The 72,089-nt window shown below is 42.0% G+C and overlaps 1 long non-coding RNA gene across 1 annotated transcript; it reads left to right on the top strand.

Annotated features, from left to right (window-relative positions):
- The first annotated feature begins 19,248 nt into the window (after window positions 1-19,248).
- LOC117507636 lies at window positions 19,249-37,067 on the top strand. Its single transcript, XR_004559804.1, has 3 exons — window positions 19,249-19,352; window positions 20,646-20,648; window positions 37,058-37,067. It is a non-coding gene; the product is annotated as an uncharacterized LOC117507636 (long non-coding RNA).
- Window positions 37,068-72,089: the final 35,022 nt, after the last annotated feature.

Raw genomic sequence — 72,089 nt, forward strand, 5'->3', positions numbered from 1 at the left:
AAATTATTGCTTGATCACATTTAATTCTGTTGGACATATGACGTGGAACTGTTTCGCCATGGCAACATATGAAACATGAATCTTACCTCTAGGAGCATTTCACAGCGCAGTGAGTCAGGAACCAGGAGGGATGTGTGATGGGGGCTTTAAAGTTAAGGTCCATCTTTTAAAGGTTTATTTAAGTGAGCACATTGGAAAAATATAAATTATAATATAAAGAACAAACCGACATAATTCCTCACACCCTGTGACTGCTGGGATGGGCTCCATGTTATGTGTCGGACGCAGCTCGGAGAACCGACCAGCGTTTGAAGGACCCAGTATGAAATAAGCAGAGCACGGTACAAAGGCTAACTGAATTTAATACATAACAGTGATACAAAAAATAACAAAAGAAAGTGCGGTCTGGCGTGGTGCGCTCCCAGCAGCGCTAACGGTCCGGAGCCAGAAGCTGTTCGGACCCAAGGACCCCGCCGACACCCTCCAGGTGGCCGCAACAAACTGAGTCTGTGAAAGAAGGAACCATTATGTGAGTCCACACTCTACACACAGAGAGAACACTTAAAGGTGTACAAACAGCAAACACTTCCTGGCTTGATTACTAATCAGCTTCCCAACCTGCAGGCATGGAACATCCAGTTCACAAAACTCCACTGCAGTGGAAGCCGATTAGTAATCAAGCCAGGAAGTGTTTGCTGTTTGTACACCTTTAAGTGTTCTCTCTGTGTGTAGAGTGTGGACTCACATAATGGTTCCTTCTTTCACAGACTCGGTTTGTTGCGGCCACCTGGAGGGTGTCGGCGGGGTCCTTGGGTCCGAACAGCTTCTGGCTCCGGACCGTTAGCGCTGCTGGGAGCGCACCACGCCAGACCGCACTTTCTTTTGTTATTTTTTGTATCACTGTTATGTAAAGCCTTCAGTTGGTTCAGAATGCTGCAGCTAGAGTACTGACGGGGACTAGCAGGAGAGAGCATATCTCACCCGTGTTGGCCTCTCTTCATTGGCTTCCTGTTAATTCTAGAATAGAATTTAAAATTCTTCTTCTTACTTATAAGGTTTTGAATAATCAGGTCCCATCTTATCTTAGGGACCTCGTAGTACCATATTACCCCATTAGAGCGCTTCGCTCTCAGACTGCGGGCTTACTTGTAGTTCCTAGGGTTTGTAAGAGTAGAATGGGAGGCAGAGCCTTCAGCTTTCAGGCTCCTCTCCTGTGGAACCAGCTCCCAATTCAGATCAGGGAGACAGATACCCTCTCTACTTTTAAGATTAGGCTTAAAACTTTCCTTTTCGCTAAGGCTTATAGTTAGGGCTGGATCGGGTGACCCTGGACCATCCCTTGGTTATGCTGCTTTAGACGTAGACTGTGGGGGGGTTCCCATGATGCACTGTTTCTTTCTCTTTTTGCTCCGTATGCATCACTCTGCATTTAATCATTAGTGATCGATCTCTGCCCCCCTTCTCGGCATGTCTTTTTCCTGGTTCTTTCCCTCAGCCCCAACCAGTCTCAGCAGAAGACTGCCCCTCCCTGAGCCTGGTTCTGCTGGAGGTTTCTTCCTGTTAAAAGGGAGTTTTTCCTTCCCACTGTGGCCAAGTGCTTGCTCATAGGGGGTCGTTTTGACCGTTGGGGTTTTTCATAATTATTGTATGGCCTTGCCTTACAATATGGAGCGCCTTGGGGCAACTGTTTGTTGTGATTTGGCGCTATATAAGAAAAAAAGTTGAAGTTGTTGAAGTTATTAAATTCAGTTAGCCTCTGCTTATTTCATACTGGGTCCTTCAAACGCTGGTCGGTTCTCCGAGCTGCGTCCGACACATAACAGTAGTCTCTGGCCAAACATCACGGACCCAGCGGTAGCAGAGACGGTAACGCGCCGGGAAGGCGGCAGCAGACGTTCAGAAGTTATCCGGATCAGTTGCGGGTGCTCTCCGCCCGGATGGTGCGTGTTTGAGAACCCATTACTGAATACTGATTCGTGCTCTCTTGCAGCCGTGTTCCTGTGTGTGCCTTATCCGTGGGTCGTGGTGGAGTGTGACTGGCGACGGCTTCGCGTCACGCTCCGACCGGATAAGAGGTTTAAACGGGAGCTGCAAGAGTGTGTCTGTAATGGGTGGCAACGAGCACGGCGGAGCTCTGTGGCACGGGTCGCTGAGCTTCCTGTGTACAGTGTAGCCCCGTTTCCCCGATAAAGATAACTACTGCGTCTGTTGTATCACCTCCGGCGTTATTTAGTTGAGCACATTTTGGTTGTGTGTTGCACACAGCTGCGCACGGAGATGCAGCTCGTTTGTTTTCTGTCACCAAAGGGTTTTTTTTTTTCATTTTTAGCACTTTGGCTCCCTCTTTTGGTGACTTAGTCACATTACCGTTAAGCTCTTAAGTTAGAACAGGTGTGTTCGATTTGTTTGAGCTTAACGGTATATATTTGTTTTGTGTTAGTTCATTTTGTGTGGGTGTTTTTTGAGTTGGTTTTTGTGTGGGATTTTATTTTTTGTTTTTCACTATTTAGTGTCTGGGGTCGTGACCCTGCAGTTCTGCCAAAAAAAAAAAAAAAAAAAAGGACCCGAGCAACCTTATGTCAGTCTGTTAGTCTTTCTTTTTATTTATTTATTTTTTTTTCAGTTTCACCTCCGAGGGTTTGATGGGACAGTCCCCTGGGGGGTCATGGGGGGGGGGGGTATTTGGGTTGTTGTTTTTTCTTTCTTTTTTTGTTATGCCCTCTCTTCTCCTCTGACTCCAGCCGTGTGAGCCGTAGTGTCGGCGTTGCTGGAGTGGTGCAGTTAGGTTGTGCTGGGCGTTTCCCAGGTAACCTCTGCACCCGGGAGGGGAGGGGGGGGTTTGGGGTATTTTCTTTTTGTTCCCTCTCTTCTCCTCTGGCTCCAGCCGTGTGAGCCGTAGTGTCGGCGTTGCTGTAGTGGTGCAGTGTGGTTATGCTGGGCGTTTCCCAGGTAACCTCTGCACCCGGGAGGGGAGGGGGGGGTTTGGGGTATTTTCTTTTTGTTCCCTCTCTTCTCCTCTGGCTCCAGCCGTGTGAGCCGTAGTGTCGGCGTTGCTGGAGTGGTGCAGTGTGGTTATGCTGGGCGTTTCCCAGGTAACCTCTGCACCTGGGGGGGGGGGGGTGTTTTCCCCCCAGTTTCCGCCCTCAGGGTTTGACTGTGGTGTCCTCTGGGGGGGGAAGGGCTGTGGGTCCATCTAGCCATAGACGGCCGGGGCTGGGTCCGTTGGTCGTGAGGGGAGGTGTCTCCTGGGGTTGACGAGTGGTCCTCTGGGAGGCGCTGGGAGTCCCCGTGGGTGACGTTGGATCCCAGAGGGACCTCGGCTGTGGTTATTACTCCTGGAGCTGGCGAGAAGTCCTCTGGGGGGGTGTTGGTCCCTACATGTCGTTTGGGGGGTGGTGTTTTAGCGCTTTTATTTGTAAGCTTAAGTTTGGGGTTTTTCTTTTCTCCTCATCCCGGGGTTTGATAGGATGGACCCCTGGGGAGGGGGGGGGGGGGGTGGTTTGGTTGTTTGTGTTTGTCTTTTTTGTTTTATGACTAATGACCGCACATGGTTGGATAAAGGCTGACCGCACAGGTTTAAGAACTCCTGGCCACACCTGTGCTAAGTGACTGACTGAAACAAAGGCAAGGATGCAGCCAGAGGAGAGGACATCAACCATTCTATTGGAAGACGAATGCAGATGCGGTTTCCAGCCATGGTCCCTGGAGGGGGGTGTTTCTCCTGGGCCAGGTTTGTGTGGTCGTTTGTGTGTTTCTGTCTTTTGTTTTTCCTTCCAGGTGGCTTGCATTTGGGACTGAGTGGCTGTGTTGCTGAGGTTATCAGGACCTCACCCTGATCACCTGCGGCTCGTCAGGACTCACAGCTGAGGTGCATCTATATGGATTGGAACATGGTGGCATTTAAGACTGGAGTATACAGTGTGTATTTGCCAGAGACCCGACCTTGTGACCAGACGGGTGAGATCGTCGTCTCGGGAGCCATCTCATCATCAGTGGATGTAGAGAACGTCCAGGGTTTGATGCACGGTCTGTGAAAGAGGAGGGGGTGAGGTCTCACGCTCGTCAGCACACTTCCTGAGGTACGTTAGATTTTGTGACTAACATTTATACAGTCAGTAAATGTGGTGTCCCTCACACCTTTTTATATTGAGCTGTATGTTAGTCATGTATCGGCTTCCACTGCAGTGGAGTTTTGTGAACTGGATGTTCCATGCCTGCAGGTTGGGAAGCTGATTAGTAATCAAGCCAGGAAGTGTTTGCTGTTTGTACACCTTTAAGTGTTCTCTCTGTGTGTAGAGTGTGGACTCACATAATGGTTCCTTCTTTCACAGACTCGGTTTGTTGCGGCCACCTGGGGGGTGTCGGCGGGGTCCTTGGGTCCGAACAGCTTCTGGCTCCGGACCGTTAGCGCTGCTGGGAGCGCACCACGCCAGACCGCACTTTCTTTTGTTGTTTTTTGTATCACCGTTATGTATTAAATGCAGTTAGCCTTTGTACCGTGCTCTGCTTATTTCATACTGGGTCCTTCAAACGCTGGTCGGTTCTCCGAGCTGCGTCCGACACATAACACTCCATCCCCCATGACTCTTAAGCCCAATTGACACTGGACCACCATGGAGTTGCATCATGCGGCGTCATGACGAGTTCAGGTCTGGAGACTGGCCAGGCCACTCCAGGACCTTGAAATGCTTCTTACAGAGCCCCTCCTTAGTTGCCCTGGATGTGTGTTTGAGGTCATTGTCATGCTGGAAGACCCAGCCATGACCCATCTTCAATGCTCTTACTGAGGGAAGGAGGTTGTTTGCCAAAATCTCACAATACATGACCCCATCCATCCTCCCTTCAATACGATGCAGTCGTCCTGTCCCCTTTGCAGAAGAGCACCCCCAGAGTATGATGTTTCCACCCCCATGCTTCACGGCTGGGATGGTTTTCTTGGGGTTGTTCTCATCCTCTAAACATGGTAAGTGGGTTTGATTCCAAAAAGCTCTATTCTGGTCTCATCTGACCACATGACCTTCTCCCATGCCTCCTCTGGATCATCCAGATGGTCACTGGTGAACTTCAAACGGGCCTGGACATGTGCTGGTTTGAGCAGGGGGACCTTGCTGCCCTGCAGGATTTTAAACCATGACAGCATCATGTGTTACTAATGTAATTTTTGTGACTGTGGCCCCAGCTCTCTTCAGGTCATTGACCAGGTCCTCCTGTGCATTTCTGAGCTTTCTCAGAATCATCCTTTCCCCACAAAGTGAGATCTTGCATGGAATCCCAGACCGAGGGAGATTGACAAGTCATCTTGTGTTTCTTCCACTTTCTAATAAATAATCATAACAGTTGTTGTCGTCTACCAAGCTGCTTGCCTGTTGTCCTGTAGTTCATCCCAGCCTTGTGCAGGTCTACAGTTTTGTCCCTGGTGTCCTTAGACAGCTCTTTGGTCTTTGCTATGGTGGACAGGTTGGAGTGTGATTGACTGAGTGTGTGAACAGGTGTCTTTTATACAGGTAACAAGTTCAAACAGGTGCAAATAATACAGGTAAAGAGTGCAGAATAAGAGGGCTTCTTAAAGAAAAATTAATAGGTCTGTGTGAGCCAGAATTCTTGCTGGTTGGTAGGGGGTCAAACACTTATTTGCAGCAGTAACATACAAATGAATTATTAAAAAATCATACATTGTGATTTCCAGATTTTTTTTTTTTTTTTTTTTTAGATTATGTCTGTCACAGTGGACGTGCACTTAAGATGAAAATTTCAGACCCCTCCATGGTTTCTAAGTGGGAGAACTTGCAAAATTGCAGCGTGTTCAAATACTTTTCCCTCACTGTATATCCATTTTATCCATTTTGAGGAACCCAGCTTTCCTGGTGAATGTGTGTTGTATTAGTTTGTTTTTACTTTTTTTTTTTCCTTGCACCTTTTCACCTTTTCTTTGACTTTACTCCTTCCCAAATTGATGTCAAAACTTGCATGTTTGTTTGATAAGATTACAAACCCCATAATCATTACAAGACCCATAATCATTTTCATATTCATGGCTTCCCTAACCCTAACTGACCTGATTTTAAAGCAGGAACCCAAAACAAACCCAGTTATGCTGTAGATTAGATATTGCTTAAAAAAAGGTATTGCTTCACATCCCACTTTAGTTATGAAAAATTGTTGAACTAAATAAAGATATTTTTACATGGCTTATCAATTACACAGAACTGTAGTAAAATTAAGGCAGAGAGTAATACTGGTTAAAAATTTTAGTAGTAAATTATTGTTATTATTAATATGTATATGTCACGGACATGAACGAGTGAAGCTCTTTAGCATCTCACCATGTCATTTAGGTCCTTCAGATTTTTTCAGTAAATGCTTCTGGGCAGCATTAGTATGGCTAAAAAACTTCAGTTTCACCCCCCAGACTCCCAAACTATGCCCCTCTTAACCACATGCCATTTTCCGCATTTTCTTTTTTTGCGTCTCACATGCCTGGAAAAAAGTCCTCACCCTCTCACTTCGGTCCTTTAGACTTTTTTTTCCCATAAATGCTTCTGTGGAGCATTAGCATGGCTTCAACCCCAGGCCCTCTAACTACATCCCTTTAACCCCCTGCCACTTTAAGCATTTCTTAAAATGTAGCTGTAAATTCATATTCAGATTTTTCAGCTATTTTGCAGCAAATACAACCCCTGGCAAAAATTATGGAATCACCGGGAAAAAAATATGGAATCACTTAATTCTGAGGAAAAAATTATGGAATCACCCTGTAAATTTTCATCCCCAAAACTAACACCTGCATCAAATCAGATCTGCTCATTAGTCTGCATCTAAAAAGGAGTGATCACACCTTGGAGAGCTGTTGCACTAAGTGGACTGACATGAATCATGGCTCCAACACGAGAGATGTCAATTGAAACAAAGGAGAGGATTATCAAACTCTTAAAAGAGGGTAAATCATCACGCAATGTTGCAAAATATGTTGGTTGTTCACAGTCAGCTGTGTCAAAACTCTGGACCAAATACAAACAACATGGGAAGGTTGTTAAAGGCAAACATACTGGTAGACCAAGGAAGACATCAAAGCGTCAAGACAGAAAACTTAAAGCAATATGTCTCAAAAATCAAAAATGCACAACAAAACAAATGAGGAACGAATGGGAGGAAACTGGAGTCAACGTCTGTGACCGAACTGTAAGAAACCACCTAAAGGAAATAGGATTTACATACAGAAAAGCTAAACGAAAGCCATCATTAACACCTAAACAGAAAAAAACAAGGTTACAATGGGCTAAGGAAAAGCAATCGTGGACTGTGGATGACTGGATGAAAGTCATATTCAGTGATGAATCTCAAATCTGCATTGGGCAAGGTGATGATGCTGGAACTTTTGTTTGGTGCCATTCCAATGAGATTTATAAAGATGACTGCCTGAAGAGAACATGTAAATTTCCACAATCATTGATGATATGGGGCTGCATGTCAGGTAATGGCACTGGGCAGATGGCTGTCATTACATCATCAATAAATGCACAAGTTTACATTGATATTTTGGACACTTTTCTTATCCCATCAATTGAAAGGATGTTTGGGGATGATGAAATCATTTTTCAAGATGATAATGCATCTTGCCATAGAGCAGAAACTGTGAAAACATTCCTTGCAAAAAGACACATAGGGTCAATGTCATGGCCTGCAAATAGTCCGGATCTTAATCCAATTGAAAATCTTTGGTGGAAGTTGAAGAAAATGGTCCATGGCAAGGCTCCAACCTGCAAAGCTGATCTGGCAACAGCAATCAGAGAAAGTTGGAGCCAGATTGATGAAGAGTAATGTTTGTCACTCATTACGTCCATGCCTCAGAAACTGCAAGCTGTTATAAAAGCCAGAGGTGGTGCAACAAAATACTAGTGATGTGTTGGAGCGTTCTTTTGTTTTTCATGATTCCATCATTTTTTCCTCAGAATTGAGTGATTCCATATTTTTTTCCCTCTGCTTGGTCTAAAAAAGTAACCGTTACTGACTGCCACAATTTTTTTTCCTAATTTCTTACAGTGTTTCTTAAAGCCAGAAAGTTGCCATTTGAAATGACTTTAGTTTTGTGTCATGTCTGTGATCTGCTTTTTTTCTACAAAATTAAACAACTGAATGAACATCCTCCGATGCCGGTGATTCCATAATTTTTGCCAGGGGTTGTAATAGGGCTGTACAATATGGCCAAATTAACTGAACTTTCAGGTGTTCTTTTTAAGAAAATCCTCCTCTACACCATCATCAGTAAGCTGTTTTTTATATTTTTAATTAAATTTATACCAAATTGTACAGATTTGTTATTACACTCAACAAAAATATAAACGTAACACTTTTGGTTTTGCTCCCATTTTGTATGAGATGAACTCAAAGATCTAAAACTTTTTCCACATACACAATATCACCATTTCCCTCAAATATTGTTCACAAACCAGTCTACGAGGTCTATTAGACAATAAACCGACCCTTTTATTTATTTATTTTTAACTATATGAATTTGAATGACATGCGATTCCACCAATCATGCTTGAACACTCGTGCGCATGCGTGAGTTTTTTCACGCGTGTCGGTGACATCATTTCCCTGTAGGCAGGCCTTGAGTGAGATGTGGTCCCGCCCTCTCGGCTGAATTCCTTTGTTTCACACGCTGCTCGAGACGGCGCGCATTGCTTTATCAAAATTTTTTCTGGACCTGTGAGGAATATCCGAGTGGATACTATTCGAGAAATTAAGATGGTTTTTGGTGAAAAGTTTAACGGCTGATGAGAGATTATGGGGTGTTTCTGTCAGTGTAAGGACTTCCCACAGAGCAGGACGTCCTGCAGCACTTCCAGGCGCCGTCGTCGGCCTGTTTCAACCTGAAAACATCCTAATTTAAGGCTTAATTCACCCAGGATGTCGTGAGAGAACAGAGAAGATTCAGAAGAGGCCAGCATGAGGACTTTATGCGGACATTCCACTGTTTAAGGACATTTTTTAATGAAAGACGTGCGCGCAAATTCGCCGAGTCGTTTCCGTGACGACTCGGGAAATCTGTGTGCGCCGCACCAGGAAAAACACCTCCGTGTTGAAAACCATTTGTAAAATTCAGGCGGCTTTTGATGGCTTTCAACAAGTGAGTAACTTGAGAAATTGTTTAGCAGCTTGGGCATGTTCCAACTTGCCCGTTAAGGTTTCCAAAGGAGGTGTTTTTCCTGTGGCGACCCCCCACGGTCGGGTCCGGCCCGACATGCGACTCTACCCACATGTTCTTTCATTACAAAATGTCCGTTAACAATGGACTGTCCGAATAAACTCCTCATGCCGACTTCTTCTGAAAGTTCTCTGTTCTCTGACGACTTCCTGGTTCAACAGAGCCTGAAATGTGGAAGTTTTCAACTTGAAACGGCGAGACGCTGCCGCCTCGAAGCGCAGATCGCCGTCAGGCACCGTGGGCCATCCTTAAAGCGACACTACCAGACCAAAATCTCTCATCAGCCGTTAAAATTTTTACCGAAAACCAGCTGAATTTATCGAATGGTGTCCACTCAGTTGTGCCTTACAGATTTGAAAAAATTTTGATCAAACAAAGCAGCAGTCTCTGAGCCATTCCTAAACAATGAAAAAAACGACGAGAGGGTGGGCCACTCCTCACTCAAAGACTGCCCACAGGCGAATGACGTAACCGAGGGTTCAAGCATGTCTGATGTAATCACAGTAATTCAAATCCATATGCTTTTTGAAAAAAATAATAAGGTCGGATACTTTTCTAATAGACCTCGTAAATCTGTGATAGTGAGCACTTCTCCTTTGCTGAGATAATCCATCACACCTCACAGGTGTGCCATACCAAGATGCTGATTAGACACCATGATTAGTGCACAGGTGTGCCTTAGACTGCCCACAATAAAAGGCCACTCTGAAAGGTGCAGTTTTGTTTTATTGGGGGGGGATACCAGTCAGTATCTGGTGTGACCACCATTTGCCTCATGCAGTGCAACACATCTCCTTCACATAGAGTTGATCAGGTTGTCAATTGTGGCCTGTGGAATGTTGGTCCACTCCTCTTCAATGTCTGTGCGAAGTTGCTGGATATTGGCAGGAACTGGTACACGCTGTCGTATACGCCGGTCCAGAGCATCCCAAACATGCTCAATGGGTGACATGTCCGGTGAGTATGCCGGCCATGCAAGAACTGGGACATTTTCAGCTTCCAAGAATTGTGTACAGATCCTTGCAACATGGGGCCGTGCATTATCCTGCTGCAACATGAGGTGATGTTCTTGGATGTATGGCACAACAATGGGCCTCAGGATCTCGTCACGGTATCTCTGTGCATTCAAAATGCCATCAATAAAATGCACCTGTGTTCTTCGTCCATAACAGACACCTGCCCATACCATAACCCCAGCGCCACCATGGGCCACTCGATCCACAACATTGACATCAGAAAACCGCTCACTCACACGACGCCACACACGCTGTCTGCCATCTGCCCTGGACAGTGTCAACCGGGACTCATCCGTGAAGAGAACACCTCTCCAACGTGCCAAACGCCAGCGAATGTGAGCATTTGCCCACTCAAGTCGGTTACGACAACGAAGTGGAGTCAGGTCGAGGCCCCGATGAGAACGACGAGCATGCAGATGAGCTTCCCTGAGACGGTTTCTGACAGTTTGTGCAGAAATTCTTTGGTTATGCAAACCGATTGTTTCAGCAGCTGTCCAAGTGGCTGGTCTCAGACGATCTTGGAGGTGAACATGCTGGATGTGGAAGTCCTGGGCTGGTGTGGTTACACGTGGTCTGCGGTTGTGAGGCTGGTTGGATGTACTGCCAAATTCTCTGAAACGCCTTTGGAGACGGCTTATGGTAGAGAAATGAACATTCAATACACGAGCAACAGCTCTGGTTGACATTCCTGCTGTCAGCATGCCAATTGCACGCTCCCTCAAATCTTGCGACATCTGTGGCATTGTGCTGTGTGATAAAACTGCACCTTTCAGAGTGGACTTTTATTGTGGGCAGTCTAAGGCACACCTGTGCACTAATCATGGTGTCTAATCAGCATCTTGATATGGCACACCTGTGAGGTGGGATGGATTATCTCAGCAAAGGAGAAGTGCTCACTATCACAGATTTAGACTGGTTTGTGAACAATATTTGAGGGAAATGGTGATATTGTGTATGTGGAAAAAGATTTAGATTTTTGAGTTCATCTCATACAAAATGGGAGCAAAACCAAAAGTGTTGCGTTTATATTTTTGTTGAGTGTAGTTTGAGATTAAGGCATAATTTTAGAAATTCTTTTTGTATTTGAAATGGCATTAACAAATTTAAATGTGTGAAATACCAAGTGCTCCAATACTTTTGAGGGCAATTGAGAAACACTTGGGCAGCATCTTACATAGGAAATAAGCAAAAAGACCTGCTGCCTGCTCGTTTTATTAGTCTAAAATCACAGGAAAAACATGTATATATAAAACAACCCAAATTAAAGGAGAAATTCAATTAAATTAAAATTCAAATCACTATCTATCCCCAAAGGGCAATTCTAAAAAGACATGAGTTACTTGAAGGACTTAAAAACAGTGATGGGCACAGATAACCAAAAAATTAACTTCAATAACAGATAATCAGATAACTGAAAAGTTATCTTCGATAAAGATAAAACAATAAACCACCCAAAAATTTATCAGAAGTTACAGATAACCAATAACAGATAAATTCCAATATTATCTCTGGCACATTTACAACTACTAGTAAAATAAATTTAATAGCTTCTAATAATATTAAAAATAACAACAGACCCAAACAATAAGACCATACTTTTTTCTTTCAACAGTCTGCCCCTGCTGGAAGCTCTGCAGTGCTCCAAGCACAGACAGAAGCACCCCGAAACCCAAACAATGAGACCACACTTTTTTCTTTCAACATTTGGGTCCTGCTGGAAGCTCTTGTTTATTACAGCCCTCCCAACACAGAGGCTCTCCGAGAGCAGTCATAAAACCAACCCTGTATGAATTATAAAGGTCCGGTCATGCGGAGGTCTTGAAAAATAAAGTCATATTGACTTATGGTTTTGATTTATAAATAACAATACCGATAGAATAACTCCATTAATGTCAATTCTGTCATTTGTACAAAGTTAAAATATAACATATATCTTTTAATGTTGAATAATGCACTAATTCTGGGGTTTTGTAACAAAGAGACAGATCGCAAAGGATTCTGGGTAAAGGAGCCTGCTAAACACTGATTGGTTCAGTCATTCATTATGTAAACCAACACGTTAATGTGACATCTGTTGTGTGTTGGTGTTTAAATGTGCTTTTGTAAAATATTCCATTTTTTTATTTGTAAAAACAGGCATTTTTACGGAGCTCTGGAAGTGTCATTGCAAATTTTTTTGCATTCTTTTTTCATTTTTTTGCATTCTCTCTTTACAACATTCATTTGATGTTGTAAAACATACTTTACACTGTGCAAGATGATTTTTCATGCAGGAATTTTTTGGACCAAGTTTCAGGTTAATCGTGCGTCCTGCATCGTGTAGTGTTCATGGAGTATCAAGCTGCGGTCAACATCTGACGACCACCTCCTGATCGCTGATCGTATGGTCGAATGAGAATCAGACCTTGATATATTATTGTGGTCGGCCGTCATGAGGTTATCCTGCTGCTGAAAGCTACAAGCAGCATCTAACCGTTCGCACTCTACCTGTGCAAACACTGCAGAGCTGTCTTGTAATAATGTTATTATTGTTATTATTATTATTATGCAATTGTTTTGTTTTTAAACTTCATTTGTAAAAAAAAAGCCATTTGCAAAGCAAAAATTTGATTTGACAATCATCTTTCTTTAATATTTATTTCATTCATTTAAAAGAAAAAAAAAACTGAAAAAACAGAACTAAAGCATCACAATCACCAGAATGAAAAGGCGCAGAGAGAACAAGTCTTATATCTGACATAACCGGGGTCAAAATAAATAGAACACTGCCATCTACTGGTCCCCAGACACTGCCATGAACACTACTGGCCAGTAGATGCTAGATGGCAGTAGAGGCTTTCAAAACAAATTCTAGATAATCCCTGTCTGTTCACATTTAAAACGCATGGAATTTAACAAACGCAATTAAAAAAATCAACGTCTATAAACGCAGAGAATATATACAAGAGAGTTTTAGGCACTAGAGTTTAATGCTGTTGTCCTTGGAACCTGAACAGTGTCTGAAATGCATTTGTCCTGTCATGACGTACTGAGATTACATCATCCTACCCATAAAGCACTGCAGGGCAGAGCATGTGCTCACAAAACCTTAAAAATTAACACATTACTTTAAAACTAAAACATATATCTGATATTTTTACTTTATGCAACTTCAGACATGACAGTAATTTTAAATAACTTTGAACCATAAGTTAAAGATGTATGCCTCTGGATGACTTGGGTCATATTGCCAGCATATCAGTATGGTGTTAAAGGAAATGGGTTTTTTTTTTTTTTCCTTTTTGGGGTTGTTCTTTCTTTGTTTGCAGAGGATTGAGATGCTTTTTATTAAAGCAGTACCTGAGACAGGCTTTGTCCCCTGTTTACAATGGGGTACTCAGATCAAAGCAGTTTCAGTCTTTTGTTCATGATAATGAGTCATTCACGTCATCAGGACAGTCGTCAGGGGAGGCTTCCATCCCATCTTTTGGAGAGTGCACAATATGTGCTAATTAGAGCTATTGTTTAGTCACTAGCCTATAGCAGTCGGCCTCTTTGTAGGAGGGATCTCGTTAGGTTAAAAACTCCAGCTTTTGTTGGCTTCTGGTTTATTCTTCTCTACAAGAGTCAAGACATAAGTCAGACTACCAGAGCAAGAGTTTTAGCCGAGGAAGCTTCTGTGGCTTGAAGCGAAACGTCCTCACGTCAAGCAACCCAGTCCAGTCGAAGATTCAAGCTTCTCTAGTATGGAAACCACCTGGACAACTGAGAGCCTACACAGTACAGGAGGGACCTAGCAGTTAATATGTGTCACTGATTTCAAAATGGCTCTTTACAACCAGACGTGTGGTGCTGTGACATGTCAATCATCTGTGTGGCACCTGGGGTGTCCAATCAGATTTCAGCGGAGTCCAGTGCAATCCAGCTACACCCATGGCAGGAAGTGTTCAACATTTGACATTTTTTGTTTAACTATGGGCTCAAAATTTAGCACTTCCTGTTTCAGTCTCAACTTGCCACTGAATTCCCACGAGATGTCGCCTATTGGCAAACCAGGATGTGTAGATCCAGGACGTGTTTAACATTTGACCTTTTTTATTTAATGAGGCAAACAAAAACTTACACAGAAACCTTACAGATTAAATACAATAGCAAAAGCAACATACCAAACAACAGGTTAATTAAAAAAACATCAAATCTATGCAGGAATTAATAAAAACAAACAAAAAAACTTTCCAAAGTTAAACACATTTGACATTTCCTGTTTCAATGTGGACTCAAAATTTGGCATTTCCTGTTTCAGTCTCAACTTGCCACTGAATTCCCACGAGATCCCCCATACTGTCAACTCAGGAAGTGTTCAACATTTGACATTTCCTGTATGACTTTGGGCTCAAAATTTAGCACTTCCTGTTACAGTATGAACTTGCCACTGAATTCTCGTGAGATTCCACAAGATCTCATCTACTGTTAATCCAGCAAGGGTCGATCCAGGAAGTGGTCAACATTTTACTCAAAATTTGGCACGTCCTGTTTGGGACACAGTGTACCATGAGCGCGATGGAATAATAATTATTATTATTGCTATTATTAATATGCATATTTCACAGACATGAATAAGCAAAGCTCATCATTATCTCACCATATCATTTAGGTCCTTCAAACTTTATTTTGAGTAAATGCTTCAGGGGAGCATTAGCATTCTCAGAAACCTTTCAGCTTTTGGGGGGGGCGGAGCCCTTCCCCCCAGACCCCCCCCCCCCCCCCCCCTTTTTAAGCATTTTTCTTTATTTGCCTCTCACATCCCTGGAAAAGCTCCTTGCCATCTCACCATGTCCTTTAGGTCCTTCAGACTTTTTTCAGTAAAATTGTTCTTGGGAGCATTAACGTGACTAAAACCTTTCAGCGTCTGGGAGGCGGAGCTCCCCCAGACACCCGCCTTTTTAAGCATTTTCCTTATTTTGCCTTTCAGCTTCTGGAGGGGCTCTGCCCCCATACTCCCCACCTTTTTAAGCATTTTTCTTTTTTTGCTTTTCAGCTGACCCTCCAATTACAGCCCTCTTAACCCCCTGCCACTTTAAGCATTTTTTAATGTAGATGTAAATTAATATTCAAAGTTTTCAGCTAGTTGACAGTAGCGCTGTACAATATGACCAAATTATCGTATCTCAATATTGTCATATAAATTGTCATGTAAATATCACTTATATACTGTCCATATTCTTGAGCCGTTTAAGTGGGTAGGGAGAGTTCACATGGGATAAAAAAGCCTTTCAACCTACCGTCCCTGGTTCTCAAGACCAGGCACCTAAGTGGCTCTACTCTCTCAATTTTTTTTTTTAAGATATTTCAGTGTACCTTAGTAAACACTAGTAGAGTTCCACCTTAGATTTGGAATGTATAATAGAAGATATACCTTACTGAATTTTCATATCAATATGATATATATGACTATGATTTGACACAAAGTGCAGCAACAGTGAAAATTAAACATTCTTAAACAAAACAGTAATAATACCACACTCATTTTGCAGTCGTCATAAGGTTAGGGCACTGTGCCCTCCAAAAGTATTGGAACACTTGGAATTTCACATTTTAATTTGTTTATGCCATTTTAAATACAAGAAATACAAATTAAATAAATAAATAATAATAATTTTGAAAATTATCTTCCTCAAACTCAAACTGAAAGCAAATCTCTAAAACTTGATAAAACCTGTAAATAACAATCAGCTTTATTGCATTTTCTTTAGACAAGTCAGAGGATGGAAACATGAACATTTCCAAGTCACTGAATATGTCTTAGACTTTATTTACATCAATTATGAAGAAATACAAAAGTTTCTTTCACCAAAACATCAAATCTAGGCTTTCATCTCAAATGTACTTTCTGTCAAATGTATTAAAAACAACAAGTATTCACATCTACATAAGTATTCACAGCCTTTGCCATGAAGCTCAAAACTGAGCTCAGGGGTTCCAGAGATGTTTATACAGCTTCATTGGAGTCCACCTGGGGTCAATTCAGTTGATTGGACATGGTTTGCAAAGGCACATACCTGTCTACATAAAAGGTCCCACAGTTGACAGTGCATGTCAGGGCACAAACCAAGCATGAAGTCAAAGGAATTGTCTGTGGACCTCTGAGACAGGATTGTATTGAGGCACAAATCTGGGGAACAGAAACATTTCTGCTGCTTTGAAGGTCCCAGTGGAGTCTTCCATGGCCTAATATCTCTCTGTGGTGAAACTTTCATCAAAATCCGTGCAGTAGTTTTTCTGTAATCCTGCTAACAGACACACAAATAAATGAACGCCAATGATTTTATTATGTCCTTTGATGAACGTAATAAATTTGCAAAAAACTTTTTTCATGATGACAACATGAAAAAATTTTTTTTTTCCCCAAATGGGGTGTTGTGAGTAGAATTTTAAGGGATAAAATTAATTTTCTAAATTTTGGAAAAGACTGTAACATAACACAAAGTGGAAAAAGTGAAGTGCTGTGAATACTTTCCGGATGCACGGTTCCTGGGCTCGCCTGATTTTAGGTACTACCATGTTGGACTCTGTACCCAGGGTTATTACTTAGGCTTGGCTATTTCGATTTCCTAACCCAAAATACTGTATACCCTGGGGTGTAAACCAGCTTGGGCTAAAAACAGACCTGACCCTTTCTGCAGTGCTGAGAGGTTTGTCCTTTCTCGCCGGTCTTAACAAGCATAGCAGTGGACATGCCAAATGTTGAGGCAGTAATTATCTACAGATTCCAAAGGGAATGCAAAAGATTTATGGGAAAAAAAAAAATTGTAACTGAACAAAGACACTTGTTTAACCAACTTGTAAGAGAGCGTCAGTGTATGAATACCATTCAGGTGATCTGATCGTGGACTGAACCTCCGGCCTGTTCCTGCCATCATGTTGTGGAACAGCACATGAAACTTTGCCAGTGTATTGTCTTTTTTTGTGCTATGCTCTGGTTTCAGCTCATACCTCCACCCATGGCCAGCATCACATTAACTTCACACAGATAACATTCTTCTACTTTTAATTTACTAAACATTTTCACTTGTCGTGAAGAAATTCTGTGCTTTACTTATGTTACATAGTGATCAGAATCCTTCCATCCCTGAACGCAACACAATGCTGAACTTCAGAATGGTCACTGACACTAAACAAGGCACAGAGGGTTTCTGGGCTGAAAGGATTTTGTGTAAAACATTCAGTACATGTGTAAAGTTCCACCATAGCCTTAAGGAAATTCATTTCACCGCCATGACTAATGTGCTTAGGACCAATTCTCTACAGCAAATAGCTGCTAAAACAGTAACTGAACAATTTATTAAGAGGCGGTGCTACAAACAAAGTTGCCTTGTTTTTGTGTTCGCCTGTGGCTATGAGCTAACATTAACTTAATGTTAATTTAACATCCTGTTCAAACAAAGAACACATTGTTTAGTTTGAGTGGGGTTTAAACACATGCACTTGCTTGAATCACATGAAATTAATTAATTAATGAATCAGTTAATGAAATCCTCAAAATCTGATCATCCTGCCAACAGGTTGAACTACCATCTATGCCAAAAACAAACAAACAAACAAACAAAAAAAACAAAACAAATTGCAACAAAGTCAAAGTTAACAGATTCCACCATTACAATTTTAGCAATTAAACTGAAAGCAAAATGGCAATTTTAAATGAATAAATAAATAAATATGCATTTCTAAGATTGAATGGGATCAGGAGTACAAAAAGCACAATAATGATAGTAACAATAATACTATAATCATTTCACACAAACATTAAAATTAAACAAGAATAAAAATCCAAAACACCAAATATACCTGCATATACCTCACACAGTTAACATTAACACACACGAATGATCAATGGTAGAAAACAGACATGATTTAAGATGCCCAAAAATATTCACTAAGTGGACATTCTAAAATCCATCTCTTAATTATTCCACAAAGTGACAGCACAAAGAGGAAAACCACCTCAACATCATTTCAACTTCTTCTAGAAATACAGCATAAATATGCACCATGGCTCTCACAGTGCACAAGGTGGTACATAAGGCTCAATAATTTTCATATGATGAGGTTGCAGAACCATACAGAATTTCATGTGTCAAAATTAGGATGTTAAAATTTGCTTTTTTTTTTTTAATGGAACTCAGTGAAGGTATTTATTTAATTTAACCAGGTTTGTCCCATTGAGGTCGAGATCTCTTTTGCAAGGGAGACCTGGATAATTATAAAGTTTCCAATTCACGTAACCTGCATGTCTTTAAATGTGGGATGAAACCAAAGCACCGAGAGGAAACCCACACAAACACGGGGAGAACATGAAAATCCCACACAAAGGCCACAGGTGGGAATCGATCCCATTACCTTCTTGCTGTGAGGCAATAGTATTAAACACGAAGCCACCGTGGCCATTTCAGGTGCACTGTTGCCATAATAAAGTACAGCCATCAGTTCTCAAAGACACAAAAACATGGATAAATATTGTGGTGCCTGCCAGGATAGATGTGATAGAGGTGAAAATGAGCCATCTTAACCATCTCGCGAATATGCAGGTCAAAGATGAAAAACATCCAAAAGCACTTTCATGATCATGAAATGCACAGCCACCAGTGGTGGGCACAGTTCAGATAATCTGATAGTAGATCATTATCAAACGTAATGTTTTTGCTATCGGATTAGCTTTTCAGATAAATTTTAAAACCATCATCGGACCAATTATCTTCCGATAAATTTAATTCCGATAACTTTCAGTCCGATTAATTTTTTTTTTGCTGGTAAAGTTTAACAGATAAAAACATTTGTAAAGCCTAAAATCAAACATTTCAGTCCATTTGTTGTGTGTTTATAGCCACAAGCAGACTAAGTTGGTTCCACTCCTCCAGCCAATACAAAGGAGTCGGTATCGGGTTATTTGGTCTGGTGACTTTTAGTCAGGATTCTGACATTTTGCTGATTGGCTGAGACACGCCGCTCTCTGATTGGCTGCAGCCTTTGTTTACAACGTTTCAAACCTCCAAATGTTTTCGGTTGCCGTGCGAATTCCAGACACACAAAGCAAATAGCTGGTTTCCATTTTGGTTTGACAGGGGTGAGATAAACTCCCACACCCGACATTTGTGACATTTTGCAACTAGTTTGTCTCACTTTTCAAATCTTTCAGTTTGTTTTTCACATTTTCAGCAGTTACGGCACAGCCAATCACAGAGCATGGTGTGATAGCCAATAGCGGCCGACATATCAGATGGACCAATCACAGCCATGTTTTCAAAAACACGCTACCAGTCTCTTTGTGTAAGAGACTGTGGTACCAGTGCTACGAGCAGACTGGCTGTCTGTCACTTGCTGATGACATCATCATTAAGCACAAAACGCGATTGGTCGGTAGACGCAGGGAGCATTGTGGGTGTAGTTCAGGTTCACTTTGGACATTACAGTGACTTGTACACTCGACACAAACAAAACAGACAAATTTTAACATTATTTTAGTTTATCTCTTTGTGGCTGTAATTTAATCGCCAAGACTCGGTGGGGGAGAGGAGCTCTCACGGCGCAGCTCGGTGTACAGAGGGTGGGACTATTCTTCACGTTTCGACATTGTTTTGCATTTTAAAAAAGGAGGCTTTATGTACCACATATTTACTATGTGGTTTTTACTCTGCCAATCAATGCATTAATGGATGTATTTCGGTTGTTAAAGCTGCAGGGTTCAAAGCAGCAGCTTTTAGCTCGTAAATGATGGTGTATCTAATACCGACATAAACTGTGACTTCTAATACTGTGTTTAACTCAATCAATCAATCAACTTTTTTCTTATATAGCGCCAAATCACAACAAACAGTTGCCCCAAGGCGCTCCATATTGCAAGGCAAGGCCATACAATAATTATGAAAAACCCCAACGGTCAAAACGACCCCCTATGAGCAAGCACTTGGCCACAGTGGGAAGGAAAAACTCCCTTTTAACAGGAAGAAACCTCCAGCAGAACCAGGCTCAGGGAGGGGCAGTCTTCTGCTGAGACTGGTTGGGGCTGAGGGAAAGAACCAGGAAAAAGAGACTTTCAAACTGCTTTTGAAAGATGATGACAGGGTTTGGGTTTTTTTTTTATTCATTAATTTTTCGTGTGTTCTTTGTGTTTGTGATCCTTGAATTTACCCAGCAGTCCCTGCGGCGCTTAAAGTGAAACTGGTTTATTAGAAGCCGACAATCTAATCTGATGTGGCTTCGTCCAAATCAATACTAATAGTTATCAATTATCTGTAATAAAGATAACTTTTTTAGCAGTTTATCGGTTTATCGTTATAAAAGATAACTTTTCAGTTATCTGATTAAGGGTTATCGAAGCTAACTTTTTGGTTAGCTGTGCCCACCACTGACAGCCACCCACTGGCAACATTAACACGTCAGGGCAGCGTGTTTCTGGAAGGACCAATAACACTCAGTTTTGTCTGCTCTCAGTTTAAAAGCAGAAAACTGGAATATATCCAGTTTAACTAGTTGAATACAAAAAGGCTTTCTTCATTTAGTTTCCACAGAGTTTTAGACCTCAGAATGAAAGAGCAAAAAGATGGGACACTATTCAGCTCAATACGCCTGGAGTTTGAAGAAAAGGTCATTCCATCCACTGAGGTTTGCACGCAAAGTGAAGTCTGCTGATTTTTAAAAGGCTGACTGAAACTTTGACTTCTTTGTACTGATAATTCAAAGCTCCAATTCAGAATCAACATTTATGGGTAGATAAAATCTGCATAGCGATTCTTGAAAGATGCTGCAAAGTTTTACTAATTTAATACAATTGCAAATTAGGAAACAGTGGGGGTGGGATGGAAAATGGAAAACAAAACATTTATTTTGACTTCTATTTCATTGAAGGCAAGATGAACCCAAGCTATATATTTTTATCATTGAGAATATTAGCTTCATAGGTTGATGAAACGTTTTCTGTGTTGCACTGAGTAGATTGAATGAATCCCAATCCATCCGTAGCATGAGGACACCTGTATGCGCCATCTTCCATTGTCAGGATGATGTAAACACTCTTCTAACACCATGTAATATTTCTGTCTTGCCAATAGTAAATTGTTTAGGCTAAAGGCCCCGTGACACTTGCACGACTTTTGACTTTGATTCATGCACCCATACGCAGTGTGTAGTACTGGAGAGTAAAGTCACTGTGAACAGGTATAGACTGAACACGAGATGTGCAAAGCCGCCTTCAAGTGCGTAAAGAGAATTTCGAAATGTTTAAAAAAAACACGCACCTCGTCAAGTAAAGAAGTAAACAGTGCGAGTGATTTCAGCGTTTCAGTGCACCGCATAACAGCGCAGCTCATCTGAACGATTATAACAGGTTGTTAAATCTATCATAAACATACTTTTACAGCTGCACAGAAGAAGGAAAGAACATGCAACTGTCTTACCAAGCCATTACAATATAAACATGACAAATAATTACCTTTTTAGACGGCTGCAAATGCTTTCTCCACATCATTCAGCGCACACATGTGTGAAAAGCAGCAGCTGGAGCCCTCCTCTGTGATTCCAGAAGCGATTAGAGCTGTTTTCAACAGACAGAAAATGATTAAAAAATCTAAATGATCATAAATCAAAATAATTACTTTATATATACCGTGTCCAGTGCACAATGCGTGGCAGTCAGTGAAACAAAGCATGGCATCCAACCGGGAAGACAGCAGGTGGGATTGTCACGACAATGTGCGTGCAAGTGTGCGGATCAAAGTCGTGCAAGTGTCAGGGCACCTTAACAGTGACTCAAATTTCAGAATGGTGGTGTGGGCTAATGGCCACTGCATGCCTGATGTAATGGGCCACTTTCTCCATATGATGGACCCTTCTCAGACATCAATGGGCCTATGCAAAGATAAAACAAAATAAATTAAATGATTTAAGATTTGTAATTTTTTTCAGGTATTCTTAGAACCACAACTTGACCCAGTTAAATTTAAATACAATACAACTTTTGTATTTCATTACTTTTAGATGAGATTTCATGTTATGCATAGATCATAAATACGGTTTAAAAGTAAAAACATATTAATATTGGATGGACTTAGACTTCTTTTAAACTTTATTCTACTGATGCAGAGCTGCATCATACATGGGAGCACTGTATGACAGTGTAAATGGGACATTTTTTTTTTCATTAAACAATTTTGAATTGAATTACATTATTCACTCTGGATGACGTTACTGTACCCAGAGCTCATTAAATGAATTTTTTGGATGTCAAGCCACTGCGTCATCAATGTTTTGTCAATATTAAGTTTGATTTGTGCAAATGATGGCTTCTCATAAAATATCACCATCTTAGATTTAAACTCATTTTAGGCAGCAATGACAGAACTTCACAGATACTTTGTTTGACCACTTCCCGAAACTACAAATTCTCATCTCTATTATCCATTTCTCCAATGGACCATCTTTGACTTACAGCCAGTCCTAGAGGCCGCAGAAGGTCATATGGGTATGTCTCGTCTCTGTTCCTGTGTGTCAAGGATGGGACCCAATGAGGCGGACTCAGTTGAAAAAGGCAATGGATTAAAGGGTAGAAAGGTTTGCTCATAATGAATAATTGATGGTGTTCACAAGAGTAGATGCTGAGGCATGAAAAGAGGAGGCATCTTTGGTCTGAAGGAAGGCCAGGAGCAAATTAACCAGGGCGAGGTGGAGCCAGTGGAACTGGTGGTGGTGGCAAACTAAAATACAAAGAGTGACAGGCTTATAAGAAAACACTACACGGCACAAAGCACTGAACTGCAAACTACTGCAGACAAAGTACTACAGATATGAGGCCAATGCAAGAATCTGGCCAGGATGAAGAGCCAGAGGGTTAAAATATTACAAGGGTGATCAGTTTCAGGCGTCACAGCCACCACAGGTGTGTCAAATAATCAGCTCTACTGGCAAAACAAGGAGGGAAGACAGAGGGAGTGTGACCGATCTATTCTCCACTGTTGCCTAACTGTTGCTGTGGTGTGGATGGACACACAGGACACGGCATGAAAAATTGGAGAGGGAAGGCACTCACTCCATTTAATGGTTGGTGATCTGGTAATTCATAAAATAAAACTTCAGTTCAGGTCCATCTGGCTCCACACTATAAACAACACATACATACATACATACATACATACATATTAGCATACACCACAGGTTAGCATACACCATGGGTGCACCCGACCAGATATACTAAACTTAAGTGCACCATAACATGATGCACACATGGGTAACATTGTTACAAATAAAATTAAAAGTCGAGATGAACATAAAAACATTTAAAAGCACAGGATGGAAACAGATGACCACCTACCTCTTCCATTAGAGCAAGCAAAAAAGGAAGAGGCGGGCGAATACTCCCGAATTTATAGCGGGACACACACGAAGAAGAAGAAGACGACACCACCAACAAGAAGAGCCTGGAGGACCAACTAAAATAGCCCAGTGCACAAAAAAAAAGTACCAGGTAAAAATGAAAATATAAGAAAATGTAAAGGGACAACCAAAAACTAATTTACAGAGATTTAGCAGTCCATATTAATCCTCTTACATACACCCCGCATAAATCCTGCTAAATTGGTGCATGTATGTATGTAGCAAATTAGTTCCAGTCAGCGTCAGTAACCATCCACCGTGGGATCAAGCTTGGAGAAGGAGCGGCCGGCTTCTTCAACAGCAGGGACTCGATGGATGGTGTGTACATCCATCATGGGTGCTCTCTATTCATGAAAAAACAAACAAAAACAGAATTACCAACACTCAAATCATAGCACTCCATCAAACAAAATAACTTTGGGTCTCCCTACCCAGCCAACATACTTCCTACAAAAGAAAGCACAAAACTTGAGTCATTCATAGCTTGCTTGTTCATCTCACATACTAAACAAGCAGGAGGTTTAACCTGTCGACCAGCCCTAGTCCGAAAGGGTCATGACTGCTCATGGGGTAGTGTATGGCCAATCATGCCCGGTGGAGGCTGAGAAGGGAAACCCTGAGGTTCATCACATAGTGAAAAACCTCCACTGGAACTTAATGCCACTGTGTCTACATCATCCTCAGCAGACAGCCCACCCGCAGACTCAACATCGATCTGACTGACAACAGTGTTCACATTAAAGACATCGCTCGTACGCAATAGCCAATTGAAAGTCTTTGTTTCACTGTCCTGCACTTCCACAGAAACCACAGGATCAATGTTCACGAAGGAGGGACATTCAGATAGCCAGCTATGCATCGGAATCAGTTCCTGACGTGACTGACAATATCCCGCTCCGTACCAGTCCAGAAGAACCTCTGCCTGGCCAGGGACAGCGTCCGAGCCTGAACTTGATGTTCAGCCGAGTCATGGAGGCCAGCAAGAACTTGTGACTTCAACGAATCTGGGACAACAAATTGCTGAATTGTCGTGTTCATTTTATTGTCCTTTTTCATCCGGTACAACATCCCATTTGTGGTGGACAATTTAGGCCAATGTATGAGTAGTTTCCTTACCCCACAAGATTCACTCACATGTTGATGTTTTGTGGGCCTTTTGTGTCTCTGAACATAAAAGAAAACTCTGTCCAGGGTCACATCCTGCTCCTACATATTCGCAAGCTGAATTTTTGGCAGGGAGGTATGGTCATTCACATCGATGGCCTGAGGGATATCAGAGCTGGTGCCTCTGATTTGAATGGCACTACTTGGATCATGAGCGCTCAACACAGCCTCGACATCCTCAAGGGACAGTGACATTTGCAGTGAAGGAGAGTTGACAACGTCCCCAGACTAACTAACAAGCTGACAGTTGTTTGTGCACGTGAACACATCTTGGACTCTCTGATCTGTTAATTCACTGACTTGGGAAAGCAGGAATGAATATGGGTTAGTGACAAGGTGGTGGGCAATACAAGACCTCACAAAGGGCTCCCTACCCATCAGCCACGACATTCTTAGTACTTGGGGCATAGTTAAGGTCAAAACTGTAAGCAGCGAGCTTTGACACCCACTTCTGCTCACAAGCATCCAGTTTGGGTTTAGTCAAAATGTAAGTCAGTAGGTTATTATCAATTCACACAGAAAAGGTCCATGCTTTCAACCAATGACTAAATTTGTCACAAACTGCCCCCTCCAGGCGGTGTCCTGGGTAGTTCAACTGGGCATGAGACAGAGTCCTACTGGCAAATTCTACAGGCCTGGCGACCTTACCACGAGGTGGCAGTTGTGAGAGGACTGCTCCTATACCATCAAAAGAAGCATCCACAGTGAGAATAAAAGGATTGTCAAAGTCTCGGAAAGCCAAGGTCACACAAGCACTAAGTGTTTCAGAGTCTCTAAAGCTTTTCTGCAGTCATCAGTCCAGTCAGCGGGAGTCAAATTCACTAAACCCTTCTTAAAGTTAGGCTTGGGGTTCCGGCCCCTTCATTTGGAATTAGTGGGTTCTGACAGGATGGCAAACAAAGGCCTAGCCTTAGCCGAACAGCCTTCAATGAAGTGGTGGTAATACAAATTCATACCTAAGAAAGACCTTATTTTCTTAGCACTGAGAGTTACACCATCCAACTCCATAAGGTCAGATTCCTGAATATCACTGATGGCCTGAACCTTACTGGAATCAGTTTTAACACCTTCTTCGCAGACAATGTGACCTAGAAACTTAATGGCGCGCTGGAGGAAATGACACTTTTTGGGTGAAAGCTTAAGGTTGTTGGCAGCCAAACGTGAAAAAAAATCTCTAAGCACTCTAACGTGACCTGTTCACCATCAGGTCGTCTAGGTAGCACAACAGACTGGTAAAGTTCTCAACACCAAAAACTGACATTATCATGCACATCAATGTTGCAGGACTGTTTGTTAGCCCTTGCGGCATCCTGTTATACTTGGGCAGGCCAAAGGAGGCGATGAAGTCAGTGTAGTTTTAGTCATCTTCAGCAACCCAACATTATAAAACCCTGAAGTGAGGTCCATGGTGGAAAAGAACACACTGCCACACAGTGCAGCAAGCACATCTGTCTGGTGAGGCAAGGGGTGCACATCCTTGACAGTCCTTCTATTGAGCCATCTGAAATCATTACAAATGCGCAAATCACCACTGGGTTTCACAACAAGAACAAGTGGAGACAAGTACTCACTTTGCGACTTCCTTATTATTCCCAATTCCTCCATGTCATTTAAAGCAGTTCTGAGTTTCTTTGTGCCTTGAAAATGTGGAGTTGTACTGTTTGTACTGTTCATTGATGTGTAGCAACTTGTTTTTCCACTCCAAAGATACCTCACAAGACGTGATGTCGAGATTCTGCGGCCCATATCATTGAGAATCTTCATGATCTCCTCTTCCGTTCTCAGAGTAGGCAAAACTGTTGTGTTCTGACTACATAACTGGACACATTTTGTTTCAGGTAAATCCTGTACAGACAAACAGAGATACATCCACTAGTTTTGCTTTCTTTTTCAGTGTGAGCGGCTTAGCAGTGGGGTTACCAACTTTAACGGGCACCCAACCATCACCATAGAGGGTGGGGACAACTCTCCCTAAAAGGATCTGAGCTGGTCTTGTTCTGGACTGAGTGGGCTCAATGAGGACTGTGCTCCCCACAGCAGAAGCATTAGCAGACGGCAACTTGGCCCGCACCAAATGTTCAGACAGAGGTTGCAATGTGACACATTTCTTCAACTTAGCAGTTCTCAGTTTATCAGGTAATGACTTATTTTCACACTGAACTGTCTGAGACAACAGTGACAACAAATGCGGTAGGTTATCACTATGAGCACCTGGTTGCTGAGAAAAAACAGCCCCATCAGCAGGGGCCTTGATTTGTGTCATGAGCCATCTCAGAATGTTGCTCCCCAAAATCACCTCCATCTGTTTGGCCTGGGACCACTAGGAAAGAAATAAAAACTTTACAGCCATACACTAAAACAGACAAGTCTTACAGAGCAGTGGGCATTACCATGTGACCTCTGCAGCCAACAATAACAAAATCTCTGGCTGTTGCCCTTTAAAAATTTGGTAAAGACCTCTCAAGCACAGCGTCTGTCTCCTCACTAATATAGCACGCATAGATCCACTGTCCACCAGTGCCTTAAAAACATGTCTATTTTCAGTGACCACCTCAGTGTGAAACAAACTGTCAGTCTGTGAAAGTCTTCGCAGACGCTGCATAATCAGTGTTTCATCAGAAGACGCTGCGCTGATAAGCATATCACAGAAAGAATCATACTCAACAGCCAGGTCCTGGTTGGGAGGTAGACTAACCTGGTTTGCACTGTCCTCTGCTGAACACAGACCACTCAGTTTCCCTGATACCCAGAGGGGTAGAGCTTCTTGCCTTGAGGGCAAGTAAGTGTGTTTTGAAACACAAGGTTCGGTCAGATCGGCACACAGAAATGATCACACAGACTGCATTTTGCTAGAATAAAAAGGCGTATATTTATTCCCCACAAAAGCAGTTACATCAAACACAAGTGGTTGCAGCGCATTTTTCTCTTACCGTGACGCCTTTAAGGTGGAGAGCCAACACCTTCAGCAGAGTGCGCCTGTCAACCGGCTGGGCGTTCGTACGTTAACCCGCAGCAGACTCTGTTGAAGCATGGTTCTACTCCCTCTTTTCTAGTGTGTCCGCGAAGGGAGGGTGAGTGGCCAACTCAACCTCCCTGGCGCACATAATTTCTTTAATCAACAGGCATCTGAAAGTTATTTCAAAGATATAATAAAAGCAGTTCTTCACTCCAGTTCAGAATGATCCAGCATGCTTCACTCCCAGTCGTTAGTGGCTACGAAAACAAGTCGTGCTATCAGTAACAAGTACATCCAGCTCTTCGCTCCCAGTTCAGACTGACCCCAGAGTGCTAAAACAAAATTAAATAACAATACATTCTCAGGGTTACTTTAAGACAGGTGCAAACAGCACAATAACATTTTTATTATACATTCCACTCTTGGTGTTTTGCACCAGTCAATTTATGTAACCACCAACAGATTCAGGTAAGGCTGGGCTCCAGCCTATTCCAGCGATTATGTCCTGCCATAGCATTTCCCACATTTCTTCCAGTGATTCACAAACAAAATTTTGAGTAATATAGTCGTGCCCAAACAATATACTCATACAAAACCCGATGTTGTGGGGTCTAATGTAACATTATATTGGTTTACTCCAAAAGGCATGAATTAACAGTGTCAATTTCATCGCATTCGTTGAAATATTACCCATTCCACCTCTCGCCTTAAACGTATAACATAGATACATGTAAAAGTGTTACAAAAAGTCATCACACATATTGCTATAATTAATAGTATCAAAGGTGGCACTAAGGTACTCCTGGCAGTGACAGACATCCCTGAAAAGATATCCCACCAATGATGTGCTGATGCTTGCTGTACTAATTTTGCCACATGTTTTACCCGGTCACTAGCTATCAATGTAGACACCATGAGACTGGAGATGTTGGACGTAAGTGACTCTATTAATTGCTGAATTTCCGTAGATTGTTCCAATGCGCATTTGAAACGCTCCAGGGAAAGACTCCATGGGGAATGCAATACATCCCATTGTACCGAAGTCAGCCGACTTGATACAGAATAATTAGTCAAACGATACGTCCGGTCTCCCCAGTGCCATAAGTGCACATTGTTCAGGCAGCCAGTAAACGGAACCGAAGGTACTTGTGAATTATTTTTCATTGTTGCAACACACAGAGCATGTGGGCCGATCTGCCACAACAGTTCTCTTGGTGTTTCCCTAGTCCAGTCACAAGTACAACCTCTGAGTCGGTTAGACATGGATTGGCATATCCCGTTTTGCAGCACACAGGCCACTACCTTTATCTGTTTTGTCACACATTTTGGTATCAAAAGTCATATTAGTTTTTGGTTCTAACCACTCTCCATCCATATGCAAGAACCAATAACCATTAGCCGTTATCACAGGTAACACTTGATATTTACAAACAACCTTTGGTTGTGTCACATTGTACTGGGTCCATACCCAGTACATACTGTTTCATTACATTGTGTATATGCTGGATGTAGCTTTAACATAAGGTGTTGCAATGTTCCAAATCCTTCTCCAATCATGATAGTTCCCTGTAGTAATATTCGCTGAAATATTTCCCTTTGAGCCTCTGCATGAATGGTTTGTAATGTACATGCTGTCCAATTCCCATATGCGAAATATTTTTAAATGCATCATAAGTTTCATTCCATAATTTCAATTGCCATTGAAAACTTTTTTGCCATAAATTAGCATTTTGTAATTGCCCCACCAATGCGGTTGGTAACCACTCTCCAACCTGATGGAGCGCTTGAGACGAATATTGTCCAGTATTAGATAGCATTGTTCTAGTTACCTCATTATCAACTGTATTCGACACCCCCAGGACAGTTCCTGTTCCTCCTAATAGAGTGTCATACCACGCCCTTTGACGTCTTATGTTCACTCTAGCATTAAGAGTGACATTACATCCCATCGGAGTTCTTCCATCCTGTTTGGAACAATGGTATCTCTTCAAGTTCGTTTCCTTCCATCATCCCCAGCAGCTGGAGACCATGGCACCACCTACAAGGAGGAGTATGACCCAGCAGCCGACACCTCCAATCCCGGGGCTTCCACTGGTTGCCATAGCGACGCCCGCCTCTTGTGGTCCTCGATCGCCCGATCAGCAACTCCCAGCAGGGCATCAATCCGAGCCTAGACAACACAAGTGTAACTACGGGTAGAATGACAACGATTAGTCTTCTCTTACATAACACTTTGATACAGGCACATTTACCCATTTTCTTCACCCTGATAGAGTATACTAACAGTTGCATCATTCCCTTGAGCTATAATTTCTGCCGCCTTAGGCGGTCCGTTAGGTTGTTTCACCCAAACTTTGGCACCTGCTTGATCTGAGGCCTGTAATTGAGCAATTTTGTCCCCTTTGTTCAATATCAGGGGTTGTTCTCCAAACAATCTACAAACCACTCCAATCTCACCTTGATAATCTGCATCTATCACTCCGGCTTGAATAGTTAGCCCTTTGAGTGATAGACCACTACGTGGCAGGACATGCCCATATGTGCCCTTCGGACACTGTAGGCCTAGTCCTGTTTTTACCACTTGAATTTGGTCAGGTACCAATGTGACAGTAGTCAATGTTCTTAAGTCTAGTCCTGCTGAGCCTGGAGTTGCTCTGACAGGTAGTTCCGCTTGTGGATCAATTTTCCACATTTTGATGCTTTCTGTAGTATGCTCTATCATTTCTCCTGAAATCATTCTTATCAAGGGTGTGGATCCCGACCCTAAAGGTCGATTGTTCAGCTGATCCACAGCAGTAGTCAAGTCCTGTTTCCAATGTCGCATAGTGCGATCTTTTGACAGCTTCCGTAGGGTCTCTTTAAGAAGCCCGTTCATTCGCTCTATTACCCCGCCGCTTGCGGGTAATAGGGAATATGATAAATCCATTCAACATGATGTTCTTGGGCCCACTCTTTCACTTTATTTCCTGTAAAATGAGTACTGGCAAACCATAATACTGCTGTTTCAAACACTTAAGTGTGGCCATTTGATTTGCAAATTTACATGGATGCACTACCAAGACCCCAGAAAATGTATCTACAGCAGTGCATGCATGTCTACATCCCTTAGACATGGGGCAGTGGTCCAATAAAATCTAACTGCCAAATTTGACCAGGACTTTTTCCACGATTTAACTGCCCATGCAAATGTTGAGGAACACCCTTCCGGTGGTGTTGACATTGTTCACACTCAGTGATTGCTGTTTTCACATCATCCAATTTTAGATCAATACCTCGATCTCTGGCCCATTTTAGGGTACCTTGAACCCCCCAATGTCCTGCTTTGACATGAGCCCATCTAGCCAATCCTGGGCTGGATTGTCTTAATTCAATCATTACTTTTACTAATTGATCTGCAGCTTTATTATATAAGCTTCTGAGTCTTGTCCATTAGTGTGTTACATCTACATGCATCACAGTAATAGGAATTGTTTTAGCCTTTTCCCAAATGTCTTCCCACAATTCTCTTCCCCAAACTTCTTTAGAATGTATTTTCCATTAGTGGCATGCCATGTAGGCATCCAGGTAAGTAGTCCTTGGGTCACTGACCATGAATCTGTATAAATATGGAGGCCCTGTGGTCCTCCCTGCATGACCACCATATGCACGGCCTTCAACTCCGCCCACTGACTGCTTTTTCCTTCTCCTAATTCTTCCAGAGACTGACCTAATTGTGGATAAAAGCTCCTGCTTTCATCGCCTTTTTTCCTGCTTGATATGACAGGAACCATCAGTGAACCATGCTCGACTTTTCTCATCATCTGACAAATCATCCCACCTTTTTCCTGCTTTAACAGGAGATTCCTCCAATGGTTGAACTTCAAAAGGTCCTCATCTTCCTCAGGAGCATCAGCTACTTGTTCATGCAGCAATGACACCCCTTTTTCACCTGGTTTTACACGCTCTGACACATACCATTTCCATTTTATCACACTAGCCTCCTGAGCTGTCCCTATTCGGTGAGTGGTGGGATTACTCATCACCCATGAGAGAATAGGTATCTGTGTCCTCATCATTACTTCATGTCCCACCGTTTGTGATTCAGTTTCAATCAACGCCCAATAGCATGCTAAAAGCTGTTTTTCAAAAGGTGTATAACGCATACCTGCATCCGGGAGTTTTCTCGACCAGAATCCTAAAGGTTTCGTATCCTGTTTTGTTTTTGCCATAAGCTCCAATTAGCATAATCATTTAGAGCAGACACTTGAAGTTCTACTGGTCCTGATTGCATTTTTCCTAAGGACACAGCCTGCTGTATGGCTTCCTTTGCCATATCAAATGAGCATTGTTGTTCCTCTCCCCATACAAACTCTTCTTTCTTTCTAGTGCATCGATATAAAGGCTGCAAAATCTGTCCTAAATGTGGAATATGATGTCGTTGTGCATCTGTATTTCCCTCTCTCCTTTATTCCAAACTATTCCTAAGAATTTCACTGTTTGAGCTGGTCCCTGAATCTTTGCTGGATTAATTTCCCAGCCAAATGATTTCATATGAGTCACTAATTTCGGTAGATATTCCACTACTTCTGCTTCTGTATCTTCTTGAAGCATAATGTCATCAATGTAATGTGAGATCATCATTCTCATTGGAACCTGGAACTGTTCCAAATGCTCCGCCACCACTCTATGACAAATAGTGGGACTGTGTAAATATCCTTGTGGCAATCTTGTGAATGTATATTGCCGTCCTTCCCACGTAAATGCAAACTGTTCCATCCTATCCTCTGGGATTGGTATGGTAAAGAATGCATTGGCCAAATCTATAACAGCATACCACGTACCACTATGATGTGCACTCGTTCAATTATACTCACAGCATCAGGTACAGCTGAAGTCAAAGCCGGTGTATGTTTATTTAGACCTCTAAAGTCTACAGTCATTCTCCATGTACCATCCGATTTACGGACTGGCCACAATGGATTATTCCATTTTGTTGTCACTGGTTTCAAAACTCCTGCCTCCAAGTTGTCTTTTATGGTTGCAGTAATTTCTGCTTGTCCTCCAGGAATACGATATTGTTTCTGATTAATCACACATGTAGCCTCTGGAATGGAAAAGGTTTCATTTTTACTTTTCCCACCAGAATCATTCTTACGTTTGCTATCCCAAATTGAAATTTACCTGTTCTAAATGCAAAGTCATTCCAGCTAAAATATCCATGCCAATTATCCATTCATTAATTGGAGTCACTATTACAGTGTACACTTTAATTGGCATATTTCCAATTTTAAGCGGTATCGATATATTTTTTCCATACACCAATTGTCCACCTAATCCAGTTAAAGGAACCACCGGTCCCTTCATTTTCTCTGGATTACCGTGAATTAGTGAGGCCTCCGCTCCTGTGTCCACTAAAGCCGAGGTGACTTGAACTGATTTTTTCCAAAATATTTCCAATCACACATGGGGTCTAATATCACTTGTGAACCATTGTTTTAATTCTCGGCGGGCCACAAGAGTTTGACCATCATCCTAATCTTCCTCGCAAGGGTCAAAGCTCCAAGAACGCCTTTCTTTATTTTTCCCCTTCTTTTTGTCTTTCTTTCCTTTCCGGACTGCAGCTATTTGCACCAGATCATCATCAAAGTCCTCCTCCTCCTCCTCCTGTAGGGGAGGGGCACTAGGTTTCACTCCTTTCTTTTCTCCCTGCAAAATTTCTTTCAACAATGAGGCCAATTCAAACATATCAGGGCGCATCCCTGACACACAAGTCACTTTCAATCCTTTTTGTTTACATTTTTCAGCCAAGAAGGAAGTTGGTACACCGTCTATTTCTTCGGCTTGAATTTCCAATTGCTTCACTTGTTGTTCTAATCTTGTCACCTTTTGTGATTTAGCACATTCTGATGAGCGGACTGTATCTAAAGTTAAAACCCGCTCTTTCCAGGCTTCTGCACAAATCCACATCATTTCATGAATACCTCCCAACGGAGCTTTCTCTTTAACCTCCACCCGTTTTAACATTTCACATAAAACTGGCGGAGTCGCGGTGGGAATCGCTCCAGTCCACGGCCCAGGGCGTCCCCCACGTCGCCGTAGAAGCTGGCCTATTTCCTTAAAAGTGATCCCATCCCACCCCGGGACCACTTCTTCCTGCTGAGATGCCACCTCCGCATCTCTCTTTCCCAATCTAAAGCAAGACTCCTGCTGAGATGCCACCTCCGCATCTCTCTTTCCCAATCTAAAGCAAGACATTTCTGTGTGTAGTCTGAGCGTAACCGTATCCTGCCGACAACGCCAAAAATGTTTTGAAACACAAGGTTCGGTCAGATCGGCACACAGAAATGATCACACAGACTGCATTTTGCTAGAATAAAAAAGCGTATATTTATTCCCCACAAAAGCAGTTACATCAAACACAAGTGGTTGCAGCGCATTTTTCTCTTACCGTGACGCCTTTAAAGTGGAGAGCCAACACCTTCAGCAGAGTGCGCCTGTCAACCGGCTGGGCGTTCGTACGTTAACCCGCAGCAGACTCTGTTGAAGCATGGTTCTACTCCCTCTTTTCTAGTGTGTCCGCGAAGGGAGGGTGAGTGGCCAACTCAACCTCCCTGGCGCACATAATTTCTTTAATCAACAGGCATCTGAAAGTTATTTCAAAGATATAATAAAAGCAGTTCTTCACTCCCAGTTCAGAATGATCCCAGCATGCTTCACTCCCAGTCGTTAGTGGCTACGAAAACAAAGTCGTGCTATCAGTAACAAGTACATCCAGCTCTTCGCTCCCAGTTCAGACTGACCCCAGAGTGCTAAAACAAAATTAAATAACAAATACATTCTCAGGGTTACTTTAAGACAGGTGCAAAACAGCACAATAACATTTTTATTATACAAAGTGGCACAGAAAACACCATTTATTCTTATGGCAATGGGTGAATGCATCCTGAGAGCCATCATTGCAAAGTGAACATGGGGTATGGTTTGAGCCCTCCACTTCTGGGTTATTTCAATTCACGATGTGGCCTCCAACCAGTCTGGACATTACTCTGGTTCTGCAACAGGACTTTTTCTAACATGGTAATCAGTCTTTCCATAGCAGAGTTATCAAAAGCATTCACGGCCCGAGAAACATCAGTGCCCATTTCAGTTTTGTTCACCCCAACTATTTTATTCCCACCAGAACATTTGGGTGTTCTTTCCAGGTGGTACTCATCCAGTACTACCTTGACTTCCTGGGCTGAACATTTATGAATATTTAGGACCTAAAGGTGAGTGACAGGTCTGCTAGGGCAGTGCCTTATGAACACGCTTGTAATGTCCACACTGGGGGTCATCAAACATTTTACCCTGTTCTTTAAGACAGCTCACTGCATTATCGGCAGCCTTATTCAACCTTAGCCAAAACTCATAAGGACCTTTGCTGTCTGCCAGTACTTTAGAATAAAAGTCAGCAAGTGGTACAGAAGATCAAAGATGGGCACCAAAATATTTGCACAAAAAAACTGTAAATGGAATTTGGATTCTCTGAGGCATCAATTCCACCATTTCTTAAATCAAACTTAACATCTTTTGCTCTGCCGCTGAGGTGGATGAGAATCTCCCCAGCTTGATTCTCAACTAGAACACCACTATTTCAAATGAAGTTTCTCATTGACTCTTCCCACTCGTCAATAGTCATAGCGTCTGGACCATCCTCCATAAACACAGGTGGCTCCTTATGGACTGAATCAAATTTATCTGGTGCATTATCAGGATTTTTAGGCACTTCAACAGCAGGGTTAGATGCATTTAACTTTGTAATATTACTATCTGCCAACTGCTGCCCAATCTGATTGGCAATGTTACTCATCTGGTCGACAAGATTCACATTTTCATCAGCAGCCACCTGTGCAGTACTGTACTTAAGCACCTCCAATCTGAAACCTATGCTGGGTTCATCACACGGTGTTAACTTGACATTGCACATCACAATATCACTCAAATCACCAAAAGGAAAAGAAACATATGACCCACACCCCCTACTGAACCCAAAAGGTGTGTTTAACTTGGCAAAGCTAAAAAGAAGTGCAAGCCCAGGCCGAAAGCAACGGGTTCATGGCAACAGTGTGACCGATGGATTCTTCACTGTGCGTTGTGTTGTGCAACTGCTGATGTGGTGTGGATGGACACAGTACACGGCATGGAAAATTGGAGAAGGAAGGCTATCACTCCATTTAATGGTTGGTGATCTGGTAATTCATAAAATAAAACAAAACTCTTCAGGTTCATCTTGCTCCACACGCTCTTCCATTAGAGCAAGCAAAAAGGAGGGAATAAAATAAAATGTACATGTTAATTCATAAAATAAAGCAAAACTCTTCAGTTCAGGTCCACACTCTAAACAACACATACATACACATGAGCATACACCACAGGTGCACCCAACCAGATATACCAAACACGATGCATACATGGTTAACATTGTTAGAAAGAAAACTGAAAGAAAATTAAAAGTCGAGATGAACATAAAAGCATTTAAAAACACAGGATGGAAACAGATGACCACCTACCTCTTCCATTACAGCAAGCAAAAAGGGAAGACGAAACAAGTCCAACTTACTGCTGAGCACCCGAACACAGCTCTCACTTTGTGAGTACAGAGATTGGATGGCCCTGAGAAGGGACCCCCTCACTCCATACTCCCACAGCATGATCATACGCCTTCTCCAAGTCCATGAAACACATGTAGATGGGCATACTCCCTGGCACCTTCCAGGATCCTTGTGAGAGTGAAGAGCTGGACGGTTGATCCATGACCAGGAAGGAATCCGCATTGTTCCTCTTCAATCAGAGGTTTGATTGTCCGGCCAAACTCTCTTTTCCTCTCCTTTTTACTTTGCCACTCCTTAGGCGCTGTCCCAGATCTCAATGCAATGTTGAAGAGACGTCTCATCCGAGACAGTCCCTCCACACCCAGAGCCTTCAGCATTAAAATTTCAGTTTATTTTCATTTATATAGCGCCAAATCACAACAAAGTTGTCTCAAGGCGCTTCACACAAGTAAGGTCTAACCTTACTAACCCCCATAGCAAGCACACAGGTGACAGTGGTAAGGAAAAACTCCCTCTGATGAAGAAACTTCAAACAGACCAGACTGAAAGGGGTGACCCTCTGCTTGGGCCATGCTACCGACACAAATTACAAAACAATTCGCCAAACAAATATACAGGAAATGTTGCCGGTGCGCAGGACAGGAGGGTTTCCAGATCAGATACCACATCCATCTGTGGATGGAGCTGCACCTCAAACAGAGATAAAAAACAGAATCAGGCATCAGAAAGACAACAAATACAGTGTAATTTGTCAGCATTAAGCAACAAGAAAAACAAAAGAAATACTACGGTGATCACCGGCCACTAGCCCTAAGCTTCACTTAAAGAGCCAGGATTTAGATAAAGTTGAGGCAGCAGCCCGCTCTGTTTCCTAATAAAATGAATTAAAAGAGTAAAAAGCACAGTACTATACTCTGCCAGTATGCTAGCCATATGAAAGGGAAAATAAGTGTGTGTTAAGTCTGGACTTGAAAGTCTCTATAGAATTTGACTGTTTTACTGACACTGAGATCATTCCACAGAACAGGGGCACAATAAGAGAAAGCTCTATGACCCAAAGACTTTTTATTAATTCTAGGGACACAAAGTAGTCCTGCACCCTGAGAACGTAAAGCCCGGGCCGGTACGTAGAGTTTAATTGCATTCACCGAGGTAGGTAAGCGAGGTAGGCAGGTGCCACTCCGCAAACAATTTTATAGGCTAGTAGCAGAACCTTAAAATCTGATCTCACTGGGACAGGAAGCCAGTGAAGAGATGCCAAAATGGGTTTAATGTGGTCAAACTTTCTGCTTTGTGTCAAAAGTCTGGCAGCAGCATTTTGAACCAATTGGAGAGCCCTAATGCTGGACTGCGGTTAACCAGAAAATAGAACATTGCAGTAGTCCAATCAAGAAGAGACAAACGCATGAATCAGGGTCTTAGCATCAGCCATAGACAGGATGGGATGAATCTTTGCTATATTTCACAGGTGGAAGAAAGCAGTCCACGTAATATTTCTAATGTGGAGGTCAAAGAACAATGTAGGATAAAAAATTACCCCAAGGTTCCTCACTTTGTCAGTATGATGTATGAAACACTAAGCTTTAACTGGTCAAATTGATGCCGATGTCTCACTGGAACAAGAACCATAATTGTAGTCTTATCAGAGTTTAAAAGTAGGAAGTTGCTAGACATCCAGCTTCTCGCTGATGCAAGGCAATCTTCTAAGGATTTTATGTGAATGAGATTACCGGCAGTTATCGGCATGTATGACTGAGTATCAACAGCATAGCAGTGAAAGGTAATCCCAAAACACCAAGTAGTGCCATATAAAGGGAGAAAAGCAGGGGGCCTAAGACGGACCCCTGTGGAACCTCAAATTTCATGTCACTAAGGTTAGCGGTAGTGTTATTGTACAAAACAGTGAGAACGACTGGTCAGGTATGATGTTAACCATACAAGGGCATTCCCAGTAATCCCAAAATGATTCTCCATCCTATTGAGTAGAATATGATGATCCACAGTATCAAACGCAGATCTAACCGCACCAGAACCGTAGTGGTGTCCTAATCCACTGCAAGCAGAAGATCATTCACCACTTTAGTGAGAGCTGTCTCTGTAGAATGATATTTTCTAAAAGCAGACTTCAGTGGCTCATAAAAATTATTCTCAGTAAGGTAGTCCATGAGCTGCTGTGAAACTACTTTTTCCAGAATTTTAGTGCAACATGACAGATTTGATATCGGCCTATAGTTTTTCAATACACTAGGGTCAGTGGGCTCTTGCTTGCCTCTACTGGTGGTTGGCTCTCACTGCGGTATTGTATCACTTCCTGTTCCGGAGCACAGCGGTGTTTTGCTGTATCTGTTAGCTGTTAATCTGCGCAGTTAGATTGATCTAGTTACCTAGATAACGATTTGTTTCACAGTGTAATCTTCACGTGCCTTAATTAAAGCACTCCCTCTGCTGAATCACCTCTAAATTATTTACACATTATTCACTTTGTGTGTTTTTAGGAATCCGCTAGCTTAGCGCAGCTACTAGCTCTTAGCCGGTTTAGCATGGCGGCTTCTCCTGTCTCTCCCGCACTTTTCTGCTCTGGGTGTGAAATGTTTAGTTATTCCTCGGCCTCCTTTAGCAGTAATGGTACTAGTAATAAGTGTAGCTTATTCGTAGCTTTGGAGGCCAGGCTGGGCGAATTGGAGACTCGGCTCCGCACCGTGGAAAATTCTACAGCTAGCCAGGCCCCTGTAGTCGGTGCGGACCAAGGTAGCTTAGCCGCCGTTAGTTTCCCTCTGGCAGATCCCGAGCAGCCGGGAAAGCAGGCCGACTGGGTGACTGTGAGGAAGAAGCGTAGCCCTAAACAGAAGCCCCGTGTACACCGCCAACCCGTTCACATTTCTAACCGTTTTTCCCCACTCGACGACACACCCGCCAAGGATCAAACTCTGGTTATTGGCGACTCTGTTTTGAGAAATGTGAAGTTAGCGACACCAGCAACCATAGTCAATTGTCTTCCGGGGGCCAGAGCAGGCGACATTGAAGGAAATTTGAAACTGCTGGCTAAGGCTAAGTGTAAATTTGGTAAGATTGTAATTCACGTCGGCAGTAATGACACCCGGTTACGCCAATCGGAGGTCACTAAAATTAACATTGAATCGGTGTGTAACTTTGCAAAAACAATGTCGGACTCTGTAGTTTTCTCTGGGCCCCTCCCCAATCGGACTGGGAGTGACATGTTTAGCCGCATGTTCTCCTTGAATTGCTGGCTGTCTGAGTGGTGTCCAAAAAATGAGGTGGGCTTCATAGATAATTGGCAAAGCTTCTGGGGAAAACCTGGTCTTGTTAGGAGAGACGGCATCCATCCCACTTTGGATGGAGCAGCTCTCATTTCTAGAAATCTGGCCAATTTTCTTAAATCCTCCAAACCGTGACTATCCAGGGTTGGGACCAGGAAGCAGAGTTGTAGTTTTACACCTCTCTGCAGCTTCTCTCCCCCTGCCATCCCCTCATTACCCCATCCCCGTAGAGACGGTGCCTGCTCCCAGACCACCAATAACCAGCAAAAATCTATTTAAGCATAAAAATTCAAAAAGAAAAAAATAATATAGCGCCTTCAACTGCACCACAGACTAAAACAGTTAAATGTGGTCTATTAAACATTAGGTCTCTCTCTTCTAAGTTCCTGTTAGTAAATGATATAATAATTGATCAACATATTGATTTATTCTGTCTTACAGAAACCTGGTTACAGCAGGATGAATATGTTAGTTTAAATGAGTCAACACCCCCGAGTCACACTAACTGCCAGAATGCTCGTAGCATTGGGCCGAGGCAGAGGATTAGCAGCAATCTTCCATTCCAGCTTATTAATTAATCAAAAACCCAGACAGAGCTTTAATTCATTTGAAACCTTGACTCTTAGTCTTGTCCATCCAAATTGGAAGTCCCAAAAACCAGTTTTATTTGTTGTTATCTATCATCCTCCTGGTCGTTACTGTGAGTTTCTCTGTGAATTTTCAGACCTTTTGTCTGACTTAATGCTTAGCTCAGATAAGATAATTATAGTGGGCGATTTTAACATCCACACAGATGCTGAGAATGACAGCCTCAACACTGCATTTAATCTATTATTAGACTCAATTGGCTTTGCTCAAAATGTAAATGAGTCCACCCACCACTTTAATCATATCTTAGATCTTGTTCTGACTTATGGTATGGAAATTGAAGACTTAACAGTATTCCCTGAAAACTCCCTTCTGTCTGATCATTTCTTAATAACATTTACATTTACTCTGATGGACTACCCAGGAGTGGGGAATAAGTTTCATTACACTAGAAGTCTTTCAGAAAGCGCTGTAACTAGGTTTAAGGATATGATTCCTTCTTTATGTTCTCTAATGCCATATACCAACACAGTGCAGAGTAGCTACCTAAACTCTGTAAGTGAGATAGAGTATCTCGTCAATAGTTTTACATCCTCATTGAAGACAACTTTGGATGGATAACCCGTAAGTTGGAGAGGAAATGGCGTCTCACTAATTTAGAAGATCTTCACTTAGCCTGGAAAAAGAGTCTGTTGTTCTATAACAAAGCCCTCCGTAAAGCTAGGACATCTTACTACTCATCACTAATTGAAGAAAATAAGAACAACACCAGGTTTCTTTTCAGCACTGTAGCCAGGCTGACAAAGAGTCAGAGCTCTATTGAGCTGAGTATTCCTTTAACTTTAACTAGTAATGACTTCATGACTTTTTTGCTAATAAAATTTTAACTATTAGAGAAAAAAATACTCATAACCATCCCAAAGACATATCGTTATCTTTGGCTGCTTTCAGTGATGCCAGTATTTGGTTAGACTCTTTCTCTCAGATTGTTCTGTCTGAGTTATTTTCATTAGTTACTTCATCCAAACCATCAACATGTCTATTAGACCCCATTCCTACCAGGCTGCTCAAGGAAGCCCTACCATTATTTAATGCTTCGATCTTAAATATGATCAATATATCTTTATTAGTTGGCTATGTACCACAGGCTTTTAAGGTGGCAGTAATTAAACCATTACTTAAAAAGCCATCACTTGACCCAGCTATCTTAGCTAATTATAGGCCAATCTCCAACCTTCCTTTTCTCTCAAAAATTCTTGAAAGGGTAGTTGTAAAACAGCTAACTGATCATCTGCAGAGGAATGGTCTATTTGAAGATTAGATTACACAGATTAGAGCATGCCATAGGTATTAAAGGCACTGCGCTGCGGTGGTTTGAATCATATTTATCTAATAGATTACAATTTGTTCATATAAATGGGGAATCTTCTTCACAGACTAAGGTTAATTATGGAGTTCCACAAGGTTCTGTGCTAGGACCAATTTTATTCACTTTATACATGCTTCCCTTAGGCAGTATTATTAGACGGCATTGCTTAAATTTTCATTGTTACGCAGATGATACCCAGCTTTATCTATCCATGAAGCCAGAGGACACACACCAATTAGCGAAACTGCAGGATTGTCTTACAGACATAAAGACATGGATGACCTCTAATTTCCTGCTTTTAAACTCAGATAAACTGAAGTTATTGTACTTGGCCCCACAAATCTTAGAAACATGGTGTCTAACCAGATCCTTACTCTGGATGGCATTACCCTGACCTCTAGTAATACTGTGAGAAATCTTGGAGTCATTTTTGATCAGGATATGTCATTCAAAGCCCATATTAAACAAATATGTAGGACTGCTTTTTTGCATTTACGCAATATCTCTAAAATTAGAAAGGTCTGGTCTCAGAGTGATGCTGAAAAACTAATTCATGCATTTATTTCCTCTAGGCTGGACTACTGTAATTCATTATTATCAGGTTGCCCTAAAAGTTCCCTGAAAAGCCTTCAGTTAATTCAAAATGCTGCAGCTAGAGTACTAACGGGGACTAGAAGGAGAGAGCATATCTCACCCATATTGGCCTCTCTTCATTGGCTTCCTGTTAATTCTAGAATAGAATTTAAAATTCTTCTTCTTACTTATAAGGTTTTGAATAATCAGGTCCCATCTTATCTTAGGGACCTCATAGTACCATATCACCCCAATAGAGCGCTTCACTCTCAGACTGCAGGCTTACTTGTAGTTCCTAGGGTTTGTAAGAGTAGAATGGGAGGCAGAGCCTTCAGCTTTCAGGCTCCTCTCCTGTGGAACCAGCTCCCAATTCGGATCAGGGAGACAGACACCCTCTCTACTTTTAAGATTAGGCTTAAAACTTTCCTTTTTGCTAAAGCTTACAGTTAGGGCTGGATCAGGTGACCCTGAACCATCCCTTAGTTATGCTGCTATAGACTTAGACTGCTGGGGGGTTCCCATGATGCACTGAGTGTTTCTTTCTCTTTTTGCTCTGTATGCACCACTCTGCATTTAATCATTAGTGATTGATCTCTGCTCCCCTCCACAGCATGTCTTTTTCCTGGTTCTCTCCCTCAGCCCCAACCAGTCCCAGCAGAAGACTGCCCCTCCCTGAGCCTGGTTCTGCTGGAGGTTTCTTCCTGTTAAAAGGGAGTTTTTCCTTCCCACTGTCGCCAAGTGCTTGCTCACAGGGGGTCGTTTTTGACCGTTGGGGTTTTTACGTAATTATTGTATGGCCTTGCCTTACAATATAAGGCGCCTTGGGGCAACTGTTTGTTGTGATTTGGCGCTATATAAATAAAATTGATTGATTGAATTGATTGATTGATGATACTTCTAATTTTGAACTACGCCATTTCTGTTCTAGACCTCTAGCCTTATGCCTGAGGTCATGCAACTAATCACTGAACCAAGGTGACTGTGTTTTGGGGGTTTTAACAAAGGTGGCGCAATCATGTTGAGTGTAGTTTTAAGCACTGAATTTAAACTATCCACAAGACTGTCTACTAGACTGTCTATTTGCCAAACATGAAAATATCAGGCAGTGTAGCTTCGAGTTCAGTCATAGTTGAGGAGTTGATACATTGCCGTAGTCATAAATAAGGTTGTTGTTCCACTAAACATGGCAGCAAAACTGTAAACCTAATAAGTGAGTGATCAAGAACCACTGGTGCAAGAGGCATGATGTCAGTATTCGTGACAGCAATACCATGTGCGAGAACCAAATCCACAGTATTTCCATTAATGTGCGTCGAGTCCTGAATGCATTGCTGAAATCCTAATGCATCCACAATTTCCATAAATGATTTGCAGAGGGGATCAGAATGCTTATTTATATGAACATTAAAGTCACCAATGATCAGAATATTATCTGCACGAGTTGACAAGTTAGAGATGAATGCACCAAATTCATCTAAGAATTCAGAGTATGGGCCAGGAGGTCTATATACAGTGACAAAGTAATACGGCTGATTTTTATTCTTCTGACCTTGGCAATACGTAGCATCATGGGTAGAGCGGAGAATCAGATGCACAAACGAGTTATATTTGTGACCCCCAACAGCTAATAAGCTAAGCCTAGCTTTATAAATAAGCGCAACACCCCTGCTTTGCTTCGCACCACGAGGCACGTGACTAAATGTGTATCCTGGTGGGCAGGCCTCATTTAAGGGGAGGACAGCTGTAGGTTTAAGCCAGGTTTCACATAACCCAATCATATCAAAGTGATGATCCATAATTAGATCATTAATCAACAATGATTTTGAGGAGTGTGATCTTGTGTTAATGAGTCCCAGACTAAGAACCTCAGTTGGGTTGACAGTTGGACTGTTTGGGTTTTGGGGGTGGTTCCAGAGTAGCATATATAAGATGCCTGGAAGTAAGTTTAGGTTTGAGTCATTCCACGCGAGTTGTAGATAGCAGACACAAAATCTTTGATATTGCTGGAACAGCTAACGGCCCATCCTCAATTTCAACATCATCCAATGTAGTAATGGGTATTAAGTTTCCAAAGCATATCCCTCTATGATTTTTATGGATGCATCTACAGAAGCAGGCCACGGTGTCAACTTGTTGAATTTCCCTCCCTGGCAGATAAACTGCACTATCACCATAGTGGATTTTCTGCACCAATTTCCCCGCTAAGCTAATGGATTCCACATCCACATTTTTCATAAACTTTGCAGGGTATCTAATCATCTGCTCCATGGCCTGCTGTAAAATCTTAATGCTACCCTCCCTGTAGAGCTCTATCTGTGTTCGTAGACAAGATGGTGACGCCTTCCCCAGTAGGGTGAAGGCCGTCCGGCATCAGCAAGCCACAGCGGCCCCAGAAAGAAGGCCAGTTATCAATAAAACTAAAGCCTTGCTGTCTACAAAATTGTGCCAGCCACCTATTTAACAATGTCGGCCTGCTAAACACCTCATCATTACCCCGGGAGGGGAGGGGACCAGAGACTATTAATCGATGCAGACACATCTTTCTGGCAAGGTCACAAGTTTACTCTATGTCCACTTTGTGACCTCTGAGTGCTTCATCCTGACATCAATGGCGTCGACATGAATAACTATGTGACTGCATCTCGTGTCATGTTCCTTAGTCTGTCTACCCTTCTGCAGCATCAGCACCCTAAGCTGGGAGGCAGTGTCGGGAGCTCTGGCCCCAGGAATACATTTAACATCAGCCGGCATCTGTAACCGTACTTTGCGGGTGATAGAATCTCACTAAAGCCTGGCATTTCGGCCTGGAGATAGGAGTGGAAGTCAACCATGGGCTTAGTGAACTCACATCAGACATATCCAAGGGGGAAAACCGGTTCACAGTTAGCAGTGGTGAGTGTGATCAAGGTACCACAACCGGGCACCAAGTCCTACGTGGCTTCCTCCTCCTAACCACAGTCTAAAAGCCGCCCTCTACAGCCGGCGTTTGTAGGCTGATTCTGATGGGAACGCTGGCTGGCCGGCCCAACACTAACCTCATCTGGAGTGCCTGTAACATCTATCTCCACTGAGCTAAGAAGCTGTTCTAGCTTATGGACACAGCTCTCTAAAAGAGCCACTCTATCTTCCAGCATCACACAGGATTTACATGAAGTGTAAAGTAGTGTAATTTGTGCACCAGAAAATTCAAGAGTATAGCCAAGCAAGCGCAATCTAAGCACTAATGAATAACCACTCCTATGGTTCACACAGGAGTAAAATAGTTAGCTAAAATTCACATCAGTTACACTGAAAAATGAACAGAAGTATTAAAGAAACGGGGGGTGGGGTAGTGGACATAGCTAACGCAAACTAACCACTAGCGAAAATGCTAGCCACTCCTAAGATTTACATAGGAGTAAAATAATGACCTAAAATTCACCGCAATTACACTGAAAAACTAACAGAAGTATTAGACTGATAAAAATAGTAATAAAAGTAACAGCGGGGGGGGGGGTCAACCTAGCTAACACAAGTTAACGGCTAGAGAAAGCTAACGGTTAGCGAAAGCTAACCGCTAGCGATTCACAACAGGACTGTAGTTAAATAAGACTCAGAGTAGACACACTTAAAAATCAAAAGAAGTGTGACACAGAAATAAAAGCAACGCATACAACCATGTAAAGATCGGAAGAGCATCACAACAGCAAACAATCTGTTGGAAGCAAGTTGCCAGATCTGTGTAAATAGAATAATAGATCCATTTCTCAATGGATCTCATCAGCTTTGCCACTCCAGATTTGTTTGACTACCTCAATGACTAAATTAGTTATAATCCTCCATCAGCTTCCAGTGCTGCCCCTACTGTAGAGGGCACTCCGGTCTGATGCAAGAGTTGCTCAAAGTGTTCCTTCCAGTGCCGGGTTACATCCTCAGTTGAGGTCAACAGAGTCCCATCCTTAATGAAGATAGCTCGGATGGTTCCCAGTTTTCCCCTCCTGAGGTACCTCACGGTCCACCAAAAGCACCTTGGTGCCAACTCCAACCTCCTCCAACACTGGCTACTTTGGCACAACAGAGGCTGCCCCCCTTCAGGCCTGTCGGTGCCTTGCAACTGCCTCCGGAGTCCTCCAAGATAAATCTAAATAAACCTTTTCAAATAAAATTGTTTGTTAAGATTTCTTTTTGTGGACATTTTTATGCATAAATATATTAATTACTAGCACGTTGCCCGTGGCTCGCCACGGGTCTAGATTGGGTGTTTATGAAATAGGTAGCTGACATTTTTTGAGGGTCGTAATAAATTGTGCAAAGTTTCTATAATGAGTTGGTTTTTGCATGATTGAAGCCATACACACACACACACACACACACACACACACACACACACACACACACACACACACACACACACACACACACACACACACACACACACACACACACACAGAGGCCACTTGGCTATTATTATTATTATAATGTAGAGTTTTGGAAATAAATGCTTTTTGATAAATTCATTCAGTTTGAGAACATATCTTTATTACATACGGTATACCAAAAGAGGGCACTTGAAGTTGATTTTTTATTTTATTTTTTTTATTTATTTTAAAATAATTTTTATGTACACAAATACTTCTTTTTTAACAAGTTTTGTTAGTTTAGTTATTAGGTCCACCAAGGACGTAATAAAATTATTGCCGTTTATTCATTTGTCTGTCTGTCTGTCTGTTAGTGGGATTAAGTCAAAACTACTGAATGGATTTTGACGGAATTTTCACCACAGATAGATTTTAGGCTGTAGTACAATCCATTAAATTTTGGAGGTGATCTGGATCTGGATCCAGATTCTGGATCAAGTTTCATTTTATATAGGCTTTGAAGGATTACTGCTAGCAGGATTACATCAATGCTACTGCACGGATTTTGACAGAATTTTCAACACAGACAGATATTAGGCCATGGAAGAATCTATTACATTTTGGGAGTGATCTGGATCTGGATTCTGCATAAGTTTCACTTTATATAAGTTTTGAAGGATTACGTCAAAACTACTTCATGGGGTCTCACCAAATTTTCACCACAGATAGATATTTGAGCATGGAAGACTATCAAATTTAGGAGGTGATCCGGATCCAAATCCTGTTTCTGGATCAATATTCACTTTATACAGGCTTTGAAGGATTACGTCAAAACTACTTCATGGAGTCTCACCAAATTTTCACCACAGATAGATATTAGAGCATGGAAGACTATCAAATTTAGGAGGTGATCCGAATCCTGATTCTGGATCAAGATTCACTTTATACAGGCTTTGAAGGATTACGTCACAACTGCTTCACGGTTTCTCACCAAATTTTCACCACAGATAGATATTGAGCAATGGAACACACCATTAAATTTTGGAGGTGATCTGGATCCGAATCCAGATTCTGGCTCAAGATTTCACTTTATGTACTTTTGAAAGATTGTGTAAAAACTACTTCAAGGATTCTTACCAAATTTGCACCACAGATAGATATTAGGCCATGGAAGGCTCCACTGAATTTTGGAGGTGATCCGGATCTGGATTCTGGATGAAGATTCACTTTTATAGGCTTTGAAGAATTCTGTCAAAACTGCTTCATGGATTCTCACCAAATTTTCACCACAGATAGATATTAAGGCATGGAAAACTCCATTAAATTTTGGAGGTGATCTGGATCCCAATCTGGATTCTGGATCAAGATTTCACTTTATATACAATTTGAAGGATTACGTCAAAACTACTTCACAGATTCTCACTAAATTTGCCCCACAGATAGATATTAGGCCATGGAAGACTCCATTGAATTTTGGAAGTGATCCAAATCTAGATTGGCGAATGTCAGAAATCTTTGATTGCTCTTGTTTGTATGTGTCTCTATTTCCAAATAGTTCAAGAGAGACTACTACAAATGAGCAACATTTTGCTGTTACAAAGTTTAATAAATCAGACACTGATTACACAGTGCTGCAATTTATGTCTTTTTTCAACCAAAAATGATCTGCGCTGGTTAGGGGGTACTTGGCTGACAACATATTTCACAGGGGGTACATCACTGAAAAAGGTTGACAACCACTGATCTCATCCACCTGTGTGCATCTTCCTCCAGTCTTACACATCATCTCCTGAAAAATATATTCACTACAGCCATTTCCATAATTTCTCTAAAATCCACCACCATATGCCCTTCCACATTCCTCTCTTTGACACTTTATCAATTTGTTGCTTTCTCATAACCTTGGTTCCCTTTACCTATCTGAGATGCAAGCCTGGATTTGATGTTTTGGTGAAAGAAACTTTTGTATTTCTTCATAATTGATGTAAATAAAGTCCAAGACATATTCAGTAACTTGGAAATATCCATGTTCCCATCCCCTGACTTGTCTAAAGAAAACTGTTACTATTTACAGGTATTATACCAAAGAGCAGCACTACTTATGCAACCCATCATCTTGGCTTTTATATTTTTAATTAATGTATATCAAGTTTGAGAAATTTGCTTTCAGTTTGAGTTTAAGGAAGATAATTTTAGAATTTTTAATTTTTTATAGTTTTTGTATTTCTTGTATTTGAAATGGCATAAACAAATTAAAATGCTGAAATTCCAAGTGATCCAATACTTTTGGAGGGCACAGTATCCTAACTTTATGATGAGAGCAAAATTAGTGTGGTATTATTACTGTTTTGTTTAAGAATGTTTTATTTTCACTGTTGCTGCACTTTGTGTGAAATCTTAGTCATGTCGTATATCGATAGAGATATAATATTTGGCTTCAATATTGAGATCAGATAATTTGGCCATATTGTCCAGCTCAACTGTCAACTAGCTGAAAAGTCTGAATATTCAGTGAATCTGCATTTTAAAAAAATGCTTAAAGTGGCAGAGGATTAAGAGGGCTGTAGATAGGGGGTCTGGAGGCAATAAGGCAAATAAAGAAACATTACTAAAATGTCTGCAGGCCAAGAGGGCCCTGGCCTTCATTGTATCACTATGATACTCTGCGCATATAACTTACACTCACATGTAATTGATGTAACTCATGCTCACTCAGTATGCGCTTCAACATATTGTGAGACATATTTCGGTTTTGCTGCTACTATCATCATGAACACCCCCTTTGTTAAGCATGTTTATTGTTTTGTTCTTTCTTTTCTCTCCCGTCTTTGTCTCAGAGACTTTTTTTTTCAATACAGTAATAATACACTGGGGGCCTATCCAGGGTACACCCCACCCTGCCTCTCACCCAATGATTGCTGGTATCAGCTTCAGCTCCCCCATCACCTTGAAATGGAATAATCCGGTATAGAAAATGAATGCAAGAATGAATGAAAATCTATTTTTAAAAACTCAGTAAATTCCATTTTTACATTAGCTGACTACTGACTACTTTTTTTTTTTTGCAATTTTCTCAATATTATTTGTATATTCTGTGAGCCCATTTGAGGATTGAGAACCAGTGTTGTCGACTGGAAAGTTTTATCTCATAGTTATTATGATGAAAATAACTGAGTTTCTGTTTACAACTCACACAGATCCACGTGACAGTGGAGAGCAACGTGCCAAGATACACTGTGATAGATTTGATTTTCATGCTGAAACAACTTGGTGTAGTACAGTGCCGAAGGATTACGTTGACTTGCTGATGCGTCACAGACTGTAAGAAAGGAAAAAAGCTCAACAACCCCTTTCATTCATGAAGAATGTTTCCATCACCTGATTGCAGGAAAGTCACTGTTATGTTGCAGAACATATGAACATAATATGATAAGCATACTGCATCTCATCAGTTGCTTTCCACAAACTCAAGATAGCATCCATTCATTTTCCAAATCAGGTTATTCGACTTCAGAGTCACGGGAGGCTGGAGCCTTTCCCAGTGGTCACTGAGAAGGCCGACACATACACAGGTAAACATTTCACACTCCCACTCACACCTGACAACTTAGGATCACTGATTCACTAAGTTGCATGTCTTTGCATGAACTTTCCTTGTTTGTGTGGGTTCCCTCTGTGTGGTCTGGTTTCCTTGTATTTCCAAACTCCACATAAAAGAACCTAGAATCTGGGATCTTCTCCCTGTGAAGCAACAGTGTCAACCACAAAGCTACTGTGCATTTTAATGAATAAAATGTTCTTTTTTGGACCCTTAACAAAAAAGGTATGAGCTAAAACCTTAAGCTTTGTACTCAAACTGATTAACTTTATAACAGAGAAGAATATTCAAGTTCAAAAAATGCAAAAATGCAATTGGAGCAGTTAGGGGCTATTCAAACAGGCCAACTAGTAAGATGTCACTCCTGAAAACGATCTTTGCCATATCACGTGAGGTAAATCTGCCCTACGATTTCATTTTGGAAAACCATGTGACGAAGAACCAGTTCCAATTGGACACTCACATTGCGCACATCTTCACACATCTTCTATGAGGAGTACCAAGATGGCCGATGGTGGATCGAAACTCTGCAGAGTTAACGTTTCAGCAAAAAAAAAAAAAAAAGAGTAAGTTTCTATCTCATATCATTAAAAAGTTATTTTCAATTTAGTAAAGCTTGCTCCCAGCCGTCGTATACGACGTCGGCCCCAAAGGGTTAATGTCGAATGGCAGTGATTCCCAGAACCCTTCCGGACGACCAGGGAATCTGAGTGTTTCAACCTCTTAGCAGTAAACGAAAGTTTTTCATGCTAGAAATAAGGTCTACACAACGTGGGCTTAATAAAAAGCATGACCGACGCAATGAAGCACATTTGACACATTACTACATAAACTGAGTTAATCAAACTGAGTTGAACTGAAATGGGAGAAATGTGGGGTGAATGTAATCGCAAAGTTATTACAAACAACATCCTTAGAAACTTACTTATATGCTTTTGTCAGCCGATCAGTGCAGTGTGGCAGCAAACTACGGGGGCCGGTGATGAACACATTTAAGCAGGGGTGTAAGCAGCTCTCAGTTGAATGGAGTCAGAGCTCCATCTACTGGACAAACGGTGCAAGAACATTTTACATTGCCGACACAAACATTATTTCAGTAACTTCTGTTTATGAGAAATTATCGGCGTTCTATCGGCAAAATTTCGGCCTATAGTGAGTACTTTGAAAGGGGCTTATATAACTTTCTGGCTTTAAGAAACACTATAAGAAATCAAGAAAAATAGATTGTGGCAGTCAGTAACGGTTACTTTTTTAGACCAAGCAGAGGAAAAAAATATAGAATCACTCAATTCTGAGGAAAAAATTATGGAATCACCCTGTAAATTTTCATCCCCCAAATTAACACCTGCATCAAATCAGATCTGCTCATTGACATTGACCCTATGCCATGACATTGACCCTATGTGTCTTTTTGCAAGGAATGTTTTTGCAGTTTTTGCTCTATGGCAAGATGCATTATCATCTTGAAAAATGATTTCATCATCCCCAAACATCCTTTCAATTGTCCAAAATATCAACATAAACTTGTGCATTTATTGATGATGTAATGACAGACATCTCTCCAGTGCCTTTACCTGACATGCAGCCCCATATCATCAAAGACTGTGGAAATTTACATGTTCTCTTCAGGCAGTCATCTTTATAAATCTCATTGGAAAGGCACCAAACAAAAGTTCCAGCATCATCACCTTGCCCAATGCAGATTCGAGATTCATCACTGAATATGACTTTCATCCAGTCATCCACAGTCCACAATTGCTTTTCCTTAGCCCATTGTAACCTTGTTTTTTTCTGTTTAGGTGTTAATGATACCTTTCGTTTAGCTTTTCTGTATGTAAATCCCATTTCCTTTAGGCGGTTTCTTACAGTTCGGTCACAGATGTTGACTCCAGTTTCCTCCCATTCGTTCCTCATTTGTTTTGTTGTACATTTTTCGATTTTTGAGACATACTGCTTTAAGTTTTCTGTCTTGACGCTTTGTCTTCCTTGGTCTACCAGTATGTTTGCCTTTAACAACCTTCCCATGTTGTTTGTATTTGGTCCAGAGTTTAGACACAGCTGACTGTGAACAACCAACATCTTTTGCAACATTGCGTGATGATTTACTCTCTTTTAAGAGTTTGATAATCCTCTCCTTTGTTTCAATTGACATCTCTCGTGTTGGAGCCATGATTCATGTCAGTCCACTTGGTGCAACAGCTCTCCAAGGTGTGATCACTCCTTTTTAGTTGCACACTAACGAGCAGATCTGATTTGATGCAGGTGTTAGTTTTGAGGCTGAAAATTTACAGGGTGATTCCATAATTTATTCCTCAGAATTGAGTGATTCCATATTTTTTTCCCTCTGCTTGGTCTTGACTGCCACAATCTTTTTTTCTTGATTTCTTATAGTGTTTCTTAAAGCCAGAAAGTTGCCATTTGAAATGACTTTAGTTTTGTGTCATGTCTGTGATCTGCTTTTTTTCTACAAAATTAAACAACTGAATGAACATCCTCCGAGGCCGGTGATTCCATAATTTTTGCCAAGGGTTATGTGTATATATATATATATATATATATATATATCCACGTTGTGACACCTGGGTAAAGAATCAAATAGGGGATTGTCGGGGTGAAATACAATGGGGACCTTGTATGCCCCATGGCCGCTGCAGTAACCATCAAGGCCCAACAAGAACCCTGAACACAAGATGGCTAATGGGGTTCTGGGAAACAAGAAGTCCTCAACGGCAGACCTGGCAGACGAGGTGATAGCTAGTAACCCAACAGCTGTGAATGTGGATGAAGGCTGGAGCAGGTCCTCAGATCCTGATCGTCTGCAATTTCCAAGCCATCAGACCAGGCTAAGGATCTGTCAAGGATCATGTGTTTGTCAGCATGCAACAACGACATTAGATAATATTATATGTACGAGGTCTGTTAGAAAAGTATCGGACCTTTTTATTTTTTTCAAAAACTATATGGATTTGAATCACGTGCAATTACATCCGACATGCTTGAACCCTCGTGGGCATGCGAGAGTTTTTTCACGCCTGTCGGTTACATCATTCGCCTGTGGGCAGGCTTTGACTGAGGAGTGGTCCACCCCTCCCGTCGGAATCTCTTTGTCTGAGAACTTCCTGAGAGACTGGCGCTTTGCTTGGTCAAAATTTTTTCAAAAACTGTGAGGCAGATCAAAGTGGACACCATTCGAGAAATTCAGCTGGTTTTCTGTGAAAATTTTAACGACTGATGAGAGATTATGGACTGTTGCTGTCACTTTAAGGACTTCCCACGTAGCGGGACGTCGCGACGCACCCTGAGCCGCCGCTGTCTGCCTGTTTCGAGCTGAAAGCTTCCAAATTTAAGCCTCTGTTGACTCAGAACGTCGTGACAGAACAGAGAACTTTCAGAAGAGGTCAGGACCAGCAGTTTATCCGGACATTCCACTGTTAAAGGAGATTTTATTAATGAAAGACATGCGGACAGATCGGCGCATCGGCAGGCAGCCGGCGCTGCGCGCCGCCACAGGAAACACACCTCCGTTGGAAGCCTTAAGGACAAGTTGGAACATGTCCAGCTGTTAAACAATTTCTCAGATACTCACTCAACTGAAAGCCATCAAAAGCCGCCTGGTTTTTACAAATGGTTATCAACACGGAGGTGTTTTTCCTGTGCCGCTGCACCACGCCGGCTGCGTCCCGATGCGCGGACCCGTCCGCACGTCTTTCATTAATAAAATCTCCTTTAACAGTGGAATGTCCGGATAAACTGCTGATCCCGACCTCTTCTGAAAGTTCTCTGTTCTGTCACAACGTCCTGGGTCAACAGAGGCTTAAATTTGGAAGCTTTGAGCTCGAAACAAGCAGACAGCAGCAGCTCAGGGCGCGTCACGACGTCCCGCTCCATGGGCAGTCCTTAAAGCGACAGCAACAGTCCATAATCTCTCATCAGCCGTTAAAATTTTCACAGAAAAACAGCTGAATTTCTCAAATGGTGTCCACTTCGATCTGCCTCACAGGTTCTGAAAAAAGTTTGATCAAGCACAGTGCCAGTTTCTCAGGAAGAAGTCAGACAAAGGAATTCCGACGGGAGGGGTGGACCACTCCTCACTCACCCTGGACATGCCAGAACATGTCCCATGAGGCTTCATCACGGCGTTGCTGTGCGCCATGTGGCACCGCTGCAACGCGAGGAATTCCTCCGCACGTCTGTCTCAATGTGCCAAAAAAGTGCTGATGTCTACGTCTTTTCACAATTCCTGTGCTAGATAAAACACAATGTCCAGTTTGGAAATGAACGGCACATCCCACTGTTACAGGAGTTTTTGTCATGGAAAGAGGAGCGGAGGCTTTGCGCGTCGCGGCCGTGCCGCATGGCGCACAGCAACGCCGTGATGAAGCCTCACAGGACATGTTCTGGCATGCCCAGGCACATCCACAATTTCTCGGATAATCACTCGATGGAAAAACCACCGACAGCTGTCTGAACGCCATCTCAAAGCCGTCCTGTGATACCAAAACGGAGGTGATTTTGTCTCGCTCCAGTAGCGAATCCATCATGACGCGCGAAGCCTCCGCTCGGCTTTCCATGACAAAAATCTCTTGGTAAAAGTGAAATCTGCCGGAAAATGGTTTATGTCCAGCTCTTGTGATAACCAGAGAAATGGCACACGATAGTCACGGATCCAGACAGCCATCTGTTTAGAAATGAAATGGTCATTCAGCCTGTCGATGGCGGCTTCGGAGCGCGGCATGCCCCACAGCCGCTGGGGGCCGTCCTTAAAGCGACATTAACACTCCTTATTCTCTACCAAGCCCGTAACATTTTCACCGAAAGCCAGATAAATTTTTCTAATGGTTTCCAGCTGCCAGTCTCTAACAGTTTCTGAAAAAATTCTGATGGAAAAAAAGCCCAAATCATTCCGCCTGTCTGACACAATCACACGTGATTCAAATCCATATGGTTTTTGAAAAAAATAATAAGGTCGGATACTTTTCTAATAGACCTTGCATACACACACACACACACACACACACAGACAAATATATACAGAAGATGTATATACAATATAAGTATAAATGCAATACACAAATTAAGCATTGGGCATTTTCAAAAAATTTTGGTTAAAATTTTAACCAAACTAATTTCAGACATGTTATATAAATTAATGTCACGTCTGAAGTTTTATAAAGTGAAAATATCAGATATATGTTTTAGTTTTAAAGTAATGCACTAATTTTTAAGGTTTTAGTGTGGACATGCTGTCTCTAGAGGCATTATTGGAAATGTCAGTACATTCACGACAGAAGAAATGCATTTGAGATGCTCTGATCACGTTCCACACGGTCAACAGCATTAAACTCTTTGTATATTGTGCCTAAAACTCTCGTGAATATACGAGGGCTGTCAATAAAGTAATGGTCCTTTTTATTTTTTTCAAAAACTATATGGATTTCATTCATATGTTTTTACGTCAGACATGCTTGAACCCTCGTGCGCATGCGTGTTTTTCCACGCCTGTCGGTGACGTCATTCGCCTGTGAGCACTCCTTGTGGGAGGAGTCGTCCAGCCCCTCGTCGGAATTCCTTTGTCTGAGAAGTTGCTGAGAGACTGGTGCGTTGTTTGATCAAAATTTTTTCTAAACCTGTGAGACACATCGAAGTGGACACGGTTCGAAAAATTAAGCTGGTTTTCAGTGAAAATTTTAACGGCTGATGAGAGATTTTGAGGTGATTCTGTCGCTTTAAGGACTTCCCACGGTGCGAGACGTCGCTCAGCGCTCTCAGGCAGCGTCATCAGCCTGTTCAAGCTTAAAACCTCCACATTTCAGGCTCTATTGATCCAGGACGTCGTGAGAGAACAGAGAAGTTTCAGAAGAAGTCGGTTTCAGCATTTTATCCGGATATTCCACTGTTAAAGGAGATTTTTTTAATGAAAGACGTGCGGACGGGTCCGCGCGTCGGGACGCAGCCGACGCGGTGCGGCGGCACAGGAAAAACACCTCCGTGTTGATAACCATTTGTAAAATCCAGGTGGCTTTTGATGGCTTTCAGTGGAGTGAGTATATGAGAAATTGTTTAACAGCAGGACATGTTCCAACTTGTCCTTAAGGCTTCCAATGGAGGTGTTTTTCCTGTGGCGGAGCGTCGCGGCGGCTGCGAGCCGACGCGCGGACCCGTCCGCACGTCTTTCATTAAAAAAATCTCCTTTAACAGTGGACTTTCCGGATAAAATGCTGAAACCGACTTCTTCTGAAACTTCTCTGTTCTCTCACGACGTCCTGGATCAATAAAGCCTGAAATGTGGAGGTTTTCAGCTTGAACAGGCTGACGACGGCGCCTGAGAGCGCTGAGCGACGTTTCGCACCGTGGGAAGTCCTTAAAGCGACAGAATCACCTCAAAATCTCTCATCAGCCGTTAAAATTTTCACTAAAAACCAGCTTAATTTTTCTAACCGTGTCCACTTCGATGTGTCTCACAGGTTTAGAAAAAATTTTGATCAAACAACGCGCCAGTCTCTCAGCAACTTCTCAGACAAAGGAATTCCAACGAGGGGCTGGACGACTCCTCCCACAAGGAGTGCTCACAGGCGAATGACGTCACCGACAGGCGAGGAAAAACTCACGCATGCGCACGAGGGTTCAAGCATGTCTGACGTAAAAACATATGAATGAAATCCATATAGTTTTTGAAAAAAATAAAAAGGACCGTTACTTTATTGACAGCCCTCGTATCAGACAGTTAGCTATCTAATTACAGCTTGGCTTTTTTTTTTAAATGCCCTTTTTTTTTTACAAATAAAAAATGGCATATTTTACAAAAGCACATTTATATGTAACACCAACACACACACACACCTCACATTAATGTGTTGGTTTTTACATAGAATGAATGAGTCAACCAATCAGTGTTAGCAGAGGCACATATTAACCATAATCCCTTTGGGTCTGTCTGTGTCTGTTACAAAACTCCAGAATTAGTGCCTTATTCAACATTAAAAGATATATGTTATATTTTAACTTTGTACAAATGACAGAATTGACATTAATGGAGTTATTCTATTGGCATTAATTTTATTTATAAATCAATCCACAAGTCAGCACTGCTTTATTTTCCAAGAGCTCCACCTCACGGCAATGCTGTTACTGAATAGAGAGTTGAGCTTTGCTGCTCCTCTCAACTGCTTCACTGCTGGAAGCTACAGTGAGGAAAATAAGTATTTGAACACACTGCGATTTTGCAAGTTCTCCCAATTTGAAATCATGGAGGGGTCGGAAATTTTCATCTTAGGTGCACATCCACTGTGAGAGACATAATCTAAAAAAAATTTTTTAAAAATCAGGAAATCACAATGTATGATTTTTTAAATAATTTATTTGTGTGTTACTGCTGCAAATAAGTATTTGAACACCTGTGAAAATCAATGTTAATATTTGGCACAGTAGCCTTTGTTTGCAATTACAGAGGTCAAACATTTCCTGTAGTTTTTCTACCAGGTTTGCACACACTGCAGCAGGGATTTTGGTCCACTCCTCCATACAGATCTTCTCCAAATCTTTCAGGTTTGGAGTTTCAGCTCCCTCCAAAGATTTTCTATTGAGTTCAGGTCTGGAGACTGGCCAGGCCACTCCAGGATCTAGAAATGCTTCTTACGGAGCCCCTCCTTAGTTGCCCTGGCTGTGTGTTTGGGGTCATTGTCATGCTGGAAGACCCAGCCATGACCCATCTTCAATACTCTTACTGAGGGACGGATGCTGCAGTTGTCCTGTCCCCTTTGCAGAAGAGCACCCCCAGCGTATGATGTTTCCACCCCCATGCTTCACGGTTCGGATGGTTTTCTTGGGGTTGTTCTCATCCTCTAAACATGGTAAGTGGAGTTGATTCCAAAAAGCTCTATTCTGGTCTCATCTGACCACATGACCTTCTCCCATGTCTCCTCTGGATCATCCAGATGGTCACTGGTGAACTTCAAACGGGCCTGGACATGTGCTGGCTTGAACAGGGGGACCTTGCTGCCCTGCAGGATTTTAAACCATGACAGCATCATGTGTTACTAATGTAATCTTTGTGACTGTGGTCCCAGCTCTCTTCAGGTCATTGACCAGGTCCTCCTGTGTAGTTCTGAGTTTTCTCAGAATCATCCTTACCCCACAAAGTGAGATCTTGCATGGAATCCCAGACCGAGGGACACTGACAGTCATCTTGTGTTTCTTCCACTTTCAAATAAATAATCATAACAGTTGTTGTCTTCTACCAAGCTGCTTACCTGTTGTCCTGTAGTCCATCCCAGCCTTGTGCAGGTCTACAGTTTTGTCCCTGGTGTCCTTAGACAGCTCTTTGGTCTTGGCTATGGTGGACAGGTTGGAGTGTGGTTGATTGAGTGTGTGAACAGGTATCTTTTATACAGGTAACAAGTTCAAACAGGTGCAATTAATACAGGTAAAGAGTGCAGAATAAGAGGGCTTCTTAAAGAAAAATTAACAGGTCTGTGTTAGCCAGAATTCTTGCTGGTTGGTAGGTGTTCAAATACTTATTTGCAGCAGTAACACACAAATAAATTATTAAAAAATCATACATTGTGATTTCCGGATTTTTGTTTTTTAAATTATGTCTCTCACAGTGGACATGCACCCAAGATGAAAATTTCAGACCCCTCCATGATTTCTAAGTGGGAGAACTTGCAAAATCGCAGGGTGTTCAAATACTTATTTTCCTCACTGTATGTGGTGATACTGTATCATTTTTTTTTTTTTTCAATTATGATGTGTTGTTGTATAAAATGATGACGGGTGTTTTACCAGAGCCACCTAGCTAGCATCAGGCTCTGGTAACACCCGTCATCATGTCGGTCTTCTCTCATTTGTGGCCTTGATTTTGGGAGTGTAGCTTGCCTGATTGTAACTATTACACAATGATCACACAAATAATTTGCAAAAACGCCAATATCTGAGAATTAATATGGAGTGTTTATTAAAAATATACTCAACAAAAATATAAACGCAACACTTTTGGTTTTGTTCCCATTTTGTATGAGATGAACTCAAAGATCTAAAACTTTTTCCACATACACAATATCACCATTTCCCTCAAATATTGTTCACAAACCAGTCTAAATCTGTGATAGTGAGCACTTCTCCTTTTCTGAGATAATCCATCCCACCTCACAGGTGTGCCATATCAAGATGCTGATTAGACACCATGATTAGTGCACAGGTGTGCCTTAGACTGCCCACAATAAAAGGCCACTCTGAAAGGTGCAGTTTTATCACACAGCACAATGGGGGGATACCAGTCAGTATCTGGTGTGACCACCATTTGCCTTATGCAGTGCAACACATCTCCTTCGCATAGAGTTGATCAGGTTGTCAATTGTGGCCTGTGGAATGTTGGTCCACTCCTCTTCAATGGCTGTGCGAAGTTGCGACGACGAACTGGAGTCAGGTCGAGACCCCGATGAGGATGACGAGCATGCAGATGAGCTTCCCTGAGACGGTTTCTGACAGTTTGTTCAGAAATTCTTTGGTTATGCAAACCGATTGTTTCAGCAGCTGTCCGAGTGGCTGGTCTCAGACGATCTTGGAGGTGAACATGCTGGATGTGGAGGTCCTGGGCTGGTGTGGTTACACATGGTCTGCGGTTGTGAGGCTGGTTGGATGTACTGCCAAATTCTCTGAAACGCCTTTGGAGACGGCTTATGGTAGAGAAATGAACATTCAATACACGAGCAACAGCTCTGGTTGACATTCCTGCTGTCAGCATGCCAATTGCACGCTCCCTCAAATCTTGCGACATCTGTGGCATTGTGCTGTGTGATAAAACTGCACCTTTCAGAGTGGCCTTTTATTGTGGGCAGTCTAAGGCACACCTGTGCACTAATCATGGTGTCTAATCAGCATCTTGGTATGGCACACCTGTGAGGTGGGATGGATTATCTCAGCAAAGGAGAAGTGCTCACTATCACAGATTTAGACTGGTTTGTGAACAATATTTGAGGGAAATGGTGATATTGTGTATGTGGAAAAAGTTTTAGATCTTTGAGTTCATCTCATACAAAATGGGATCAAAACCAAAAGTGTTGCGTTTAAATTTTGGATTTGGACTAGCTGAGCAGTTGACTAGTTGTGTAAAACTAGTTGAGTGAATTGACCTGTGAGTCACAGGTCACTTCACATACAGAAACAGAGAATAATAACCAGTCCCAATTAAAAGCTCCAGCATGGAGAATCTCATTAAAATAAAAGAAGGAAAGATATTCATACAGTGAAGATAAGAGACTCACTGCTTGCTGGCCATGCCTCCTGCACAGAGCGTGAAACTAGAGTGACACAGTCTGTGGACATGAACAGAACAACTCGCTGAAAACAAATAGCTGGGGAAACAAATACGCACATGTGTATAATCATACTGTGAAAAGTCATACTGTGTATTATGTGTACAGTTCTGTGCACTGAACCATCGCGTGTGTACTATATGGTTCAATAGAAATACACGTATTGTCACACCCCTAAATGATAGTAACAAATCTCATAATCTCACATGTTTAGATTCTTACATTGGCATGTGTGTCACGATTCACTTTTTATAGAAGTTTTAAATATTTTTATTGTTTGTTTTTTGTATTATTTTCTGATTTTTTTACAAGGTCCATGTTTTAATATTTTATTCATTCTTTATTGGTTTTTGTGCTTTTTTTGGAAGGGGGTTAGCTCACATTACAATGCTGACAATCTCCTTATTCATACAGTGGACTGAGTATCACTGACTCGCACACCATGTTACAGACTTTCAACAACAAATTAGTGTGACAAGATGTTAAGAAAAACAAAGGACATATTGAATCACTGTTGAAGATTGGTCTATCTACTGTAACAGAACAGAAATTTTCAAACACCGTGGCTTGGCAGGAAATGGCTACTCATCAGATCAGAGCTGTTGGTTCTCACGCTAGACATAACTCAGCCTGGGACACTGTCTTCAGTCTTCATCCATGGACAACAAGCTGTCAAATCAGTTTGATGATCCCATCAATGAGGAATTCCCTCCATTTGTGGCCCATTTGCAACAGTAGGCAAGTTTCCATTACACTTCAAATGGGGGGGGAGTACATGCCCCAGGGCCATTATGCCACTCCATCAGGAGGCAAGAAGCAACCATGAGGACCACAAACCAGCTACCCAACAAATTTGTGCTCCCCCACCCCGATATCCCTTTAACATCATCACATTTTTCAGTAGAATGTAGTAGATAGCAATATACTCTACCAAACGGTTGAGTTGACTCTTAAAAGGATATTGGAGTGAAGCTGTCCTGTGAGCATGAGACATCTGATGCAAAACCCCAGCCCCAATGTTAGGCAGAATTAAAATTTCAATTTACTTTATTTCAATTCATTTCATTTATATAGCACCAAATCACAACAAAGCTGCCTCAAGGTGCTTCACACAAGTAAGGTCTAACCTTACTAACCCCTAGAGCAAGCACACAGGTGACAGTGATAAGGAAAAACTCCCGCTGATGACTGAAGAAGAAACCTCAAGCAGAACAAACTCAAAGGAGTGAACCTCTGCTTGGGCCATGTGACCAACACAGTTGACAATACAAATATACAGAAAATTTTGGGAGTCCATGCTCGTGTCTAGGATGGGAGGCTGGCTGGGGAGGGGGTCCACAGATCCCATCTATTTCATGACCAATGCAGAAGAAGACACCTACTCCCACTTCTGGATGTAGCCGCACAACAGAATCAGACAGCAAAAGGCTACAAATAATGTATACTTTGTCAGTATTAAGCAACAAGAAAAAAAGAAGAAATACTAAGGTGATCATTGGCCACTAGCACTAAGGTTCACTAAAAGACCAAAACTTTAGATAAAGTTGAGGCCGCAACCCGCTCTGTTTACTATTAAAATGAATTTAAGAGGATAGGAAGCATAGTAATGAAATCAAATCAATTTTATTTATATAGCGCCAAATCACAACAAACAGTTGCCCCAAGGCGCCTTATATTGTAAGGCAAGGCCATACAATAATTATGTAAAATCCCAACGGTCAAAACGACCCCCTGTGAGCAAGCACTTGGCAACAGTGGGAAGGAAAAACTCCCTTTTAACAGGAAGAAACCTCCAGCAGAACCAGGCTCAGGGAGGGGCAGTCTTCTGCTGGGACTGGTTGGGGCTGAGGGAGAGAACCAGGAAAAAGACATGCTGTGGAGGGGAGCAGAGATCAATCAATAATGATTAAATGCAGACTGGTGCATACAGAGCAAAAAGAGAAAGAAACAGTGCATCATGGGAACCCCCCCAGCAGTCTAACTCTATAGCAGCATAACTAAGGGATGGTTCAGGGTCACCTGATCCAGCCCTAACTATAAGCTTTAGCAAAAAGGAAAGTTTTAAGCCTAATCTTAAAAGTAGAGAGGGTGTCTGTCTCCCTGATCTGAATTGGGAGCTGGTTCCACAGGAGAGGACCCTGAAAGCTGAAGGCTCTGCCTCCCATTCTACTCTTACAAACCCTAGGAACTACAAGTAAGCCTGCAGTCTGAGAGCGAAGCGCTCTATTGGGGTGATATGGTACTATGAGGTCCCTAAGATAAAATGGGACCTGATTATTCAAAACCTTATAAGTAAGAAGAAGAATTTTAAATTCTATTCTAGAATTAACAGGAAGCCAATGAAGAGAGGCCAATATGGGTGAGATATGCTCTCTCCTTCTAGTCCCCGTTAGCACTCTAGCTGCAGCATTTTGAATTAACTGAAGGCTTTTCAGGGAACTTTTAGGACAACCTGATAATAATGAATTACAATAGTACAGCCTAGAGGAAATAAATGCATGAATTAGTTTTTCAGCATCACTCTGAGACAAGACCTTTCTAATTTTAGAGCTATTGCGCAAATGCAAAAAAGCAGTCCTACATATTTGTTTAATATGCGCATTGAATGACATATCCTGATCAGAAATGACTCCAAGATTTCTCACAGTATTACTAGAGGTCAGGGTAATGCCATCCAGAGTAAGGATCTGGTTAGACACCATGTTTCTAAGATTTGTGGGGCCAAGTACAATAACTTCAGTTTTATCTGAATTTAAAAGCAGGAAATTAGAGGTCATCCATGTCTTTATGTCTGTAAGACAATCCTATAGTTTAGCTAATTGGTGTGTGTCCTCTGGCTTCATGGATAGATAAAGCTGGGTATCATCTGCGTAACAATGAAAATTTAAGCAATGCCGTCTAATAATACTGCCTAAGGGAAACGTATAAAGTGAATAAAATTGGTCCTAGCACAGAACCTTGTGGAACTCCATAATTAACCTTAGTCTGTGAAGAAGATTCCCCATTTACATGAACAAATTGTAATCTATTAGATAAATATGATTCAAACCACTGCAGTGCAGTGCCTTTAATACCTATGGCATGCTCTAATCTCTGTAATAAACTTTTATGGTCAACAGTATCAAAAGCAGCACTGAGGTCTAACAGAACAAGCACAGAGATGAGTCCACTGTCTGAGGCCATAAGAAGATCATTTGTAACCTTCACTAATGCTGTTTCTGTACTATGATGAATTCTAAAACCTGACTGAAACTCTTCAAATAGACCATTCCTCTGCAGATGATCAGTTAGCTGTTTTACAACTACCCGTTCAAGAATTTTTGAGAGAAAAGGAAGGTTGTAGATTGGTCTATAATTAGCTAAGATAGCTGGGTCAAGTGATGGCTTTTTAAGTAATGGTTTAATTACTGCCACCTTAAAAGCCTGTGGTACATAGCCAACTAATAAAGATAGATTGATCATATTTAAGATCGAAGCATTACTTAATGGTAGGGCTTCCTTGAGCAGCCTGGTAGGAATGGGGTCTAATAGACATGTTGATGGTTTGGAGGAAGTAACTAATGAAAATAACAGAACAATCGGAGAGAAAGAGTCTAACCAAATACCGGCATCACTGAAAGCAGCCAAAGATAACGATATGTCTTTGGGATGGTTATGAGTAATTTTTTCTCTAATAGTTAAAATTTTATTAGCAAAGAAAGTCATGAAGTCATTACTAGTTAAAGTTAAAGGAATACTTGGCTCAAAAGAGCTCTGAGTCTTTGTCAGCCTGGCTACAGTGCTGAAAAGAAACCTGGGGTTGTTCTTATTTTCTTCAATTAGTGATGAGTAATAAGATGTCTTACGGAGGGCTTTTTTATAGAGCAACAGACTCTTTTTCCAGGCTAAGTGAAGATCTTCTAAATTAGTGAGACGCCATTTCCTCTCCAACTTACGGGTTATCTGCTTTAAGCTGCGAGTTTGTGAGTTATACCACGCAGTCAGGCACTTCTGATTTAAAGCTCTCTTTTTCAGAGGAGCTACAGCATCCAAAGTTGTCTTCAATGAGGATGTAAAACTATTGACGAGATACTCTATCTCACTTACAGAGTTTAGGTAGCTCTCTGCACTGTGTTGGTATATGGCATTAGAGAACATAAAGAAGGAATCATATCCTTAAACCTAGTTACAGCGCTTTCTGAAAGACTTCTAGTGTAATGAAACTTATTCCCCACTGCTAGGTAGTCCATCAGAGTAAATGTAAATGTTATTAAGAAATGATCAGACAGAAGGGAGTTTTCAGGGAATACTGTTAAGTCTTCAATTTCCATACCATAAGTCAGAACAAGATCTAAGATATGATTAAAGTGGTGGGTGGACTCATTTACATTTTGAGCAAAGCCAATTGAGTCTAATAATAGATTAAATGCAGTGTTGAGGCTGTCATTCTCAGCATCTGTGTGGATGTTAAAATTGCCCACTATAATTATTTTATCTGAGCTAAGCACTAAGTCAGACAAAAGGTCTGAAAATTCACAGAGAAACTCACAGTAACGACCAGGTGGACGATAGATAATAACAAATAAAACTGTTTTTTGGGACTTCCAATTTGGATGGACAAGACTAAGAGTCAAGCTTTCAAATGAATTAAAGCTCTGTCTGGGTTTTTGATTAATTAATAAGCTGGAATGGAAGATTGCTGCTAATCCTCCGCCTCGGCCCATGCTACAAGCATTCTGGCAGTTAGTGTGACTCGGGGGTGTTGACTCATTTAAACTAACATATTCATCCTGCTGTAACCAGGTTTCTGTAAGGCAGAATAAATCAATATGTTGATCAATTATTATATCATTTACTAACAGGGACTTAGAAGAGACAGACCTAATGTTTAATAGACCACATTTAACTGTTTTAGTCTATGGTGCAGTTGAAGGTGCTATATTATTTTTTCTTTTTGAATTTTTATGCTTAAATAGATTTTTACTGGTTATTGGTGGTCTGGGAGCAGGCACCGTCTCTACGGGGATGGGGCAATGAGGGGATGGCAGGGGGAGAGAAGCTGCAGAGAGGTGTGTAAGACTATAACTCTGTAGTACTCTCTAGTACAATACTATGCCAGTATGCTAGCCATACGAAAGGGAAAATAAGTGCGTCTAAAGTCTGGATTGAAAGTCTCTACAGACTCTGACTATTTTATTGACGCAGGGAGATCATTCCACAAAACAGGGGCACGATAAAAGAAAGCTCTATGACCCGCAGACTTTTTATGCACCCGAGGAACACAAAGTAGTCCTGCACCCTGAGAACGTAGAGCCCAGGCCAGTACATAGGGTTTAATTACATCAGCTAAGTAAGGAGGTGCCAGTCCGTGAATAATTTTATAGGTTAACAGCAGAACCTTAAAATCTGATCTCACAGAGACAGGAAGGCAGTGAAGAGATGCCAAAATGGGTGTAATGTGGTCAAATTTTCTGCTTCTATGTCAAACGTCTGCCAGCATTTTGAACCAGTTGGAGACCCCAATGCTGGACTGCAGTAAACCAGAAAATAGAGCACTGCAGTACTCCAATCTAGAAGAGAGAAAAGCATGAATCAGAGTCTCAGCATCAGCCATAGACAGGATGGGACAAATCTTCGCTATATTTTCAGGTAGAAGAAAGCAGTCCTTATAATGTCTCTAATGTGGAAGTCAAAGGACAAGGATCAAAAATTACCCCAAGGTTCCTCACCAGTGTGCTGTATGACACATGAGCCTAGGCTAAGGGCCCCTTCACACATATTGCAAATTTGGTCGAATTGCGCATCAAGTGCACATGAAGCAGGAATCGTATGCAAAACATGTAAAATCATAGCTGCTTCCAACGCCTTGTACACCTGTTGCTATAACTATTTGCGCACACAAGCGGCTGACAGACAGCATGTGCGCTGTGTGAGCCCATCAAACCCTCTCGCAGCAGGTGTCGGCCAAATTCCAGGTGACGCACACGAACATCTAACACCGCTCGCATGGCACTTAGAAAATGTCTGGCCAGTCCCACTGTTGGCACAACAAGAGACTGCAGACTACTGTCATACTCACTATGAAATTCATATCATCACAAAAACAGTCAGCAGAGAATCACTGTCGAGCTGGATGTGAAATTTGTCTAAATGTCCCATGACTGTGGAGTTGTAAAAAGCCACAGTAGCCACACATGTAGTGCATGTGTCTCGCACATGTGTGCGTGTGTTGCCCCCGCCCTGTGCTCCCCCCAAAAAATCTGGCGTGCCGGGGGGGAGGGTACACTTGCATAAAAAGCTTATATATATGTACAGACCTAATCGCATGGGGGGCAGACATAGAGGGCAGATCACACACAGCATGGGGAGGTGAATGTCAGTTGATCGCAGCACACTGACAACTGGATGGGAACTCAGAGCACACATTATAGACACAGAAACCACCGCCAAGACAGTTATATAAATAATTAGGACAATACCTACATACGCAATTTCATAACAAATAATGAAAATGAATGACCACGTAACACAGAGTGACACGCTGGTCTGGGTGCTGAACAGATGGGGGGGGGGGGGGGTGGGTGTCTGCTCACAGCCAGGGCTGTAAAGATCTCTGCTCCTGGATATCCCAGCTTCAAAACACATTCCGTGTTTGCAGTTGTGGGCACACAAAGTTAGCTTTGATAACCATTAATCAGATAACTGAAATGTTGTCTTTTATGATGATAAATCTGCAGCAAAGGTGGATCTCAGTGTACCATCTGGCTGTCCGCCCACGGTGAGGGTGAACCTCAGTGTGCCATCTGGCTGTTCACCTGCGGTGAGGGTGGACCTTAATGTGCCTTCTGGATATCTGCCCACAGTGAGGGCAGATCTCTGGGGGCCATCCGGCAAGCCGCCCGATGCCAGAGCAGATCTTGTGGGACATTCGACTGTCCATCTGCGGCAGAGGCCAATCTCAGAGTGCCGTTCGGCGAGCTGCTCATGGCTAGGGCAGATGTCAGTGGGACATTCGACTGTTCGTCCATGGCAGAGGTGGATCTCAGAGTGCCATTCAGAGAGCCACTCGCGGCTAGTGCAGATCTCGGTGGGCTGTCTGGTTGTCCGCTCGTGGCCGAGGCGCATCTTGGAGTGTGGTCCAGCTGTCCGCCCACAGTCGAGATGAATCTCTGAATGTTGTCTGCCCGCGGCTGAGGTCAAACTCCGTGGGTTGCCCGACCGTCCACCCACTGCTGAGGTGGAATTCTGTGGGCCATCTTGCCATGCATCTGACTCTGCGGAAGACTCCTGCCAGCTGAATGGCTGCTCACATAACTCTGCCCTGAACTCCTGCCACAGTGGACACCTGTTGTCCATATGGCTTACCACCACCGCTGGGTCCTGCCAAGTCACGTGGGACCCAGTCCCAATGCAAGGCACTATCTGGAGGTGCAGGTCCAGCTCATCTGTGGCACATTCGGGATATGCTGGCAGGATTTGATGTGCTGGACAATTTCAAATTTCCATAGAATGTGATCAGAATGTTTAGAATGCTGCTGAGATGCCATGAGTGTTGAAGTGCCGTCAAAATATTTAGAAGGCAGCCAGAATTCAGTTAGAGTCCACTTCAACTGCTGTTATATATTTTTCCACTTCGACTGCACTTCCCGTGGGATCCGACGGAGATCATGCAGGAGTGGATGGTTAGAACCTCCCTGTGGGTGGGAGCAGTGGGGAGGAGTAAAAAAATATGAGTCACTGTTAACAAAGGAGAACCACGTCAACGTATGTGGTGTCCACATGCTACTTTCACCTTAAATAAAACCTTTTAATTGGACAGGGACAGCAGCAGAGAAGTGCTGTCAGCACTGCTCCACAGACAAGTACAGTGAGGGTTACCATAGCGAAGTCTTTGCCACAAACAATGCCATGAATCACTTTATTAATATCCTACAAATGACGCAAGGTGCCCAGACCCACAGGTGTTTGTTTCACCATTCTAATGTGCTAATTTCCTGGACAGCGAAAGAGCAAGAGAGGGAGGGAGAGAGAGCAAGAGAGAGAGAGAGCGAGGGAGGGAGGGAGTGAGTGCTGCTTTCTAGATTTCTCCTCTTTAACTGGATTTCGAAGAACATCCAGTTTATGAACTGAAACATGTAATCCAGGTTCTTCTGATTATGGGATTCCTGAAATGCATTACGGACTGTTGGCTGTTACTGTTGGCTGCACTGGTAATAACGGCTGTGCACGTTGGTGATGTGATAGTTGCAATAATCTGATCTCTCGCATTTACATCCACTACAGTAATGCAACAATCAGAAGAACCTGGTATACCTCGTACATTATTTCCGTTCATAAGTTGGATGTCTTTCAAAATCCAGATGAGAGAGACGACAGGTCTTGTAAATATTGCAGAAGACAGTGCTCCCTATAAGCCCTCCTCTTCTTGATTGATTCAAACTGCAATCTTAATATTCCTACTAAATTCTAAGAGCACTCTAGGTATTCCTTTTGTGTTCCAACTACATTTGATCTGCATGTGAAAGTTACTACACACGGCATGTGCAAGAATCATTCAAGGCAGGTTTGGTATTTGCACGGCATTCCTACACAGCTGTTGGAATATCTGTCCCTCCCAAATGTGGCTCCAGTTTGGGTTTTTCCCATTCCACCTGATTCTGCTTGATTCCTGCTCATTCCTATTGTGTGATGGGGCCTTTAACATTTTACAGTCAGCATTTCAAAAAGACCATCACAAATGATAAGCACACGAGTAACTGAGACATGTAGTGGTGTGTTTTAATCGGACTGACATTATTTCTTTTTCAAACCAAATTTGCAGAAAATGGATGACAACTGAATAAATGAATGAATGAATGAATGATTGCACATATCTCCATTATCTGCCGATACTGAAGAGAACAGACATTCATGTCAAATACACCCAATCATCATTCATAATGTTTTTAGAATTTTCTCTGAAATCTGTCAGCAGTTAATGGGTTATGTTTAAAACCTCATATCAGCATTCTTTACACATACAAACTGTAGCACACAAAAAAGCACATTTAATTAAAAAAACATTATTATGGTCTTATCTTTACTTATAAATTAAGTCCATGTGCCGCTCCTTCTGAACAAAAGCAGCAATGACTTGTTTATAGAAGTTTACCTTATCTTCCTTCAGTTTTAAAAGTCTCTGTCTCAGTGGAGATCACTGCCAGGGAAGAAAGTCATCCTCAGTCCTGTTCCGACTGTTGTTTAGAGCCTTTTCTGGCTTTGAATGTGAGTGGTCGACAACTCGTGTTTGATGAGACATCTTTGTAAATGCTTTAGGCCATAATATCCCATCTGAGTCCAGACATTGTCACAAGCTGAGAAAAGAAGGCAGAAAAAGCAGTTTCTTGCTGGACATCCACACAGCCAGACTTTATACGTGTCCCACTCTGCTTGAAAAAAGCGGCTCTTCTGTTGTCTGAAGCAAACCTTTTAGCTATGTTGTTGGTCTTCCTTTAATTATTACCTTCTGCTTTGATTGAAAGTCCAGTTTTAAAAATTGTTTCAGCTTGGATATGTAATCCTCCATTCAGAAAGTAAAGTCCAGGCGAGAGGAAAAAATAAATGAACGGCTCTTGTAGCTTGCTGTCACTAATTTTGCAGTTGAGGAGTTGCTGCAAGAAGAATCGTTGGGATCACTAGTGCCCCCTAACATGAGGCAGAAGAACGGTGTGCCTCACTTGGTGCATTTTTGCAACTGTTTTATGATCGCTCAGCTCATGAAACATGTTACACACACATAGAACTGTTGACAAAAAACACAGTACATTATGTACATCAGCTAAACTATGGAATTTAAGTTCATACAACCAAAGTGTTTGATCATTTTAATGGCGACATACAGAGAGACAATAATACAGTCTCAGTCTTAGCCCAGTCATTACGCAATCCATGGTGAGGCTCAGCTGGCTGCTGCCTCACCGCACATCTCTTCTTAGTATCTGAATGGTAAATGTGAGAATTCAGCAATTTCGAACAAAAGGATCATCTAAAACTGGTGAAGTTAAAAGGAAAATAACTTTATAGTACAAATCTCCAGATAAATATAACTTTTTGGTTAGATGTGCCCACCATTGTGTCCAATGACCAAGAGGAGTCAAAGAAGAATTACACAGGGGTGAAAATTTTAAAATGTTCCAATCGTATTTAAAGGAATACCACATTATTTGTTTGCTGATAAATATTCCAAAAAGGTGGACTATCGATGACTAAATGTTATGGCATTATGGGGCAAAAAAAACCTGCAAAAATTGTGACAAAGGTCAATTTCAGTTTGTAAAGGGATCAAAAGTTAAAGTTGCTCCAATTTTGGTTAAAAAGTGATGCACGTTATAGGTTGAGTTAAAGCTGTATGCCCCTTCAAATTTCACAAAACTGAACAAATTTAGGGCCCCTTCACATATAGTGCAAATTTGGTCGAATTGCGCAATAAGAGCGCATGAAGCAGGAATCGTATGCAAACCGTGTAATTTTGTCACTGTTTCCAACGCCTCGTGCATCTGTTGCTACAACTATTTCAGAATCAGAATCGCCTGTATTGTCATTGTATTTTGCATTACGAGATTTGAGTGCAACTCCAAAAAGGTACTTTCCATGGTGCGAGTATTTTTTAGCCAAATAAAAGATAGTGAAATTTAACAGTAAATTACTCAGAGTACACTGAAACAAATGATACTTTGGATCAACTTTAAAAAATTGATGTAATTTCTTACAGCTAATTTTTTTAGTTTCTCACAATGTATATTTATGATTTTGTAAAGCGATTCCAGCAGATTTAAACTGGAAACCACAATTTTCCATTAGACCAATGAAAATAAGTACTTTGAATGAAGTGCACTGTGTTTCACTTTTTTCAGTGTATATGTACAACTAATATAAACATAAGGTAAGATAAAATGAAATGTGGACTAAGTAATGTAAAACGAGAATTATATACAACTGTGGAATCATATTGCACGGGAATATTGCGCATGGTTTACTAAAAGACCCAAACTTTAGATAAAGTTGAGGCCGCAACCCGCTCTGTTTACTAATAAAATGAATTTAAGAGGATAGGAAGCATAGTACAATACTATGCCAGTATGCTAGCCATACGAAAGGGAAAATAAGTCCATCTGAATGGTTCACAAGAACTGAAGGTGTGGATTAGAGTGATTTGTTTTTGTTCAGAGCAGTGATCGCTCTGGGGAGAAAGCTGTCCCTGAGTCCGTTTGTCCTAGTTTTGATTGACCTATACCGTCGGCCGGAGGGTAGTAGGTCAAACAGGTGGTTGCTGGAGTGGGATGTGTCTTTGCAGATGCTGGCAGCCCTGCTGAGGTAGCGAGAGCTGGCAATGTCCTCCAGGCTGGGCAGAGAGCAGCCAGTGATCTCCTGGGCCATTTTGATGACCCTCTGCAGCGCTCTCCTGTCTGCTGCTGTGCACCCACTGTACCACGCTGTGATGCAGTACGTCAGGATGCTCTCGATGGTGGCTCTGTAGAACAACACCAGCAGCTTCTCCTCCAGATTGTTTCTCCTGAGCACCCTCAGGAAGTGGAGTCACTGCTGGGCTTTCTTCACCACCACTGCAGGTGTCGCGAGAGCCTTCAACTGACATACTCTGATCTCCTGTGTTTATCTGCTGCCTTCGTCACATTCTCTCTTCCTCCACTTTGTCTTTTTCTTGTATGTTCAATCACTTTAGCAGATCTACCAGGTTTAGCT

The sequence above is a fragment of the Thalassophryne amazonica genome, chromosome 3, assembly GCF_902500255.1.
Source record: "Thalassophryne amazonica chromosome 3, fThaAma1.1, whole genome shotgun sequence".
In the NCBI taxonomy this organism is placed as follows: Eukaryota; Metazoa; Chordata; class Actinopteri; order Batrachoidiformes; family Batrachoididae; genus Thalassophryne; species Thalassophryne amazonica.